The following is a 72,089-nucleotide window of genomic DNA, read 5'->3' as shown; positions in this document are numbered from 1 at the left end:
CGTGGAAAAGCCAAGAAGATAAAATTACAGAGATTCGACGAGACGTTACGGAGGCTTACCAACAGTTCGCGACTGAAAAGGAAAGGGAGGGGGGGTGTTGGGGGGGGGGGGGGTAGTGGCAATTGTCCACGAAGTAGCCCGTCACATACTGTAAGGTACCTTGCGAGGTGTAGGCGTCAGGTGTGAGCGCAAGGTATGTGCACCGGCGTGATTTAGTATTCGCATTTGCGCTCTTGTTAGAGGTCAGTGTTTCTCAATGTCCGTGTTATGACACATTAGTGTGTTGCGAATACATGTCAGGTGTCGCGAGATTTTTAATGTATTATATATGACTATACACATTTAAAGATGCATCATAATATATATTTGCATTCAGTTCTAAAACAAACGATTCGTCATTCCACAAAAAGGTCTTCACCAAAAACGGCTCATTTTTTGCGGTGGGCGGCTTCCTTTGACCCTCTGTCGGCACGGCTGCCTTTATCTTTGTGTCTTTGTCGGTATAATGGTTACGTCAGTAAATATGCCGGTGGGTAGTCAAAGTGAATTTCTGGAAATTCTGGATTGTTCCTCTTTCAACTGACACCAAATTCTCAGTCGTTTTGTTTTTTTGTTGATCAGTCAGCACGAGTCCTTTGTTTCGCTGCCCGGTACGACTTCGTACTAGATTCGGTAGTTTCGTGCATTTGTTATAGGCCTATGGTCGCTACTGCACATTTATAATAAGGAAAAATAAATCCATATAGGTCGACGGCTCTTCAACGTCTGAGGAGAGCCCAGATGCATATACAGTACTAATATTCGAAAGTGAACGTAAGTTGCGCCGTCCTCGTCATCTAATGATCATTAAAGTATGAAAGCGGGTTCACGAAAAGACCACGGTAACCGTCACTATAAGGAAGAACACACAAATTTCTGATTTACGTGGACAGGCGGGGAGGACAAACCTACACTGCGCGGCACTGTGTTGTCAAACGTGTCTATAGTACCTGACAAGCTGTAAAGGCATTTGGAACTAAACCACCTCAGCTTCTCTCAAAAACCGCGAGAGAATTTTTGGCGTCCGTATACTTCCATTCAAGCTTCTGTCATGACGGGGAAAGGAATAAAGCTCTTAGATAAAATCCTATTGACATTATTCAAAATTCTTGAAACGATTGCCTATAACATAACATCGCCAAAGAGCTTATTTTACCGTTATGTTAAGAAACTTTGAGTATGTTGGAACCGGAAGCAGTTGAACAGATTTCAAAAGTACCTCTGTCAAATGATATAGTTCATCGGCGCATTCTGGATATGTCGCTTGACATTCACAATAACGTTATAAAAATTTAACAAGCACGCAGTGTGCTCTACATTTAGATAAAAGCACTGACATTTCCGGAAATGCTCAATTATTATCTTTCGTGAGATTTGTTCGCGGATCAGAAATTATTGCAAAATACGTGTTTGTCGTGAACTGGAAACAACAACCACTGGAGATAACAAATTTGCTGCTGTTGACAGTTTCTTTCAAGATAGCGGACTCACGTGGACAGATTGCATTGCTGTATGTATTAATAGCGTTACTGCACTGACAGGAAATATAAAAAGGTTTCTCTTTTGCACGAAATAAAAACCCAGCAGGAATAACTATTCATTGCTTTCTAAGTAGAAAGGCTTTATTGGTGAGGACGAAAAATCATTTGGGTGACGTCATTCAAATGACTGTTTTAGTGATCAGCTATGTAATAACTCGTCCTTTAAAATCTCAAGCGTTTGAGGAACGTTCAAATTTATAATAACTCGTCCTCTAAAATCTTTGTGAAGAAAAGGATTAAGATAATGAAAGGTTGTTATTCCCAGGCAAAATTCGTTGGCTTTCAAAGGTTCAAATGGTTTAAATGGTTCTTAGCATTATGGGACTTAACATCTGAGGTCACCAGTCCCCTAGACTTAGAACTACTTAAACCAAACTTACCTACGGACATCACACACATCCATGCCCGAGGCAGGATTCGAACCTGCGACCGTAGCAGCAGAGCGGTTCCGGACTGAAGCGCCTAGAACCGCTCGGCCACAGCGGCCGGCCTTTACAAAGGAAAAATACTTACCAGAATTATAGAACTTAAAAACTAACTATTAGCATTTTCTGAAACTAATGATTATAATTGTGTGCCGGACCGAGACTCGAACTCGAACTCGAGACCTTTGCCTTTCGCGCGCAAGTGCTGTAAGCAAAGGTCCCGAGTACGAGTCTCGGTCCGGCACACAGTTTTAATTTGCCGGGTAGCTTCATATGAGCGCACACTCCACTGCAGAGTCAAAATTTCATTCTGGTAATGATTATAAGTCTGATTACTGTGAATATCTTAGAAATCCCGTTTGGTGAGTTGAGCTGGCGTCCTTTCCAGTATTTTAAACAAACTTAATATTTTGAATACAAGTATGCAAGGGTAGCATGACATGGTCATATCGTCAAATGACAACAACAGCGCAGTTTCGAAAAAATATGTCCTTTGGATCCTTAGAAGAGAACGATGTAACTGCTTTTTCAGTTACGACTACCGTATCAAATGATTTGAAAACAGAAGAAAAAAGTCAGAAATGGAACTCTCAGAAGGGCACCTATCTGAATTGCAATAAGGCATATCCAAATACTCTGCGCAACAGAACGGAAGGATCATTTGTTTGAAGCCCCGTAATTTCCACTCATAGCGACGCTTAAGTTTGAAATTTAGCTCAAAAGAGCGTACAATCTTCCTCTGTAATGCGCCAAATGCGTGGGCGCCCTGGAACGTCACCTCAGGCTCGGCGACGCTTCAAACAGCAAGGTGTCGACACGTGCAAAAAAAAAGGCCAAAGCTCAGGAGTTCACGTGCCGTGTAAGGTGGATTAATGATGCCACATTGGCACCAAATTTCACAACAGTTTTACTGATTGCCACCGAGGACGTGTCACACGATCGTAAGGAAGTCACACTCACTCTTATACACATTTCACCAATTCTTTTGACACTTCTGCGATTGAGACCAGAACCGCGACGCCCAATGTTGAAATCACGTGGTTTTCTTATGAGTAGTCGAGAAAAACATTCCAGACACCCCGCCGCTCAGAATCGGTGCGAAACAGCCACAGGGGGTGCCATAAATGGCTTCAAGGGAACAACCCCTTTCCCTAAGGCGCTGATTCCCACATATTTCGCGGTTTAACGCGACAGTTCGCAGTGCGGTGAGCAAAGTAAGACGTCCGTGACAGCCTTTGACGTTCCTGCCACCCTCAGGCGTTTCAGCCTTTCCTTAAGGACATTTATGGGGCTGCATCCCTGTTGTTGTTGTTGTTGTAGTCTTCAGTCCAGAGACTGGTTTGATGCAGCTCTCCATGCTACTCTATCCTGTGCAAGCTTCTTCATCTCCCAGTACCTACTGCAACCTACATTCTTCTGAATCTGCTTAGTGTATTCATCTCTTGGTCTCCCTCTACGATTTTTACCCTCCACGCTTCCCTCCATCACTAAATTGGTGATCCCTTGATGCCACAGAACGTGTCCTACCAACCGATCCGTTCTTCTAGTCAAGTGGTGCCACAAATTCCTCTTCTCCCCGATTCTGTTCAGTACTTCATTAGTTACGTGATCTACCCATCTAATCTTCAGCATTCTCCCGTAGCACCACATTTCGAAAGCTTCTATTCTCTTGTTGTCTAAACTATTTATCGTCCATGCTTCACATCCATACAAGGCTACACTCCATACAAATACTTTTAGAAAAGACTTCCTAATACTTAAACCTATACTCGATATTAACAAATTTCTCTTCTTCAGAAACGCCTTTCTTGCCATTGCTAGTCTACATTTTATACCCTCTCTACTTCGAAAATCATCAGTTATTTTGCTCCCCAAAGAGCAGAACTCATCGACTACTTTAAGTGTCTCATTTCCTAATCTAATTTCCTTAGCGTCACCTGATTTAATTAGACTACATTCCATTATCCTCGTTTTGCTGTTGTTGATGTTCATCTTTTATCCGCCTTTCAAGACACTGTCCATTCGACTCAACTGCTCTTGCAGGTCCTTTGCTATCTGACAGAATTACAATGTCATCGGCGAACCTCAAAGTTTTTATTTCTTCTCCATGGATTTTAATACCTACTCCGAACTTTTCTTTTGTTTCCTTTACTGCTTGCTCAATATACATGTTGAATAACATCTGGGATAATCTATAACCCTGTCTCACTTCCTTCCCAGCCGCTGCTTCCCTTTCATGCCCCTCGATTCTTATAACTGCCATCTGGTTCTTGTACAAATTGTAAATAGCCTTTCGCTCCCTGTATTTGAGCCCTGCCACCTTCAGAATTTGAAAGAGAGTATTCCAGTCAACCTCGTCAAAAGCTTTCTCTAAGTCTACAAATGCTACAAACGTAGGTTTGCCTTTCCTTAACCTATCTGCATCCCTATTAAACGTTATCTGACTCCTTACGAGTGTAGCGCGACCGTAATTTTAGTTCTCGTGTACAAGTTGGAACCACTAGAGAACATTCAACACAATTCGACGAAATTTGAAATTGATCCGAAGCAGCGAAGGGTGCTTATTCTTTTAGCTCCCACCTATTTCGCGTCTTCCTGTGGCGGGTAACGGAGGGTGCGACATTGACACTTTCGTGAATAAAACGGCAAGAGGTCAATCTAAGAGCCCCAAGATCGGCGAAACCACCCGCCTAAAAAATGCACCTCTACATTCTGAATCCGTGACGAGAGCCCCAGGCACCTGGTGCCAGACAGCGCTGCTGCTCTTGAGTCTGGCAGTTGCCCATCTGGAATCGGAGAGTGTCGAGGGGGTTGCCGACCTGCAAGCGCCTAGGACGTCGTCACGGGTTCTGTCCATACAGGCGATTTTTTAAAATTCTCAGTAAAATTGGGAGGATGCCACCGATGGTTTAGCCGAACTGGGAGGGTCTGAAGAGGGACCTTTTGCCGTTTTATGCACGCACCTGTCACTATTTCATCCCGCTATGGTCATGCCGCAGGAGAACACAAAATAGAAGCGTTGAAAAAACAAACACCCTTTGCTGCTTCGTATCACGTTCAAATTTCGTCGAATGCTTTTGAACGGTCCCTAGTGGATCCAAACTGCACACGAAAGCAAAAATTTCCGAACGGGTGCGATCACGTTCGATCGGGATGCAGCCCCACAAGGTCCTTAAAAAAAAGCTGAAACGCTCGAGGGTGTCATAAGTCTCAAAAGTTGTCGTCACGAACATCTTCCTGTTCCTCATCGCACTGCGACGTGTCGTTTCCGACCACGAAATGTATGGGAATCAACGCCCCAGGAAAAGGGGTGGTTTCATTGACGCCCTATATGCCACTCCCTGCGCCCTCTCCGTGCCGATTCTGAGCGCCGGAGTGACGGGAATGTTTCCTCGGTCGTTCATAAGAAAACTGCGTTATTTCAACGTTGGGCGTCGTGGTTCTGACCTCGATCTCACAGGCTTAGAAGGTTGAAATGTGGGCGTAATAGGGGTGTGACGACATTCACATCGTGTGACGCGTCCACCGTGCCATTGAGCATAACTGTAGTGAAATGCAGTGCCCATGTGACATCATTATCCCACCTCACACTTCACATGAACTTCTGAGTTGTGGTCTCTTTTTCGCAGGCTACAACATTGCCGTTTGAAGTATCGTGTCCGAAGATAGCGGAGGATGGTGTCGCAGGGCACCACGCTTTTGCATCGTTACGCCCCTTTGAGCCAAAACCTAAGCGTCGCAGTGGATGGGAATAACACGGTTCCGGAAAAATTATCATTTAATTTTGTTCTGTTGTGTACTTTCCCTCTATCTCAGCTACTGGCTGAAGTGGTTGAGTGCACTTGTCAAGCAAAACGTATCTAAAGCAGAATTAAATAGCTCTGAACACGAACAACGCATCGAAATATCATCGAATACAGTCTTGAGGGCGAAATTTAAAGATCAGATTTTTTTGGATCTTAGTCATAAGTGAATAACCGGATAAGAGGATAAAGCAATATCCTTTTTATTGCCCTTCTCAGCGGCCTACTTGCGCAAGTCTAGAGTCTCTACATTTAAGAATATAAAATTTGACTACAAGTCGCGCCTCATTGATTTGGACGACGTAATGAGGGTGTATCCTTCAAAAGATTGTCCACGCGTAGATTTACTTTGCAAAAATCGCCAGGGCCATGTATCTCATTAGTTTTATGTCTTGCTATGTAAATGATTTACATTTCTGATATTAATGTTTATTTTTTGTGTTCTCTTTAAGAGTCATAAATTTCTTTTTATGTTTATATGTTTCTCTTGAAGAGCCTTCGGTAATAAATTTGTAAAGTTTGTATCTCACAGTCGTTTCATTAAGAAATGGATCTACACAAATTATGTGTTTGCATCTAAAAGATTGTCTCGAAAGTTTGAAATGCATTTTTGAGTAGGTTGTTAAATGTGATTATAGGTTTCTCAACATGCGCTTTCTGCTGTTTGACATTTTCATCCCGTACACTTCAGTCACACTCCGCAGGAAGATGTGTTGTCCGTTGATTATCGTGACATTTGACTAGCGTTACGGCGCTCTATCACTCTTTGGTTGAAAACATCGTCAGGGTTACAGTCCAGGGCTGTTGTCATTTAACCCGAACCAAAAAATACCCATGCGGGTAAAATAACGCTAAAAACCAATTATATTTAATTAACATACAAAATGTTAAATAGTTAACCTTAAATAAATTAAAAACCGTCATCATATTTATTGATGATAACTATTTACTGTCACAAGAATTTATTTTATTAATATTGTGAGTTAACTTTTCTTGCAGTATAAGAAACACAGCTAAATACGATAACATTTACACATCCAGGGAAAAATTTTAACTTGATGTAGAATCGTAATGTCTGTAATGTACAATTTACTACTTTATGGAAGCATGCAAAAAAGTTACATATTTCACTAATTTAGCGGGTCTTTTCTCTCCTAAATTATTTCCTAATTGTGACCAAACAAGCCCGTAGGTGGAGAAACTCTCTAAATTAATGAAATTAATCATAGGAATTTACACTGAACTATTTAATCGTCAATACAAAAAAATAATACCACGCTTTACCCACTGGGTGTGTGTGTGTGTTTTTTTTTTTGTTTTGTTTTTTTTAATTCCCGCTTTCTCTCAAACATGATTTATGTCATAAGCAGAAGCTTCATCGTGTTTGGAATAGAGTAATTCAGAATTATCATTGAGCCTTATGTTTCCTGATACTCACTGCGCCTTAAGAGCCAAATTCCAGTAAGGTCACTGTCAACAAAATACGATCGAGTTACATCATATGGTGACATCTATCCCCGAACACTTACACTAGATGAATTCAGTGGCTGCTCCAAAACAACATGTCCGTTATCACATGGTACAGTTATGAAGGCTTACCTTTCCCGATAGCTCAAAGGTAAGTTTCACCCGACCACAGGATGTTATGAAATAAATTGGCATCTGTCCTGATCTCACGTCGTGTATTGTAAACGGTTGCGGCAACTATAGGCGATCAAACTTATTTCATGTGTACTTGATTTTGCTGTTTCCGTCTGTTTCACTAAAGACTGGATCCTTAATAGTCGAAACAGAATCACAATTCCGTTGTAGTGGGCGGGCATCGACGATGGCTAGCAGTAAATAACTGGACATAGTGAAAGATTACTTAGCAGGTCATATTTTCTTCCATCCCAATTAACTAGAATAGTGCATACTTTGCTTATAAGAGATAAACTCCTCTATCTGCTTTGTTGTGTAAAACATAGAACGGAAGTAACTTTCACATGATGCGATACCGCTAAGAAACTTAGCTCGATGAAACTTTGCACCGCACGTAGAAATAAATGCTACGGTATAGTACAGAAGGCCACTGAAAAAGATATGCAATGAGTCGAACAGAAATTACACGTTTATGCAGAGACAATATGTACCCTGAAGTAACCTTGATTTATGTTGGTCGCTGGACATCACGAAAGTCGGGACATAGTTCTTAATAGGCAATGCAAGCTTCGCTACGTGCTTGCATGCTGGCCACAGGGTTCATAAGGAGTTCATGTGGTAGTGCGTTCCATTCCTCCACCGGTGGGGTTGACCACTGCTGGAGGGTCGCTTGTACATGTGGACGTCCTGCAGTACGTCTTCCCAACGCATCCCACACGTGCTCGATGGGATTTACACTACTGGCCATTAAAATTGCTACTCCATGAAGATGACGTGCTACAGACGCGAAATTTAACCGACAGGAAGAAGATGCTGTGATATGCAAATGATTAGCTTTTCAGAGCATTCACACAAGGTTGGCGCCGGTGGCGACATCTACAACACGCTGACATGAGGAAAGTTTCCAACCGATTTCTCATACACAAACAGCAGTTGACCGGCGTTGCCTGGTGAAACGTTGCTGTGATGCCTCGCGTAAGGAGGAGAAATGCATACAATCACGTTTCCGACTTTGATAAAGGTCGGATTGTAGCCTATCGCGATTGCGGTTTATCGTACCGCGACACTGCTACTCGCGTTCGTCGAGATCCAATGACTGTTAGCAGAATATGGAATCGGTGTAGCCGGCTGCGGTGGTCTCGCGGTTCTAGGCGCGCAGTCCGGAACCGCGCGACTGCTACGGTCGCAGGTTCGAATCCTGCCTCGGGTATGGATGTGTGTGATGTCCTTAGGTTAGTTAGGTTTAAGTAGTTCTAAGTTCTAGGGGACTGATGACCACAGCTGTTAAGTCCCATAGTGCTCAGAGCCATTTGAACCATTTGGAATCGGTGTGTTCAGGAGGATAAACGGAAAACCGTGCTGGATCCTAACGGCCTCGTATCACTAACAGTCGAGATGAAAGGCATGTTATCCGCATGGCTGTAATGGATCGTGCAGCCACGTCTCGATCTCTGAGTCAACAGATGGGGACGTTTGCAAAACGACAACCATCTGCACGAACAGTTCGACGACGTTTACTGCAGCATGACTATCAGTTCGGAGACCGTGGCCCCTGCTACCCTTGACGCTGCATCACAGACAGGAGCGCCTGCGATGGTGTACTCAACGACGAACCTGGGTGCACGAATGGCAAAACGTCATTTTTTCGGATGAATCCAGGTTCTGTTTACAGCATCATGATGGTCGCATCCGTGTTTGGCGACATCGCGGTGAACGCACATTGGAAGCGTGTATTCGTCATCGCCGTACTAGCGTATCACCTGGCGTGATGGTATGGGGTGCCATTGGTTACACGTATCGGTCACCTCTTGTTCGCACTGACGGCACATTGAACAGTGAACGTTACATTTCAGATGTGTTACGACCCGTGGCTCTGCTTTTCATTCGATCCCTGCGAAACCCTACATTTCAGCAGGATAATGCACGACCGCATGTTGCAGGTCCTGTACGGGCCTTTCTGGATACAGAAAATATTCGGCTGCTGCCCTGGCCAGCACATTCTCCAGATCTCTCACCAATTGAAAACGTCTGGTCAATGGTGGCCGAGCAACTGGCTCGTCACAATACGCCAGTCACTACTCTTGATGAACTGTGGCATCGAGTTGAAGCTCCATGGGCAGCTGTACCTGTACACGCCATCCAAGCTCAGTCTGACTCAATGCCCAGGCGTTTCAAGGCCGTTCTTACGTCCAGAGTTGGTTGTTCTGGGTACTGATTTCTCATAATCTATACACCCAAATTGCGTGAAAATGTAATCACATGTCAGTTCTAGTATAATATATTTGTCCAATGAATACCCGTTTGTCATCTGCTTCTTGGTGTAGCAATTTTAATGTCCAGTAGTGTAAGTCGAGAGAACTGGCAGACCAGTCCATTCGCCGGTTATCTTCCCGTCCCTAGAGCTCCTGCATCTGCACTGTTCGATTCGATCGCGCAGTGTCAACCATAAAAATGAAGTCAGCACCAAACGCACCCCTGAAAAGACGCATATAGTGAAGGAGTACGGTGTCACAATAACGTTGCCGGTGAGTGTTCCGTGTTCAAACATTTGGACATCAGAACGTCCACGCAACATTATGCTTCGCCACACCATAATACATAGACCACCAAAACGATCATGTTCGCCAACGTTCCTGAGAGCATAAACCCATGGAGCAGGTTGGGAAGAGGTATCGCAGCACTTCCACGAGTAGCAGCAGCCATTCAGCAATTGTGGGGCGCGCTGGTTGAGGAATGGAATTCCCGGCCACATCAAGTCATTCCCAACCCCGTGGCCAGCTTGGCAGCATGTTGCGCGGCATGTACTGTTCTCCGTGGTGGTATCCTGCATGTTGTAATGTCTAGGAGACCATGGTAAATCGCGGTGACTTCAGGTGTAACTAGGCTGTTTAGGTTTTTATGTTGGTAACGCCATGGTAGGCTGTTTAGGTTTTTATGTTGGTAACGCCACGTAGCGCTCTGTATGAAAATCACTGGCTGTCCTGTGTGCAGTCTGTGGCTGGTTTGCATTGTTGGAATATTGACCATTGTAGTGTTGGGCAGTTGAATGTGAACAGCGCGTAGCGTTGCTCAGTTGGAGGTAAGCCGCCAGCAGTGGTGGATATGAGGAGAGAGACGGCAGAATTTTGAGACCGGACATCCTGGACGTGTGTCCATCAGAAAGAGTAAATTTGTAATACTGCATATCGTGAACTGATTATATATATATAGACTTTTGAATATTATTAAGGTAAATACATTGTTTGTTCTCTATCAAAATCTTTCATTTGCTAACTATGCCTATCAGTAGTTAGTGCGTTCAGTAGTTAGAATCTTTATTTAGCTGGCAGTATTGGCGCACGCTGTATTGCAGTTTGAGTAACGAAGATGTTTGTGAGGTAAGTGATTCATGAGGGATATAGGTTATTGTTAGTCAGGGCCATTCTTTTGTAGGGATTATTGAAAGTCAGTTTGCATTGCGCTAAAAAAATATTGTGTGTCAGTTTAGTGATGATAAGAATAAGTAAAGTGAGAAATGTCTGAGTACGTTCAGTTTTGCTCAGCTGTTTAAAATCAAATAACATAAGAGGTTTATCAGCACAGTAAATCATTAATTTTTCTAAGGGGACGTTTCACAGGGTAACTATTGTCATTGAATAAAAGTGTAATTTATGTTCGTCTTATTGCGTATTCGTGTCAGTTACCTTTTGTACTATACTGTAGCAGTCCCTTCTATGTTCGCCTGATGTAGATGTAGATGTTTCATCGACACATACTATTTAGCAGCCACGCTTCATGCGAAAGTTATTACCGTCCTTAAGTTTTGCGCACCAATGTCTTAGACACGGATTCTCTACTTTTTCGTCAACGCACGACAGACCGACATGATAACTCCCCACATCAATTTGTACATATATCTCGTAGGACTTACACTTTTTTGTTTTGCTTGTTACGGCACACATCGCTTCTTCAGTCTTCCTTGAATTCTTCTCCCAAATGGCTAAATCTTCTTATCTTTCGATACGTTCGTTCCAGTTTCTCCTATTTCCTTATACTTAATTGAGCATGTTAAATATATTCATTTCTTTCTTAATTTCAGAATATCGATATCTATGTGCCTTTGCGCAATCCCTTACCCCTCTTCGAAATCTCATCTCTGTTTCTGTATGTGACTTTCTTGGTGTTTATTTATAACTCACATTTCACTTCCGCAAACTGCCATTGTCTTTTAAAATTTCAGTCTTGTTTCTTTCCACGTTTTACTTTTTTTTAGACACCTCTTTATTGTTCTACACATATTCCAAGACATTGTTAATTTCTTCTATGTGCGTTCTTCATACTCATGTATGATGCTACAAATAAATGTTTAAAAAGTATGACCCGCTAAATTTTTCTCTTACTAATGGTAATTTTTATCTGTACTGAGTGTTTTCCTTTAAAAGTTACTGATTTTGTCTTATTTTCTGAAATCGGCATATGATACTCTCTGATACCATCATATAAATAAATGTTAAAAAGTGTGGGGTGAAATGTTACTCCTTGCCTAACTCCTTTGTTTGTGGTTGTAGGTTGTGTTGGAGTACCATTTATATCTAAATTTACAGACTGTTTAAAACGTTTATTAAGTGTTCCTGGCATCCTTTTTTCCTCAAAATACTCCACAGTTTCTTTCTGTCAGCATTATCGAAGGGCTTAATAAAATCAATAAACACTAAAGGTTTCTCTATTTACGCTGTTTTTTGATTATCTGCTCGCTATCGCTATCAAATATTTGTCTAATCTGAAATAGATCCCATGCAATTCGGTAGCATTGTAGAACAGCTTCAACAATTGTTTTGTACACATGCATACAGTGGCTACACAATATTTACCAACAGAAGAAGCCACACCCTTTGTCCACAAAAGAACATAATACGATCATTCCAATTCACACACTTACATATATTCGCCTGACACGCTTTATTTCAGTTGTTGCTTTATCTTTTAGTCCAGCTTACCAGAGTTCCATGGTTTACTGAAGGGAATAGCTTCACAGTTAATCATTATCTTGACGTTAAGAAACAGTCAGAATTGCTGAAAGCAACTGCGGGACGAAATACGTGGTTTGTGTACGACGACATTTGCGCGAGTTAAGTTTCTACTGATCTCACTGGCGGCGGTACACTAAATGCCACAATTTTAAGTACGGGTACACCGAAAGAAGAGAAGAAAATCGATGGCACAGCAAACACTTACAAATTATGTTTGCAGCTTTGCACCAGTGATTTGCAGAAATTGGGGGCTTTTCTCTTTTCCTTTCAACGTTTTCAAAGAAACCATTAATGACATAAATATAAGAGTACCTTTATTTTGCTTTTAAGTTAAGCTTAGTGCTGCAGTTATATTGAGCTTCAGTTATTAGAACAATCAGCAACATTCCAGGTGAGAGAAACGCACGTGGACGAAGAGATAATCAGTGAGTAAGGAAAAACAGGCTATTTTTGACGAAGTGTGAAGCCGTAAAAAAGAGTACACTAAAAATATTAAAACATTTTAGGGTCTACTGCAAATCTTCATCTCTACAAAATTCTCAGGATTCCTTCAGTTTCTATGCTCTAGAAATCAGTTTTGATCTAAGGCATAGTTAAAACATAGTCTCCGAGTACTAACAAACATCAGTGGAAAAAAAATCCAGATTTAGTTGCTATGAACCAAACTTGACTGAATGTCGATGTGACAGACACAAAAACACAGTGTTCGCAATATCGAGCACGTCATATCATATAAGGCGAAAGAGGTATTGGAAATATATTGTATGGCTGTAAAAATAAGATGCAACTATCTTAGTTGCATTTAAATAATTTAACTGTATGTTTAGCTTGAGCAAAAATATTACATTACTTTCCTAACGTGTTTCCATCAGAGATCATCAGCAAAAGGACATGCTTTGTAGCAATCTATTTTATGTCCTTTTGAAGATGATCAGTCATAAAAACGCGTCCCCGAAAATTAATCAAGTATTTGTGGACAAGACAAAAACACAATTAAACTATAAAAGTGAAAGGATTATTGCGGCAAACTTATTACAACGGAAGTAATTGCTTGTACCTTCACCCACAGACACATAAGTAAAAACTATACAGGTAGACAGCAGATTATATGATCCACTAGCACGCTGGTGTGAATTTATGATATCTTAAGTAGCTAATAATCCTGCAAATGCTGTGAGCTGTTCATATACTAGCGTCAACAAAACAGCCTTGCTAAGATCTCTTAAGAGAGTAGGTGGGTTAGAGAACTTAAAAATCGAATGGACAAATTAGATACAATGAGAATTAGTAAAGTGCAGTCAGGCGAGTACCAGTTTATAAATACAAAATCAAATACGGGTAACGTAGGAGTAGGTCAAATAACGAATACGAAAATAGGAATGGGTGTAAGCTTCCACGAACAGAATAGTGAACGCATTATCGTAGCCAAGATAGGCACGACGCCGAAATCCACCACAACAGTAAATGTTTGTATGACAACTAGCTCCGCAGACGATGAAGCTGAAATCGAACGTATGATGCGATAAATACTGAAATATTTAAGGGAGACGAAAATTTAATGGTGACGGGGGACTGTAATTCGATAGTAGGAAAGGGAAGAGAAGAAAAATAAGTAAGAGAACATGGACTACAGGAAACAAATGACAGGGGAAGCCACAGGGTCGAATTTTGCACAGAAGATAATTAATCAGTGCTAATACATTGTTTAAAAATCACGAAAAATAGTTGTACATGAAGAAGAGACCTGAAGACACAGGATTTCAAATGGATAACATAATTGTAAGACAAGACCTGCGAAGTCAGATTTTAAACTGTAAAATACACTAAGACAAAACCTCATTTTATTGTCCGTCATGATAAGTCATCCTGGTCTTACGTTTCAGCAAGATAATGACTACCCACATAGGGCGAAAGTTTCTACTGCTTGTCTTCGTGTTTGTCAAACCCTAACTTGGCCAACAAGATCGCCGAGTCTCTCCCCAATTGAGAACGTTTGGACCATTGTGGACAAGGCCCTCCAACCGGCTTGGAATTTTTAAGATCTAACACGCCGATGTTGTTCAATCTGTATATTGAGCAAGCAGTAAAGGAAACAAAAGAAAAATTCGGGGTAGGTATTAAAATTCATGGAGAAGAAATAAAAACTTTGAGGTTCGCCGATGACATTGTAATTCTGTCAGAGACAGCAAAGGACTTGAAGAGCAGTTGAATGGAATGGACAGTGTCTTGAACGGAGGATATAAGATGAACATCAACAAAAGCAAAACAAGGATAATGGAATGTAGTCTAAGTCGGGTGATGCTGAGGGAATTAGATTAGGAAATGAGGCACTTAAAGTAGTAAAGGAGTTTTGCTATTTGGGGAGCAAAATAACTGATGATGGTCGAAGTAGAGAGGATATAAAATGTAGGCTGGCAATGGCAAGGAAAGCGTTTCTGAAGAAGAGAAATTTGTTAACATCCAGTATTGATTTAAGTGTCAGGAAGTCATTTCTGAAAGTATTCGTATGGAGTGTAGCCATGTATGGAAGTGAAACATGGACGATAAATAGTTTGGACAAGAAGAGAATAGAAGCTTTCGAAATGTGGTGCTACAGAAGAATGCTGAAGATTAGATGGGTAGATCACATAACTAATGAGGAAGTATTGAATAGGATTGGGGAGAAGAGAAGTTTGTGGCACAACTTGACCAGAAGAAGGGGTCGGTTGGTAGGACATGTTCTGAGGCATCAAGGGATCACCAATTTAGTATTGGAGGGCAGCGTGGAGGGTAAAAATCGTAGAGGGAGACCAAGAGATGAATACACTAAGCAGATTCAGAAGGATGTAGGTTGCAGTAGGTACTGGGAGATGAAAAAGCTTGCACAGGATAGAGTGGCATGGAGAGCTGCATCAAACCAGTCTGAGGACTGAAGACCACAACAACAACAACAACACGCCGATTGGGCAGAATTTGGCACGATATCACCCAGGAGGACATCCAACAGCCCTATCAGGCTATGCCGAACCGAATAACTGCTTGCTTATGGGCCACAGGTGGATCAGTGCGTTACTGACTTGCTCAATCCGTGAAGCTCTTTCTTTCGAATAAATCATCCAATTATTCTTAAATTGTAACGATTTAATAACTTGTTTTTCTGTGCTTTTGCATCACATCTGCCGATTTCTGTCGCATTTGGATAATTACTTCGTGGTACGTCGTTGGCTGCGAACTATAGATTAAAAGTGAAGAAACTGCAAGAAGGTACGAAATTAGGGAGATGTATTTAGATAATTTGAATGAATCAGAAGTAGTTGAAATTTTCAGGAATACAACAGAAGACGAATGGGTAGCCTTGAAGCATGTAATGGTGCAAACGGAAGAGAATGAGTTAGGTAAAAAGACAAAGCCCAGTAGATATCCTTAGAGTAACGCACGAGGTATCTACTAGGCTAAATGACTAAAAGGCCATCTAGTTCCAGTTGCAGGTTGCCTGTCTAACAGCTTCGAGGGGCAACAAAAATTTACTTTGGGTATTTCATATAGTTATTGAACAAATTTAAAACACTGCCATAATCTACTCATTAAGAGACATGATCTTAAGTTAAAGGTCTAACACAATAAGTCAGTTATTAAAATTAGAAACTGTGTACATGTCGTGAGGCAGCGTAACTCACAGTTCGTATATTAGCCACACCACATTCATTCAGTATTTGAGAATGAATGCACTTGGTGACTTCGAACCAATTTTACACATAACCTCAAACCTTTTCGAAACTTCTCCTCGCTGATAACTCGCGCAAAATAAAGAAAGAATGAGAGTTTATCGCTTACTACATTTTTTGCTATTCCTGCAGCAAAAATTCAGCATCAGACATGACATTTAAATACTTACTTCTTTACTACTAACTCTATTCGCGCTACATTTTGCAGACAGTATCCGCATCTGAATGTATCGGTCAAATTGTGTCATTTCACGATGAATAATTCAAGAGAGAAGACGTCATGAACATTGAGATGTGTGAAAATACAGGGTGAAAAGTATTTAAACCGACAAACTTTGGGAGGTTGTAGGGTACATCAAAACAAATATTTTTCCCTAATGCAATTTTTTCCTATGAGGATTATTTAAACCGGTAGGGGAAGATTTCTCTGGCGGCAAATTAATTAAACCAACAAACACTTTTCCATTTTTTATGACCAAGAGACAACATATTAACACAACAAAATTTCAATTACAGTAGTTTTTCAAAAATGCCTCCATTCACACGTAAACAAAGGTTACACCGTCGGATCATGTTCTGACTGACAAGGGCAAAAACTCCAGGACTATTCTGAATTGTTCCTGCTGCTGCTACTATCCGGGCAACCAGATCCTCTTCTGATGCAACAGGAGTTGCGTAAACAAGGTTGCGCATCTCTCCCCGCACAAAAAAGTCCAGAGGGGACATATTTGGGGATCGAGCAGGAAATGGTACAGGACCACCTCTGCCAATCCACGTTTCTGGGAACCGTCGGTCCAGGAATCGATGCAAACGACGACTGAAATGTGCCGGTGCCACGTTATGCTGGAACCACATGCGTTGTCTTGTAGGGAGCGGGACGTCTTCCAGCAATTCTGGCAAGCTCTGGCGAGAAAAATGTAATAGTGCTTGCCATTCAATGGCCTAGGTAGCAGAAACGGCCCAATTAAATAATCCCCGACCCCCGCACTAGATGAGCGCTAGTAACTGTGGCATGTGGGTTATCCTCACTCCAGTTGTGCATGTGGAAGACTCCATCACGCCCCAACGTTGCTTCATCGGTAAACAACACAGAGGATGGAAATGTAGGATGCATTTCACACTATTCCAGGTACCACTGCGAGAACTGTGCTCTGGGTGCATAATCAACTGCTTCCATGTTGTGGACACACTGTCAGTGGAATGGACGTAGCAACTGCTCTCGAAGGACTATTCTTACATTCGTCTGATTCGTCCCCATGTTACGTGGAATTGCACGAGTGCTGATTGAAGGATCCCGCTCCACATGCTGCAAAGACAGCTTCCTCAAACTGCAGCGTTCTTACCGTGCGACGGCGTCCCTGACGAGATAATCTGCTAAATGACCCGGTCTCATGCAGACGTTGGTACACAGCTTCCTCAAATTGCAGCGTTCTTACCGTGCGACGGCGTCCCTGTCCAGGTAATCTGCTAAATGACCCGGTCTCATGCAAACGTTGGTACACAGCAGCAAAGGTCGTATGATACGGGATACGGCGATTAGGATTGATAAACCCGCTGTGCAGCTTGTCCGTTGTGGTGCGCTACGTAGTATGCACCAACCATATCACTGTACCCTCTCCAGGTGTATCGCTCCATTAGTAAACAGAGACAATGCACTAATACACTTGTGGACAGCAGTTGCCTACAACTGAAGAGCGTAATACGCCCTCTAACAACTGAAGATCGTAATACGGCCTCTAACAACTGAAGAGCGTAATACGGCCTCGACCGGTTTAAATAATCCTCATAGGAAAAAATGACATTAGGGAAAAATATTTGTTTTGATGTCACCTACAACCTCCCAGAGTTTGTCGGTTTAAATACTTTTCACCCTGTATAACCAGGGTTTTGCGTCTTCAACCATACGACCGGCCGCGGTGGCCAAGCGGTTCTAGGCGCTTCAGTCCGGAACCGCGCGACTGCTACGGTCGCAGGTTCGAATCCTGCCTCGGGCATGGATCTGTGTGATCTTCTTAGGTTAGTTAGGTTTAAGTAGTTCTAAGTTCTAGGGGACTGATGACCTCAGATGTTAAGTCCCATAGTGCTCAGAGCCATTTGAGCCTTTTTTTTTTTTTTTTTCAACCATACGGGGAACAACGCACTGGCCGCATGCCTTGGCTGCCAGTTTCCGTAGTCTTACACGTAGGAAGGACAAGGACACCGCTGTGGTTCCGCCTAACTGCTCGGTCGACGCTGCCGCCCGCGGAAGACTCGCCAACCGCTGCGCGGGAGACAACGCGCGTCGCCCCATTTCGCGCCAAATTTTTGCCGCGGTCACGCTGAAATGGATAACGACACAGTGAAAATTACTTTCGAAATGGAAAACAGTCCAGCCATCCGGAATGTAAAGGTGAACGAATACAATGAGAGAATTATAACGCTTAAAATGCGGCGGGAGACAGTAGACGTATTACGAGGAAACGAATTGTCACAGAATGAAACGAAGAAGCTAGGTGAGTTTTACGGATTTTATTTTTTCAATATAATTACATTTCTGCATTTGCTTGAATCTGTTACATCAGATGTTAAGCGAATCGGTCTTACCATTGTAGTGGATTTAAATTTACAAAATAATCTGCTAGTGCATGTCTGTTGCTACGTAATAACTAATACGTTTCCTTTCTGAACTGTTTGTTTATCAGTGTCCCCCAACCCTTCTTGTGGCGTATATAAAGTCTGCTCGAAATTAACACACCGTCTTTCACGTGTAAATTTATGAAGAATACAACAAGCTTTTACCGTGTCTTTGCCAAAGTTATGTTATCATTTAGAGGGCGATGTAATATCCATCATTTACGCGGCAAAATGTATTCAATGTATCTATGCGGTCTAGTTAACCGATAGTTAAATATTATTTTGTTTTCACTTGGATTATTTCCTACACATAGCCATAAAAGATCGCCTGATAGGCTGAATGCTTCATCACCAACAATGAAATGAGTAATTTTGTCTTTAATACCTTCTGTTCCTCATCTTTGGGTATTCCTAAATTCCTTTATGTCAGTTGTTTGTACAGGAACGAATATTTAGAAACCGACGAATGCCCCAATATCAACATATATGAATCTATAATTGCTATGACAATATACCATTAAAACTATTGAACAAATGTTAATAATTCTAATAAAATGGTTCCATGTTGCCTGGGTTTATTACAAGGATGTGTGTTCCATCTGGTTGTTATTGTTGTGGTCTTCAGTCCAGAGACTGGTTTGATGCAGCTCTCCATGCTACCCTATCCTGTGCAAGGTTCTTTATCTCCCAGTACCTACTGCAACCTACATCCTTATGAATCTGTTTAGTGTATTCATCTCTTGGTCTCCCTCTACGATTTTTACCCTCCGCACTGTCCTCCATCAATAAATCAGTGATCCCTTGATGCCTCAGAATATGTTCTACCAACCGATTGTGCCACAAATTTCTCTTTTGACCAATTCTATTCAATACCTCCTCATTAATTATGTGATTTACCCATCTAATCTTCAGCATCCTTCTGTAGCAGCACATTTCGAAAGCTTCTATTCTCTTTTTGGCTAAACTATTTATTGTCCACGTTTCACTTCATACATGGCTACACTCCATACAAATACCTTCAGAAAAGACTTCCTGACACCTAAATCTATACTCGATGTTAACAAATTTCTCTTCTTCAGAAACGCTTTCCTTGCCATTGCCAGTCTACATTTTATATCCTCTCTACTTCGACCATCATCAGTTATTTTGCTCCCCAAATAGCAAAACTCATTTACTACTTTAAGCGTCTCATTTCCTAATCTAACTCCCTCAGCATCGCCCGATTTAATTCGACTACATTCCATTATCCTCGTTTTTCTTTTGTTGATGTTCATCTTATACCCTCCTTTCAAGACACTGTCCATTCCGTTCAGCTGCTCTTCCAAGTCCTTTACTGTCTCTGACAGAATTACATTGTTATCGGCGAACCTCAAAGTTTTAATTTCTTCTCCATTGATTTTAATTCCTACTCCAAATTTTTCTTTTATTTGCTTTACTGTTTGCTCAATATACAGATTGACTAACATCGGGGATGGTTTCTCCTGTAACATGACAAAAATTTGCTCTCGGTCAAACTTTTCAGCTCTATCTAAAATTCTGTCGTCGTTTGGGGAAGACATTCTGCTTTCATGTTGATCCATATCGCTTCGCAAACCTGTTGCACAATTTCACAGACTATAGTTTTTCCCAAGTGACACACGTGGTGAACATCAGCAACACAGCATCCAGAAGCCAAGTACCTAAGACGTAAGACACATTTCTTTTCAGGTCTGTCACTGCAAAAGAAACTGAAAATCTGAGAGATAGTGTTGAGCAAGAGTATCGGAAACTTAGCAGTTTGAAAAACGAATCAGGTGCTAAACGCAAATCCACGAGTCTACTTCATCCAGTTTCTGTTTCTTGTAAATGTAGTTGCAAGTAATAAAACGAATGACAGTTTTTAAAACTGGACTAGGACAGCAGAACACAGACGTTGAAGCTACTTAAGAACCACATGACCTCTCTACCCTGCCGTTGTGGCCGTGCGGTTCTAGGCGCTTCAGTCTGGAACCGCGTGACCGCTACGGTCGCAGGTTCGAATCCTGCCTCGGGCATGGATGTATGTGATGTCCTCAGGTTAGGTTTAAGCAGATCTAAGTTCTAGGGGACTGATGACCACAGATGTTAAGTCCCATAGTGCTCAGAGCCATTTGAACCGTTTTTGAGCCTCTCTACCCTGAAGAACACAAAGGCTAACGACACAGACTCCTAGGAGGTAGGAGTACAGCTCGTTTGAAAATTAAAAGAAAGCCTGGCAAAAAATGACGATGACTCTGGCCGTCACTTTCTGAAGTCATTGCTAAACAATTTCAAACAAGTACCTGAGCATCTGAAAGCAATAACCAAAATTAGTACGTAATGTTCGTAAATTATCTTTACAGTTTCAGACTTTAATAATTTTAAAACTATAGTAGATATTAACAAATGGTTTTCAACGTGTGATAACTCAAAGGATTTTTTTACGTTCCAGGAACGCGAAATTGAACGCGAAAACCTGATAACATGTGGACACCACAGGAGAAAGCTCAGTGTGTGGCCTGGTTCACACAAAAGCAACGAAACTTTCGAACACCGTATTGAAGGCCACCAGCGTCCCGAACAACTATTCCGGCTTGGCATACATCATTTCATCTTTTTTCAGACGCCCACGTGGACAGGGTACGGCAGGTCTTTGCAAGGAGTCCAACAAAATCGGTGCGTACAGCGGCTAAAGAGTTGGAAATGAGACGATCAACAGTGCACAATGTCTTGCATAAGAGGTTACAGCTATATCGCTACAGGGCGCAGCTGATTCAGGCATTAAAGCCTACAGACAAACCTCAGTGCAAACAGTTTGGAGTGGATATGCTAGGCAAGATTAACGAAAACAATGACTTTTTGGAAAATAATTGTTTCTCCGTGGCTCATCTGCCTGTGCGTAGGTGCTGGAGGCAAAAGTTCATCGTGGTCTAGTGATCGAGCTTGGGGGTGGCGGAATGGATAGCGTGTCTCGCTCGTAGATTGGAGACCCGGGTTCGAATCTAGACATCAGTAAAAATTTTGCCAGCACGGTAGCTCAGCGTGTTCGGTCAGAGAGCCGACTGTCCGCTGTAATAACAAAACTGAGCAAAAGAATCAACGATAAACTTGTACGGGTGTCGTGTGACGTCAGTCCAGACCAAACGAAACGAGCAATACCTAACAAAGTGACTAGCGCTCGAGCTTCGTAAGTCGAACACGTATGAGGTGACGGTTCGACTCCCGCTCAGACTTCATTATTAATCCATTTTTTCATCACTGTTCATAGTATTTAATTTATATGACACTTGAAAGATAATATAATAAAAAAACCACGTGTGTTTGCATGAAGTATTTCCATGAAATTTCAATTTATGTTTTCCATTTCTGTATGACTAATACCATCCTACAACGTGTGATGTCGAAAGCACATTCGATGAGTAGTTGTACATTACTCTTGTGGTCTGGCACATTGTGACCAACTACATTACTGATTGTGAATAACGCCATACGCATCATTATTTGTCGAGGTTTGACTTGGGCTTTCCAAGCTTGTCCCTCGTCCTTGAAAATTTAATTACAAATATTACATAGTCAAATAATATAAGAAATTCACTACAACTTCATGAAAATGCACTTGGTTTTTTTTCTTATATTACTTCTCAATCAAATAAATTAAATGATGTGACCAGTGATGAAAAAAATGTAGATCATAAAGTAAGTGATACAGGGATTCGAACCGCCGCCACGTCCATGATCCGACAACAACGAGCGGACGTAACCACATGACCACAATGACTTCTTACAACCAGCGCTTCGCATAGATACAGGTATAGTTACATAATAGACGCGTAAAACTTCTCTTGCGATTTTCTCGAAATTGCCAGACTAGCGCATCTTACTTCTTGCACATTATTTTGTTTTAATGGCCTATTAAAGGCGTACAAAGTTTGAAGTAGATCCGTGATCCCAAAGCCTTCCCTTGTTAGTTACAAAAAACCTGATGACACAAAAATATTTAAATAGAATACTAACACGTTTACCTGACTGTTACCAGTAGCTTTTCCTCGGGATCTATACATTAGTACAAGTGTGTTGTCATTCCAGTTACTGTTCCCAGAATATTTCTTATGCAGGAAACGGTGCTTCTGCGTCGTCTTTCATTCTTCAAACGACATACAAAGAATCGAATGGCCACGGCATCTTCCACAGATATCATTTTGATTTATTATTTCCAACAATCCGAATAAATGAATTCTGTCCGTCCGTCGTATTGCGGTCTAAACGACTGAGAGAGCAAGAACTGCCACGGGACCGAAGAACAGATTGCAGACCTAGGCCACACACCACATCTTTCGGCGGGCCATGTGTTGTAACCTGCGGCAATCGCAGAACGGCATGCCGTGTGGCCGGGGCGTTTGTAGTTAGCGGAGGCAGCCGCGCACCGCGGCGAGCCAGTGCGCTGTTGCCCTAAAGGTTGTACTTGCTTAACGTCAAACAATTACCTTAGAAGTGAGTTAATGTGTTAATCAGTCATTTGAAGCAGTTTCATATATGGGAGTTTGTTCCTTTAAAGACTCGGGGGTGAGGGCTACTGATTTAACTGGTGAAAGGAGAAAATATAAAAAATGCAGTAAATGAAACTGGTAGAATTAAATGTGGACGTCTAAGAATGAGAGTGACAGGAAGTGCAAAATGGCAAAGTGGGAATGGCTAGACAAGAAACTAAAGGATGTAGAAGCATGCATAACTATGGGAATGAACAGATGCCACTTGTAAGAAAATTAAACAGACCTTTGGAAAAAGGGAAGCAGCTCAGACTGCAAACCTGTGCTACGTAAAGAAAGGAAAGCTGAAAAGTGGAACGAAAATACACGATGTCCCAGGAAGAATGGCCAATATTCAGGGATATGACATGTACGCTCATTTGAAGCAAAAAACTTTCCATGGACATATGCCCTATTCCGAATGGTTTCCGGGATAGGACGCATTTAATGTACATTCATTTTTGGGCTAGTGCCGCTTACGTGTTTGTCTTACCCATCCAACCTCTTTGATGTTTTATTCCAGCCCAACCTATCCCTTTGCTTACAATCTCTTTTCTCGGGATATCTTTCTGCCATTAAACTAGCAAGTTGGACAGGCCGTTGTCCATGGGGTGTTACGAATGAAGTAGAGCAGGGTTTTAGAACGTATCAGTGGCGTCAACTGTGTTTGTACATGCGCTGGCTAAAATGCCACACATCCACACAAATCAAGAATATGCGGATATGGTTTGTGTTTACCCCTTCCTCGACGCTAGTGCCCCTGCTGGTGTCGAAGAATGCCGTCAATGCATTCCGACACGTCGAATTCCTGATCGTAGAGTGTTTACCAGAGTTTTCAGCACATTGCATGCAACAGTTATTTTTCCGAGTTCCCATTTTTCTTCTGAACATGTACTTCAACAACCTGTATAGGAAAAGCAGCAGTAATACGATCATTGTAGTTAAGTGTTGTAAAATGATTTTTCAGTTTAGTGTTTATTACCTTTTAAATGAAAACTTGTTTAAAAAATTGATTATTTCATATTATTAGTAACGTGTTACACACATCAGCTGGTCCTCCTAACCGGTCAAACTTTTTATGGCTTCTGGTAAGTTATTGAAATTGTGTCACCCTGAATAATGGACACCTTTTTGGATAAAAGTAAATTACTTTAAATCTTTGTGAAGACTATTCTTATTTCTAGTGCTGATTCAATGAGAGCTGTTGGTTTGAAAAAGTGATATATCTGGGTTGGTGCAACATGTCGATGATTAGATTAGCTGTACTTTCCGTTCCAATTGACCCACAGTGAGGAGATCCTCCAGGGTGTACAAAGTGTTCGAAAAACAAGAACACACAACAATGCAGCGTAGTCCTTTTAAAGGACACGGCGACTTTCAGCACGGATCAGTGCCCCATGAAAACGTGTATGGTGAACGTTACACGCGGAACACTTGGGTGACCCTAATTCACATACAGTGTGTGTACAATTCATATTGGCGATAATGCCACACAGCTGAATTTTGTCACTGAATACGCGGAATGGAATTAATAACACACTTAATAATCATCGATGGTCAGAGAAATTCACACGATACAGTGGAAAACAATTCCCAGTTCGGTTTTGGTCAATGTTTGGTGCCGCATGATCGGTAAGATACTGATGATTAGATTAGATGTACTTTTCTTTCCAATTGATCCACAGTGAGGAGATCCTCCAGGATGTACATGTCAAAAAACAAGAATACATAATAAATATTTAAAATGTAAAACAAATATGCTAATGTACTTTCCACAGATCCCAAGTGAAATGATTGTCATTGATATGGAATGAGTCAAGAAGCGTTTAAACATCTTTTCATTTAGAAGGTAATAAATACTAAACTGAAAAATCATTTTACAACACTTGACTACAATGATCGCATTACTACACTGAATTTGTACAAAAGCCAGATTGTTCTAACACCCGCATTATTTAATATCATTAGTAACATAATATACACACATCAGTTGGTTCTACAAAGAGATTCAGCAATGGGGTGAGAGTTGGCCACCTACATATCCTTCAGGCTCCTCTTAAAATGAACTTTATTGGTAGTTAAACTTTTTATTGCTGCTGAAAATTTATTAAAAATGTGTATCTTTGAATAATGGACCAAAGTAAGTGACATTAAATCTTTGTGAAGATTATTGTTATTTCTAGTTTTGTTTTCATCAACTGAGCTGTTGGTATGTAAAAGAGATGTATTTTGAACGACAAATTCGATTAGGAAATAAAAATATTGGTAATCAGTAGTTAATATCCCTCATTCCGTAAACGGGCCTCTGCACCATGTTCCTGGGTTCAACGAAAAAAATTCTTGTCACAGTTTTCTGGACCTGAAAAACTTTAGCTTGGCTTGATGATTTATCTCAAAAAATAATCCCAAAAGTAAGCATAATATGCCACCTTTTTCATTTTTTTACACCCCATATCTTACAAAATTCGCATTGCAAACAGAAGTGTTCAGGCGCATCAGGAGTTCTATGGTGTGCTCCTCGTTATTGAATTTACTCTCAAGCTGTAATCCTATAGGTCCCGTCATTTTAGAAGAGCGAACGTTGGGATAGAATTAGTTGCATTTACATGAAAAGTCGTTTGTTGACCATCTTCAGAACGTTCCTTTGTCCACACGCATGGCAGTGTACTTCCAGCATGACACGGCTCCTCCACATTTTACCAGGCATGTGAGGGTGCATCTCAACCACACTTACCCTAAATGCTGGACTGGTCATGGTAGTACAACTAACTGGCCACCTTATCGCCAGACCTTACGCTATTTAATTTGTGTTTATGGCGTTTGATGAAGACTGTGGTGTACAGGGTTGGATGAGGACTGAGGCGTAAAAACGCGAGAAGAGCAGCTTGGTCGCATCATGGATGCTGCTGCCCTAAAGGATCGTGGGAGACCCTCACACAAGCAACACATGGTCTCCCAAGAGTGCACAAATGCATTGAAGTAGACGGTGATATATCCGAACATTTATTGTGAACTATACAATAGCTGTAATGTGATGTGAACGATACTTCTTAGAGGTGAAGGGGTTAAAAATACTTGTTTTCCAATAGACATGTGTCAAAACGCGTGTTCACTAACTTGTATGCATATGTAAAACTGACAATGTTTTGAATAATACAGAAAATAAATTACTATAACTGAACTAAACTCCGTCCGAAGAGGCCTCAGAAGGCTATCTCAGCCGTTGTCAGTATTCGTGAAGGAGTCACTACTTCTCTTTCAAGTAGCTTCTTAATATTGGTCTCGTAAGGACTGAGTGCACTGCCCTTACTAACGGCGCTCGGCAGACCTGGACAGTCACCCATCCTCGGTGTCTGGTTGGACCGGAAACTACTCTGGGGGGACTACATTCAACACGTGACCAACAAAGCAAACGCGAGGCTCAAACAACTCCACCCTATGCTTAACAGACGTAGCACACTGAATAGGAGGGTGTCCAGATCCAAGTACACCACACTTATCAGACCTCTGATGACGTATGCTGCTCCCGTCTGGGAATGCGCTGCGCCCACACGCCTGCGTCGTCTGCAGCTCATACAGAACAAAGTACTCAGAATCACAAGCAATGCTCCGCGCTACACGCGCACCGCGATCTTCGCCGGGAATATCGGCTAGATACCATCTTGAAGTTATTCCAAAAACTCTCCACACGACTGTACAGAAACACGAGACACTCGCGTAACCCGTTTATCCTTTCTCTGGGGAACTACAACCACAACCGTAAATGGAAACATAATAGACCAAAGACACTATTAGCAAGAAACTAAACATCTATGGTCCATAGCACGCTAACACGACAGTACTGGTGAGCCCCTGCAACACAGCTACTACTAGCAACCCCAGATGCTCGACCCGCCGAAAAACAGGCAATCGCAGGGAAGCCGTACTGTACACAATACGCAAACCAGCCACACACACACACACCCTACACTGTGAGCTGATCTATGGTCTATCGCCCACTAATGTATGACGACCTGGAACTGTTACAGGGACGCAGCAGCTGCAGCAGGCCCTACAATGAGCACCCGCAACGACAAAGGTAGCGATACACGATACCTCACACTAACATAACCACATCTTGCATGCAATGTTGCAGCTAGCAATCCGCTACTGCCCTTACTACCCGTCCTACTGTCGCAGAAGTTTTTTTTCCCCCCTCTTGGCGCTTGCCTTGGCACTTTTTTCCATCTGCCCTTACAAACCGCTACCCTTCCATCGCTTTCGTCCACTTTCTGTCTCCTGCTGGACCATGTCAATGAGTAATCCTACCCAGACGCATGGACAACATCACAGCCCGCATCCTCTGACTCCTGATTTGAAAACTAACATGTTATACGTACGGAGGTGAAAGTAGAACTTTTGGTTTGGTCACCACGTCGGTGTGGGGTGGAGGGGCCCCATCCTTAGCAGAAACAAAAACATCCACGCGCTAGCCAAGCCCGGTAGCGCGTAGCTTCGATGATCTGACGAGAGCCGGTGCTATCACTACGACAAGGCCGTTGGCGAGAATAAATAATAATGTACATTAGATGTGTTCTATCTCCGGAAACCATTAGGAACAGATCAGATATCCATATTAAATTTTTTCTTTCAAACGATCGATCCTGTCATACCCCTAAATTATGACCATTCTTTGGGGACCTTGTATAAAAGGGCTATGCAAGGGAAATGAACTTTAAGGGAATATTATAGGAAAGGAAGAAGATGTAGATAAAGATGAGAAGGGAGATACATTGCGAGGAGAATTCGACAATGCACTGACAGACCTAAGTTGAAAACAAGACCCCTGGCGGTAGACGACATTCCCACAGAATTACTGATGTCCTTGGGAGAGTCAGCTGTAACAAAACTCTACCATCTGAGGAAACTATTCCACCTGGTGTGCAAGATATATGAGATAGGCAAAACACCCTCAGACTTCAAGATGAAATTATAATCCCAAATCCAATGAAAACAAATGCTGTCAGACGTGAATATTATCAAACCATCAGTCAAATAATTCATGCTTGCAATATACTGACAACTTTTTGATGGAAGAATGGAAAAACTGGCACAAACTGACATCGGGGAAGACCAGTTTGTACTCCAGACAAATGTTGGAACATGCGGGGCAATACTGACCCAACGACTTATCTTAGAAGATAGGTTAAGCAAAGGAAAACCTATGTTTATAGCAATTGTTGATTTTGGAGATAGGTTTTGACAATGTTTACTGCAAAACACTCTTTAAATTTACGGCGGTAGCAGGGGAAGATACAGTAACAGGAAGGTTATTTACAACTCGTAGAGAAACCATGCGGCTATTAGAAGAGCCGAATGGCGTGAAAAGGAAGCTGTGGTTGAGAAAGGAGTGTATGGAGTGGATTGTGCCTCGTCAAGAGGTTATAAGATGAACATTGACAAAAGTAAAACGAGGGTACTGGAATGTAGTAGAATTAAATCAGGCGATGCTGAGGGAATGAGATTTGGAAATGAGACACTCACTGCTAGTAGTAGACCAGTTTAGACATTTGGGCAACAGAGTAATTGACTATGGCTGAAGAAGAGAGGATGTAAAATGCGGACTGGCAATAGCACGAAAAGCACCGTTGGAAAAAGAGTAGGCTGATTTGTTAGCATCTACTATAAATTTAATTGTTAGAAAGTCTTTTCTGAAGGTATTTGTCTGGAGTGTGGCCTTTTTGGGAAGAGAAACGTGCACGATAAGAGGTTCAGATACGAAGAGAATAAGTAGAAGCTTTTGAAAAGTGGTGCTACAGAAGAACGCTAGCCATTAAAAGAGGTAAAACGAGTAACTAATGAGGAGGTACTGAATAGAGCTGGGGAAGAAAAAAATTATATGGCACAACTTGACTAAAACACAATGTTGATACGACACGTCGTCCGTTTGGTAATGGAGATGCCTTCGTAGTTATTCCAAGACGAACTGCCTGACAAAGGATGGATAGCGTGGAGAGCTGCACCAAACCAGTTCTCGGATTGAGACACCACCACCAACAACAAGAAGAAACAAAAGAAAACGAACTGTTATTTTCTTATCATTGCATTGATCAATTCGTGCTCCTTGTACTTTGATCTGGTGCTTGTCGCATTTCAGATATTTTATCCGACGCATGAGAGAAGACCGGTATGGCACCTGAGCGCGAACTGTTGTCACAGTTTCCTTATTGCAACACTTCAACAATTTACATACTGGTATATCAAGAGTTCTGTTAGATTTTACCTACCTACAGGGGTTAAACGCTGTTTCCTTTCGATATTAGTGCGTAAGTCTCAATTTCTGTTTGAAGAAAAAAAAATCTGTTTCAGTCCATCTCTCCATTTCCTGAAATTTTTTACCAAGGCTTCATCAACTTTTTGATATGTTACACCGTATTCAGCAACGTTCACTTGCACATGCCTACACACATATTTAACACACACACACCCATTTTTATTACGATTCACGTATCATTATTTGTTGCCTCTAGTTGTGATTGTTACATTCATAAAAAAAGAAAATAATAGGATTCGCAAAAGGGGCCACTTCAGGAATTCTCCCCAAGGTCCCGTATGATAATTACATATTTGCTCGACAACTCTGATTATTTGAAATCAGCAGAAAGTTCAGAAAAAACACCGATCCAGACTTACTGATTTACGATTTGACCCAATTAGACAAATCGTTTATAATGTTTAGCGGATGGACTACAACAGCCTGTTGTAATGGTTCACGTTTTACCTTAGCATTTGTGTATTGTTCTTTGTCAGAAAGAAGCAAATCATACGCCGATGAGCTTCGATAAGATCTTATTTATGTCTTCTTAGGAAAATGATATTCGCATTCCTTTCACCGAAATGCTGGTACAAGCTAATTGTCAGTTCCATAGAACACAACAGCCCGTTATAACGGTTCACATGTTCCCTTAGCACTTGTTTGTTATTTGGCAGAAAGAAGCAAATCATACGCCGATAAGTTTTGATAAGATCTTATGTCTTCTTAAGAAAACAATATTCGCATTCTTCTCACCGAAATCTTGGTACAAGTTAATTTGCCAGTTCCATTCATTCAAATAACCTAGATTTGTTCTTCTGTGTTCAGCTAGATATGAATGTTAATTTCATTAACACTATAACTGCAGAAAAGCAGGACGCGGTCAATTTAATTACGTAAATACATGAAACTCAGATAGCGTAACTACTGACATTGTTTGAAAAACCATACAGGCTCCGCGATCGGCCAACAATGGGTAACTTCTGATTATACGATCACAAAAGTAATCAAGCGCTTTTCTATGTAAGCATGTTGCCACCATCACGAGGCAAAATACTTAAGAAATGTATCGTTTTCCACAATTCATTAAAACTGCTTCGGCAGTTTCTTGAGCGTCGGCTTTTGAAATCACTCTCCAAGGACAAATTTCCGTGACATTCGAAGAATAGGAAACCATAGTTTAGGACTACTCACTTTTGAGTGACCGTGGCTTGGCTTGTTTGCGACGTGACATCCTGAGGAAATGATGCGTTTCGGCGTCTTCTAATTGATCACAGCATCAGCATGCGAAAATAGCCGACCTGTTGTCACTGACCTGCATCAACTGACATCGCGCAATTCAGATGAAATTAAGGATATAATAAACCACAGTTTCTTTCACTCGCACGTTTTTCAGATGGGCATTTCCGAAATATGAAGATATCGCACTTCAGGTTTTGGTCGCCGCTTATGAAAAAAAATAACATCATTTTTACTGAATAGCATTTACTCATAGGCCATTTCATTTTAGCTCTTGAAAGTATTCATTGTTATTGTCTATTCAAATCGAAATCATACAGCTGTTTTCTCAAACCGAAGCTAGCCAACGCGACGCGAAATAACTGTGTGTACCACATAGGACCTACAGTCTGTCCGGAGCCAGACTGTCTACTCAACTGATATAACTGAGGACTTTATTGTAGGGGGAGGTGCACACCCCAAGCTTCGCGCGCAGAAGCGAAGTAAGTCTATCGCCGACCGCACCGAACTGTGGAGCCACCCGTCGATGTATACCTTGCAGGCTTCGGTAAGTCGAGTGTTCTCTCGCACGAGAGCCATCTATGGCCGATTAATGCAACTATATTTAGCCATCTATTGGCGCAAGAAGTAATTACAACGGATCAACTAATCCTGGATGCGCTAAGACTTCCTCGTAATTGTCAGTTAAGCGCTGATAGTGTGGAGAGTATTTTGTGTTAGGTAGATAGTCAACATAAAGTAAGATAGCTGTTCAAGTCGGACAGCATGGTAGCAGGCGAAAACGGTTAGTAACATTGCTTACTGTATAAGCAGTTGAGTTGTTTATTTTTGTGCGGTAATGAAGTGATGCGGAAGCTGCTACCGATTTTGTTGTGATTTTCTTCTCTAATATCTTTTGAGATTTTGAACAGACAAGGACTCTGGCCAACAATAATGACGAATGGTTTCCAATCCGTCCAGTTTCATCTTCCGATAGAGGTAAATAACAACGACATATTCATTTTAATTTCATGTGTCTTTGTTATATTGTGTGAACTTGATATTGACCTTGAAGTGCGCTATAAAATTACAAGATCTTATTATCACGTATTACTTAACTGATTAGACAAACAATGAGTAAAGTAATGTACAAATTCAAGGTTCCTACGTACTTAGTTTTCTTTATATCTATCGATGTATGTAATTGTGACGTAAAAGCCGAGCGGTGAACAAAGGAAATGCTTAATCATTTGAGTTTTTGGTACTGGCTCTGTAAATATTAATGTTTGCATTCAAACAAAACTATCCTAATATACTATCTAGTACTGTATAATTCTGTATCTAAGACTATGAGCTGCTTCTGCAGAAAGTCGAGCTTTAATTTTTTTCACACTTTGTTTCAGATCGTTATTCATATCATGAAGTACCTGCCACTTGCTGACAGAATATGTGCTAGTCAAGTGTGTCGTTTGTGGTATGAAGCTGCACAAGAATTCGGTCTTCACAAGAATGAAGTTGTTGTCTTGCATGGTGACTTAACTCGCCCACTGGAAGTTCTGGAAAGCAGCAGTGGATCGTTCATGCATTTTGTTTTTAAAGAAGTTGAACTTGGAAATAAGTTAAAGGGGTTTTGGGATAAATTTTGCCCACAAATGAGATCCCTAGCATTGCATAATTGTGATGTTTCTGAAAAAATGTTTGTTGATATACTACTGAAATGTGTTAAGCTCGAAAGCCTAAGCATTAACGGTTGCAGAGAGCTGTTAATGTCTGGGCGAGTGCTAGAAGTTGACACAGACATAAGTAGGCTCATTAAAACATTAAAGAAGCTTCGCAGGCTATGCCTTGCATTTAACAGATACTTGTCTGATGCATTGTTCAATAGGTTTGTAGCTGTAGCTTCAAATTTGGAAGATTTGTCATTGAAGGGTTGCTATATATCTTTTAACAGGGGGCTGTATAAGAAATTTTATCCTGATTTTATGATGAAGTCTGGCAACTGTGTTGCATCAGAGAGTGTCCTTACATTTCATAATATTCTGACTTATGTCACAAAGCAAGCAAAAATGTTACAGAAACTACGGTTTGGTTGTACACTAATTGATAATGCAGCTCTGATGCAATTGGCAACTGTGCCTCATCTTTCTTTGACTACTCTTCACTTACAGTCGTGTGATCAGCTAACTGATGCAGGTATTGTAAGTCTCGCAGAACATCAGAATCAACTGTTAGAATTAGATCTGAGTGCTTGTTCGCGTGTTGGAGATGTAGCAGTAAATTCAATCTCTGATAAACTCGTTCATTTAGAAAGCTTAAATTTAAGAAACTGTAGATCATTGACTGACTCTGGTGTTAGTACCTTAAATAAACTTAAGAAATTAAGGAATCTCAATCTGTCACATTGTGAGCAAGTTACTGGTAAAGGCATTGAAACTGCACTCTGTTGTAGCATAAATCCACGATTCCGAAGACTGTATTTGACAGCACTTGCTGTTGATGAACGAACTGTTTGTAAATTAGCTGAACATCTTCCAGGACTCACACATCTTGACCTGGGGTGGTGTTTTAATGGTGTTACTGACAAGTCATTACAGATGATTTGTAAATATCAGGTTCGCCTTCAGTTTTTGAAACTTGCTGCTTGCAATAAGATAACAGATGCTGGACTTACTGGTATGGGGCTTACAACTGAGCAAGATGGTACAACTGTTATGTCTGATGACAATTCTGAGGCAATGCGGTATCAAGAAATAATTGGAAGCGAACAAGTGATTAATGGTGAAAATGGGCATTATAGTGAAAACGTTGATCCAGGATGTAATATATCACTGAGAACTAAAGCCGAGCAAGAAATCATTAATGACGCCAAGAGAAAAAAAATTGTATCACAGCTATGTGAAGAAAATCTTACTAGTACGGATTCTAGTGGACATTCCCTCATCCATTTAAAAGGTATGTCTTATTTTAGGTTATGTTGTTACATTTGTTACCATGTTAATAACTGTTAATCTGTAAAACTGTATAAAATCAATCAGTAATTTTAATGTGGACCTTTCAGCTTATTGGAGTAATCTATCTGAAGGCCCTGTAATTTTAAGAAGTGACCTCCAATCCAGTCATTTCCATGTCATCACATCTGTCTAGCCGTCCATGCTTTAGTCAATTATCTGTATACCAGATGTCTTCCAGTTTTCAACATTAGGTATTTATATGACCAATTAATTGTTTGTGAGCCACTTTTCTCGTTCATCCATAGTGCTCATGTATTTGATGCACATAGGCATTTCTTCTTTTTAAAACTTACTACTTGTAATAATGTAATAGGTTTATTATTTATTGGTATGGGAGCTGCCCTTTAAGAGCTGCTTATTGCTGCTAACAAAAAGTCTTTCTCCTGGTCTCTTCTTGGGGACTCTGGTCAAAGCATATTTAGGTGTGGCCTTGTCAGGAGCTCTTTGTAGTCTGAATGCCTCATTTTCAACCTTAGCTTTCTTCAGGTAGTTTCAGTTGTTATCTTGTCCATCTTTGGTGGTAGTATGGATGGATTTCATATCTTCTGCCTTAATTGTGTTAAGTATTCCTTGCTATATCCAGCCTCATGTGTTCCTTACACATGAAAAATATTTGGTGATGCTGTATTATATAATTTGGAAACTTTTTGTGTGCTGTTATCCGTGCCTTTATTTATGTCATGAAAGAAAACAAAAATAACTTAAAACAAAGTTGCCCGCAATGGTTACTGTTTTTCCACTTCTATATGGATCTGCCGCTCAACACCAAACTTGGCATCATGAATGCTGGTTTTCAAGACTTGACTGTAATAAATTCTTCAAATTTATTTATTTATTACTGTTTGTGAAACTTTAGCCATTATGATGAAGAGAAATTGTGAAAGGTAGGTTCCTTGAATATTTTTTATCCTTATGTGTACTTCAGCACTAGAATACTAAAGGGGGATAATGTTACATTATTACTAAACTTTTGTAAATTTTACTGCTCCATAAGTCATTTAAAAGCAGTCATAATTTATTGTTTATGCAGTAGTTAATTACAATTATAAGATCTCCAATGGTGTCTCATACAAAATAAGTACAACATGATCTGTTTTACACGCTATACAGTCAATACCAGATTGGTGGGAACCATGAATTGGTACCATCTGCTATGATAAATTTTACATGGGTGTAATAATCTAAGGCTGAGTAAAGCAGTCATCAACTCTAAGATTGTTTTGGACACCACATCGCTTTGCTGGGCAAGGACCTGTTAGAGGTGGTATGCCTATTCTGTCCTCTGACTTTTGAATTGACTTACCCTGTCATTTACAGGAAACTCACAGTTCATCATGGATTCCGAACCACAGAGCAACTTGGCATTTTTCACACCAGGAAACATTATGTTGATGTAAAGAAGATGAATATTAATAGTAACTAGGTGTGAGGTATGTCCAGAAAGGAAGTACTTTTCTGAAGAAAAAACTCATAAAATTGTTTTCTTCGAGCCAAAATTTATTTTTACGAGAGCATTTCATAAACTGTTTTCTACAAAGTTGCTACCATTGTTCAGACATTTGTCGTAATGAGAAACCAATTTTTTATGAGCTCTTCATAGAAAGATGTCACCAATGAAGAACACTGTTTCTTGTGTTTTTTCTGCTTGTTGAGTTCCTTCCCAGCAGTAGGCCTAAATCTCTCACTGTTGTGTGATACTGTGAAACATTGAGAAAACTTCGGTGCACAATTCAAAACAAATTGAGTGGAATGCTCAGTTAAGGCATCTTGTTGCTTCATGACAAAACAAGTACCCATTCAGCTGGTGTCACACAAAACCTTATTCAGCAATTCGGTTGGGAGTAGTTTGATCACTTGTTATCAGCCCTGACTCTGCACATTCTGGCTACCACTTGTTCTTGACGTATGATTTTATAGGAAGGCATTTTGACACATGACAATGCAAAGAAACTGTTCAGCAATGGTTGCCTTCACTGGCAGCATCTTTCTATGAGGGCATAGAAAAGTTGGCTTCCAGGTATGAAAAATGTCTGAACACTGCTGGTAACTATGGCAAATGCTCTTTCTTGGGAAATACAGAAGCGTCCGATCCCACCCGTCTGCTTTGACACATGACGTCACAAATATGGTGGAAACGACCATAAACCATGATTCCAATATGGCGTATGCAAAGTTGTTACGTACACATTATGAGGACGAAAATACATCGAAAAACAAACACACACACGTTCCACAAAAAGCCTAAACAAATTTAGAAACCCACCCCCATACAAAACCACGCAAGACGATGAAAAAAACCGACAGCACAAAACTTCCCAAATACCACTAAACATAATATCATCTGGAATCGGACACTTCCCTTGACCTACATAGCTCAACAGCAGCTCCCGATCTCGTAAATTGGGATCGAACACTTCCCTTGACCTGTTATCCTTAAGATATCTCCACATACAGCCGTCCCTGGTCCAAGACGCCGGAAATAATCCTCATTTCTTCACGACATACTGAACACTTCACGACTTCATCCAAAAATCCGAATAGTTCAAGAAATTTTATTAGAGACAACGCACTGTCCCACATCATAGCCGACAACCGAAAACTGTTGACCCTGTCAGTCATATCCAAACCTACCAAAGACATAAAAAAAGCAATTTACCAAAATTCACACACGATGCCACACTCGCAAACTAAACCAAAAGCATCACCTAACACACCACCAGAGAGCACCACCAATCTCATCAAAACGACACCTACAAACACACCACTCTCACAAACTAAATTCCGCGCCGTCGTGACATCACACACCACAACAGCCTTACATCACGGGTCAAAGCCGACAGGTGGGATCGGACGCTTCGGTCGACCCCTTTCTTGTAAAAGTAAATTTTGGTTTTAAGAAAGTATTTAAAGAGTTTTATTTCCCCAAAACTGTAATTAATTATTAGACATGCCCTTTATGATGTTGGGGTTGCAATGTAAATTTTGTAACAAAAGAAACAATTGTTTAAGATACTCCGAATATTATTATAAGAACAGACAATGAAAACTGCTTGTAGCAAGGAATGACTATTATTACAGAAAATCCTTTGCTGTCCAATCATTTGCCTCGCATAAAGATCATCTGCTTATATCATAAATAACAATCATATAGGTCAAGATGTAACAGACCTATTTCCTTCCATTCATTAAGTTTTGATGTGGTCCTTAAGAACACTGCTACATGTTATAAGTTAAGATGCACTCTATTGATGCTGTATCGTATGTGCCACATACAAGTAAATTGGACGGTTACAGTTCAAACAAAAATATGTGATTGTGGTGGTGGTGGTTGTGGTTTCCAGTCAGGAGACTAATTTGATGCAGTTGTCCATGCTACTCAATCCTGTGAAAGCTTCATCATCTCCAAATAACTACTGCAACTGACATACATCTGAATCTGCTCACTATATTCATCTCTTGTCTCCCTCTATGATTCCCCCCCCCCCTTTTCCTCCAGTACTAAAATGGCGATCCCTTGCTGACTCAGAATGTTACCTATCAACCAATACCTTCTTCTTGTCAAATTGTGCCATATATTTTTTCTCCTCCCCAGTTCTATTCAGCACCTCCTCATTAGTTACGTGATCTACCCACCTATCTACCCATCTAGTCTTTATCATTCTTCTGTAGCACCACACCTCAGGAGCTACTATCCTCTTTTTGTCTAAACTGTTTTTGTCCATGTCTTGCTTCCATGCGTGGCTACAGTCCATACAATAAGTTCAGAAAAGACTTCTTAACACATAATTTATATTTGATGGTAATAAAATACGTCTTCTTCAGAAACACTTTGCTTGTCATTGACCTTCTACTTTTTTGATACTTTCTACTTTGACCATCATGAGTTATTTTATTACCCAAATAGCAAAACTCAACTGCTTTTAGTGTCTTGTTTCCTAATCTAATTCCCTCAGCCTCACATTATTTAATTAGACTACATTCCATTGTCCTCGTTTTCTGTCTGTTGATGTTCATCTTACATCCTCTTCCAAGTCCATTGCTGTCTCTAACAGAATTACAGTGTCATCAGCAAACCTCAATGTTTTTATTTCTTTTCCCAGAATTTTAATGCCTACTCAAAATTTTTCTTTGGTTTCCTTTACGGCTTGCTCAATGTAGAGACTGAATAACACTGGGGATAGCCTACAACCCTGTCTCACTCCTTTCTCAACCACTGTATCCCTTGCGTGCCCTTCAATTCCTATAACTGAGGTCTGGTTTCTGTGTCAAGTTGTAAATAGCCTTTTGCTACCGGTATTTTACCCCTTCAATTTTCAGAAATTCAAAAAGTCAACACTGTCAGACGCTTTCTGTAAGTCTATAAATGCTATAAACGTGAGTTTGTCATTCCTTAGTCTGTCTTGTGAGATAAGTCGTAGGGTCAGTAGTGCCTCGCTTGTTTCTAAATTTTTCCAGAATCCAAATGGATCTTCTCCAAGGTCGGCTTCTATCAGTTTTTCAGTTCTTCTGTATGGAAATTGTGTTAGTTTCTTGCAACCATGACTTACTCATTATTCAAAACATTCACACCTGTCAGCACCTGCCTTCTTTATATTTGGAATTATATTCTTCTTGAAGGCTGAGGATATTTTGCCTGTCTTATACATCTTGCACACCAGATGGAAATGTTGTCAGTCTGGTTGTCCCAAGGCTATCTGTAGTCCTGACAGAATGTTGTGTACTCCTGGGGTCTTGTTTCAACTGAAGCCTTTCAGTGCTTTGTCAAATTCTTCTCGCAGCATCATATCTGCCATCTCATCTTCATCTGCACCCTGTTCCATTTCTATAATACTGCTCTGGAGAGTACATCTCCCTTGTATAGGTCCTTTACACTCTTTCCAGCTTTCACTTCTTTGCTAAGCCCTGATTTTCCATCTGAGCTCTTGATATTCATACAGCTGCGTTTTTTTTTCTCCAAAGACCTCTTTAATTTTACTTTAGGCGGTATCTATCTTAACCTTAGTGATATAGCTTCCAAATCACATTTGTTCTGTGTAGCCATTCCTGTTTAACCATTTTGCAATTCCTGTCAATCTCATTTTTTGGATGTTTGTATCCCCTATTGCCTGCTTCATCTAATGCATTTTTATATTTTCTCCTTTCATCAGTTACATTCAATGTCTTGTGTTATCCAAAGATTTCCACTGGGTCTTGTCTTTTTACCCATTTGATCATCTGCTGCCTTCACTATCATCTCTCAAAGCTACCAATTTGTCTTCTCTGTTCTCCTTTCTCCTGTTCTAGTCTATCATTGGCTAATGCTCCATCTGAAACCTTCAACAACCTCTGGTTCTTTAAACTATCCAGGTCCCATTTCCTTAATTTCGTATCTTTTTGCTATTTCTTCATTTTTAATCTACAGTTCACAACCTATAAATTGTGGTCAGAATCCACATCTGCCCTGGAAATGTCTTACTATTTAAAATCTGTCTCCGATTTGAGATCTCTTCCATGTGTATGACCTTCTTTCATGATTCTCAAGGAAACATAAGAGGCTAAATAAAATCAAGCAGTTGCTTCTCTACATTGATACCTAGAAACTAACTTCTTTGTTTAGTGTGCTGCTGTGAACCCTCAGTATCTGCTTTGGAAATGTGTGTGATGCAGCTGCACATCTCCTTTTCATAAGAAGAGTGTCCATATTTATTTGTTAAAAAGATTGCACAGTTAACAATACTGAGCTGTGTGGCAATCACAACCTTGTACAATAGCTGACAATAGCTTATAGTAATATTAAGACACCACAGCAGGGAATTTTATTGCATGCGTGACCATCTTCAGTGCATTCTGGCTTTAATTTTAGGGCTGAAATTTTGTGTTTACTTTCAGTATATCAAGATTAGAGCTACAATATATAAATATTTATTATTACTTCACTAAAATATCATGACAGCTCAAGAATTGACACAGGCTTTATTAAGGAAAATTGTTTCATATTTGACACAGTTGATTCAAATTGGGAGGGGGGGGGGGGGGCCGCAGGACTTTTTCACCCTTAAAGAATTGTGCAGCATAGTCCAGAATGTTATGAGTCACCTTAATTTTTGCTTGTGTCCATAGCAATCACTTATTCCCACGTTGTTAAGTGCTGCTTTAATGTAGATAGTTTTTCCATTGTAGATGGCTTTTGGTTACCAGTTAAGTAGAATACTTGTGGTAAATCAAATACAGAGTGGAAAACTTCCTGCTTGCCAGGTAACAGCACACAGCAAGACTGCACAGTACACAGTGAAAATTCACAAACACAAACTCGGAAAAGACGTACACATGATTATGTTCCAGAAAAGTATGAGAAATTTATCAAAGGCCAAGTGTAGGCACAAATAATAAATATTGAAATGCTAGCAACATTATAAGTGCATTTAGTAAGTAAGAGAGGAGGAAATCATTGAATTGAAATACATGCAGTGAAAGTAACCAAAAGAAGAAGAGAAGGAAGAGAAACCACTGAGAAGAATGAGCTGAGGGAAGAAAAGACAGCAAGATATAAGAGAGAATGATTAAGTATGTGAAGTGACAGGAAGAAGTAAGGGAGGAAAGAGGGAGGGGAGAGGTTATTCACAGTGAAAAGAACAACTAGTATATGTTTAGCTAATGCTTACAGTGCAGAGTCAGTGCCCCAACAGTGAAGTTCTGAGATACTGTTTCATTCACTCATTCATAATGTCTCATAGCCGTATTATAAATGAGAATATGAATGAATCGGGTAGGTGAATGTAAAAGTATGCAATTTTGTTTTTACTACTAAATATTTAAAAGGAACCTGCAACAATATTTTATTAATGATGCACACACGCCTAGTTTGACATCTTGGTGACATTGAGTAAAAATTTCAGTGCCATCCAATAATTATTAGAAGGGTAATAAAAGGTTTCCTAAAAAGTAATTTTGCATACTGTTAACCTACACTGTGGGGTAAAAGTACGCAGGTATTGAGCAAGACTGCACAGTACAATTTTTATCCCCAGCTACAGAAAATAAAAAAAGTTTGCAAACAAAGACATGGAAAAATAAATTAAGAACTCTATTTTAAAAAAAATCACATAAATGTAATTATATTGTAATTAGGAACAGCCTGTTATGCATTATAATTTCACAAGTCACTGAAACTAGTTTACTAGGAAGGTTTATTGCACCTAACTTTGAATAGAGACATAATTAAAATGGAAATGAAACAAAATACACATTTCTCTTGTTGAACAGTGGAAAGTAACTGAAATGAGCCATTTTGAAATTAAGATTCTTTCACCTGATGAATAGAAAAGGGAAAAGTGTAAAGATCAGAGGTTGCCTATCCTTACCTGCATTTGAATGACAATTCAGTAAATTGGTAAGCTGGACAGATCGTCAGCAAAGGTAACTGTATTCGCAGACCTTCCAGGGCGTTTATAAATTGGTCTTGGTAGCTTTTTAGAAATGTCTTTATTTTTGACATAACCTTCTTTGTCTGTTTCCCGAAATCTTGGTGTTTGTGAGAGACGCTTGTAAAAAACCTCCCTCCTAACCATGACTGAAGCAACAATGCTCTTTCAGTAGGTAAAGACGAAATGAAGTTCTAGTTTTTCCGTGGACCTGTCACTGGTTCAGCTATGTTATACAAGCTCAAGACTTGTGTGGGATGACACACATTCCACGAATCTACGGCCCTGTCGTAAGATGCCTTGTAAGGCTGAAAAAAGTTGCAGTCATGTGGCTGCGTCTTATGGCTGCTATGGGGTGGCAAACTGAGCATGTGTATGTTGCTATCTTGGACAAACAAAATGACCTCCAGGCTTGTGTGGGTGATAAGGTTATCCAAGATTAATAAAATGGGTTTGTCGACTGTGGGATTTGTAAACTTTTGAAATGATTAAACCATGTAATAGATGTTATTGTGGTCACATAGCCTTTATCAGGTACAGCCATATCACATCGCGTTAGACCTCCATTTATCAGTGAGGGATTACTTTGCTTCCATGCAAAAAGGAAGGATGGGTATGGTGTCCCACAGCACTCGTGGATTAGACAACGGTGACCGTTTGCACCTGTTTTGCAGTCATGATTTCCCTACTTCTCTCTTCCCTGTTGGAATGAAATGTTTAGGGAACTTATTAGGACAGTTCAAATGCCTCTCTTGTTAATGTTGTAAATATGGTCGGGAGGAGACCCAAATTTCTTGAAGACTGCTTCCAAATTGACCACCGAGCAAGGTGGTGCAGTGGTTTGCACACTGGACTCGCATTCGGTAGAACAACGGTTCAATCTCGCGTCCAGTCATCCTGAGTTAGACTTTCCGTGATTTACCTAAATCGCTCAAGGCAAATACTGGGATGGTTCCTTTGAAAGGGCACGGCTGACTTCCTTCCCCATCCTTCCCTAATCTGATGAGACCGATGACCTCACTGTTGGTCTCTTCCCCCAAACAACCCAACCCAACCCAAATTGTCAAAATATTTGTTTCAGCCTTGTAAACTCCATCATTCATGCCATGCTGGTTTTCCAGGCAATTCCAAGGAGCAATTTATTTCTTTTCGTAAACTTATAGGAGAATTCTCTACCAGCAAGTCGTTTTTCAACTGGGATTTCCCTCCCTCTCCCCTCCCTTCCTCCCTCCTTTTTTCCGCCGAATTCAAAAAGTAAATGTTGTAATGATCTGAGAGTAAACCCAAAAAAAAGGTTTATTGTGGGAGGTGCAATGCTGTACTATTGATTGTTCTTCCTCCAACGAAAAAGCTTTTGTGAATCGGCCATGGTGCTTAGTACCTTTGCCAGTTGTAAGATGTTTTTGCAAGGCAGCCTCTGAAAACTTAATAGCTTTGAATGCTTGCCATATTGAGTTCCCATTTTTTGACAAGACCAACAGTTTGGCGGTAGAGCTGCTCTGTTAAGGGCTGTTGAGATGATTTTCTTGGTCAATGTATGGAAAAAGATGCTGTTATGGAAGATGTGGTTGTATTAGAAGTGTATTTGAGAGGTATGTCTTTGAAAGGGGGGGGGGGGGGGGAGGAAAAAAAAGCACTTCCCAACAAAAGAAAAATTAATTTCAATTCTCTTAAGTGAATGACGAGGCATCCGAGGTAAGTAAACATGGGCAAAATATGCTAGAATGCCCCGAAGGTACTGCACAAGTCAAAGTACTGATTATGAGGCAAAAGTTTGCAGATAGTTTCTTGATGGGTTGAAAGCGTGCACTGCAAACTTCTACCTCATTACAGCTGCATACTTTTACCCCGTTCTGCTACTTTCTTTTTCAGCAATCTACACAACACATATAACTAAAGTCATGGAAATGAAAGTGGATTTTAGAAGCTAATAGCCACCAGTTCCACTAATCCTTTATCTAATTTTTAAATAGATTTAGGTTCATGTAACTTTCAATGAAAACTAAACAAATTTTACATCAAAAACATACAAGTGACTTACCACATTTTCTCCAGCTGGTAAGCATCTGACTACCATGTGGTTCCAGATTAGAAATGAGGAAAGGACAATGTTTGCGCTGCCTGGTGGTAAAATAGTGCTGTGGAGTGAGACAATGAATACATTAAAAAATGTAGAAGTGTGTTTCAGAAACTTAATTCTGTACGCTAAATGACTGGTTTTTAATATTTGTAGTATTCTGTTGCAACAAAAAATAAAAATTATGAGAAACACGTCTACTCTGAAACAAGCTTATTCTATAGTTGTATTGAGTGCTAGGAGAAAAAACTGAAATTGCCCATATTGCGAAGAAGATGCCGTAGTCACAGCTGTCATTGCTGTGCCACTCTGAACTTTTTTGTCATCAAAATAGACTTTTTAACACAAAGCTATATCACAGTGATGAATATTTCATGATCAAAATAACAAAAAATGGAGAAAGGCCATCACTCTCCCATGGTTCATTTATGTGTGTCATGTGGTCATATGTAACAAGCTCTACTAGCTTTGAAACTACAATTGTTTTTCTAGCTTAAGTACACTGCCAAAAATGAGAAGATTTGGATGTCTGCATGCTGTTTTCTGGGAAAATTTGTACATAAACTAGGAAAAAAGAATTGTTTTTAGAAGGTTAGTAAAGTCTGTACTTGTATTGATGTGCTATGTGTGAATAAATTTCAAGTGATTAGCTGCCTTTCCTCATTTTTGTTTATTGTGAGCACAAGCTGTTTCAAACATATTGTCCCATTGTGTATTTGATGAAGTGTGTCAAGGTATATGTGAAATCAGTGTGGGAAGGAAGTTGAACTTTACACTATTATTTGCATGTGCATCATCCTTAAATGTGCCCCCCCCCCCCCCCCCTCATCGTAGGAGAGCATTTGTGGATTTCACTCATGTATAATTTATAAACACTGATTTTTTTTGTAGACTGGTATGCTTTGATAGAAGGCATCAGTGGATGTAAATGTAGATGGTAAGGTAACTGAAAATTTTGGGATCAATGAAAGCCAGATGTGTCCACCATCTTCTATAAATAGGTTTTTTAATGATAAAATTTGGTAAGAGGCTGGTCTGTTTGCTACTAAAAATACAGTCAGTAAATGCAAGAGTGTATTATGTGAAAACTATAGAATTGTGAGACAATTTTTGGTCCTTATCTACCTTCGGGAGGCAAAATATCTGTTCTGCCACGAGGCACATGTAAAATTACTCAACGCTATTTTAACTTTGAGAAGTAACATTTCCTTCTTTGATGATTAGAGATGGATAGGTTAACACAGTATTTAGCTTGAAGAATACTGCCTAGCAAGGCAGTCATCAGAAATTTGACTCACTTTTTCCAGAGCTGATTGGTATGATATCTGCACAAAATTTGACACAAATTTGCAGTAATCAGACTAGAGTCTCTTCAAATCTCTGGGTGCAGGAAGATTGTTAGTACCTTAAACATGGGCCTCAGACCATATTTGCCCAATATATGGTCAAGATAGTCAATGCTTTGTTGGAGAAAGACTACACTTTCTTAATTTACATTTGATCCAACCAGTTCTTCTTAATTTAATTTGGTCCCACTCACTCTGAAGTCTGTTAAATAGCTGTTATAAATTGAGTTGTGCTCCCAAATAACCTTGCTGACTATAATCTCATCTATATAATTCACAGATTAAGTTAAACCCCCCCCCCCCCCCCACCCTCCATGTAAGATATACAGTTGTCTTTAAAAAAAAAAAAAAAAAAAAAAAATCTAAGAGCATTTTCTATGTCAAAAGGTCATCTAGTTTGGTATAAGCCAAAAAGAATATTGATCACCATAAAACATAACTTTGCCAGTAGCTGTTCCAGATATGGAATCAGATAAACCTCTATAATAGGTTGAGCTTCAATAGGTGATTTAAAATCATCACAAATCCAAGTTGTGCTGATCTGCTTTTCAGTTACAACCATAAGTGTCATCCATTGGATGGATGTGATTGGTGTCACAATACCGGATCACCATAAACTATTGAGTTCCACTTTTTCCTCCTTCATAACGAAAAGCATGGGTCTAGTTAGGTTTTACTAATATATGTGCTACAAAGTTTTGTACACGGCTTCTATAAGATTCAAATAAAGCACAACATTCCTTATATAAAGCATCCAAATCACGAAACAGAATAATATTAGATAATATATTAGCTGAGTCTTGTATTTAAGTCCAAGACTGGTAAAGGCGTCCAGACCAAAAATTTTATTTGCTACTGGCACAAACACTACAAAAAAGTTTGATTGGTCTGCTAACATGTTTGTAGGTAATGGTTTTATGTTAGTTTGCCTATTAAAGTAATATAATGGTTACTGTGTTTGAGCATATGTTGTTTAATTGCCTCAATATGTGGTAATGGCTTACCTGTGTGTTTCATTGTTAATTAGGTAAAGTCCACATCCTCAGTGTTGCTGACTAATGGGATCATCAGTTTCAGTGAAATTTTGCTATAGGCTGATGGTACGTGCCTGATGGTATACGATAGTGCCTTTGACAAGCGGTGGTCACATGGCCACATTTGTTACAAGAAAGATATGTAGATTTGTGTCGTCTGTGACTGCAGAAACACTCAGTGCACATTTCCTTGTTTTTACTACACTTTGTGAACTATAACTGTGATAACTACTAGTATAGTTTGTATTTATACCACATTACATTTTTCCTAGCACTGATGAGGAGGAATTTCTGACTAACTCGTAATCAGCTTGCTTGCACATTCATGTGATGGTGCTGTGGAATCTGTAGATGATGACCTTATTTTACCATAAGTTGAATTTAGAAAATAATGCTGTCTGGAATATACTTTTGCCATGTTTAAGTCAATGTAGGATGCACATTATGCAGCTGACACTTTGTGATGACTGAGCTATTTCAAGACCCTCATTTAAATCAGTATCCAACTCCCTAAGATAGATAGCTTGAATTTATTGGTCAGGAGCTAGACACTCAACCACACCGTGCAATAAAAGTTTACCGAGTACATGACTTGGTGCTGAAATAATCATCATTTGGATGTTGTGCATTTTTTTTTAAAAAGATCTTGCGTTGGACAGTGTCGCACTTTGACAACAAAAAATTGCACTGCAGGCTAATATACTACAGGTTATACGACCAGGAGATATATAACTAGTCTGGTTTTTTCTGACACTGATGGAAGCTCAGTGCAGCAGCCACTGAATGCATTTGGACAAAAGCCACACAAGACTTTGAACTGCAAGCAGTGAGGATCTGTGAGTGGTCATAATTTGCAGACCAGCTCGTAAATGGGACTACTGAAAGACAATAACAAAGCAGGCTTAACTTGAGTATCAGAAATTGTACTAGCCTTCAAAAACAGTGGAAACCATTGGATTAATTAAAAGTTTTCTTCAAATCGTCAAACACCAGAAATGTAGGAATTGACACTGCTTGTGTAGTGCCAATAGTGTTGATCAAAATATTGCCCCGCTTTGTTACACTTTCAACAAGTTGCTCTGCAATTTCTGTTATATCGGAAAAGTTCTGTATCTGAGTTTACTTTTGATGGTGCTGTTACTGTTACAGCATGAGCTGTGGATGTCACAATTAAACAAACTTTCCATTAACAATGCACTAATAACCCTTAAGGCTTTGATTTCACCTACATCTACATCCATACTCTGCAAATCACTGAAGTGCATGGCAGAAGGTACACCTCATTGTGTCAGTTATTCATGTTCTTTTTTTTCCCTATTCCATCACATATGGAGTACACAAAGAATGAGATCTTGTTCGCATGACCACTATGTGAGCTATACGTAGGAGATTGTAGGATATTCCTAGAGTCATCATTCGAAGCTGTTTCTTGAAACTTTGTTAGTAGATTTTCTCCGGATATTTGATGCCTTGTCTTCAAGAGTCTGCCAGTTCAGTTTCTTCAGCATCACTGTAACAGTCTCCCATGAGTCAAACAAATGTGTGACCATTTGTGCTGCCGTTCTCTGTGTATGTTCAATATCCTCTGTTAGTCCTATTTGGTATGGTTCTCATATACTTGAGCAATATTCTCGAGTGATTTGTAAGCAGTCTCTTTCACAGACTCATTGCACTTCCCCAGTGTTCTACCAATAAACTGAAGTCTACCAACACCTTTATCCACAGCTGAGCCAATAACATAATTCCATTTCATCTATCTATAAAATGTTACACCCAAGCATTTGAATGAGTTGGCTAGCTCCGTCTGTGACTCATTGATATTATAGTAATAGGATACTAGATTTTTTATGTTTTTTGAAGTACACAATTTTATATCTCTGAACATTTAGAGCAAGTTGCCAGTCTTTGCATCACTTTGAAATCTTATTGAGATTTGACTGAATATTTATGCAGACAGTATTTCACTGCAGGTAACTGCATCACCTGTAACTATTAATACTGTCTCCAAGGTCGTTAAAGTACTACATGAACAGCAGGTGTCTGAAAAAGCTTCCCTGGGGCACACCTAAAGTTACTACCACATCTGACAATGACTCAAAATCCAAGATAACTTGCTGTGTCCTCCCAACCAAAAAGTCCTCAACCCAGTCAGAAATTTCACTTGATACACCATATCACTGAACTTTCGAGAATAAGCTTAGGCGTAGCACTGAGTCATATGCTTTTTGGAAAGCAAGAAATACTGCATCTACCTGATTGCCTAGATCCAAAGCTTTCAGTATGTCATGTGAGGAAAGTACAAATTGGGTTTCACATGATCATTGTTTTCGGAATCCATGCTGATTGGCATGGAGGAGATCATTTTGTTCAAGACACCTCATTATGTTTGAACTAAGGACATTTTTTTAAGATTCTACAACAAGTTAATGTCAAGGATATTGGACAGTAGTCTTGTGTATCACTTCTGTTATCCTTCTTGTAGACGCGTGTGATTTGTGCTTTCTTCCAATAGGTGGCACGGGTTTTTGTTCGAGGGATCTAAGATACATTGTAATTAGAAGAGAGGCTAAATAAACCACATAGTGATTCCATCAGGCCCTGGAGCTTTCTCCGGTTTATCCATTTCAGATATTTCTCAACACCATTGAGACAAATGTGTATTCCACTCATCTTCTCAGTGGTAAGAAGATTAAATTGGAAGCATTTCAGCTTTTGCTTTGCTACCTCCAGTTTCAATTGCTGTTTCATTTGCTAGGGACTGGACACTTACATTTGTGTCACTAACAACCTTTACATACAACCAGAATTTCTTGGGGTTTTCTGAAATATCATTTGACAATATTATGCTGTGGTGGTCATTGAATGCTCCGTGCATTGCTCTCTTGACAACCAAATGCATTTTATTCATCATCTCCCTATCTGTAGTACTATGCTTTGTTTTAATCTGTTACGCAGCAGTCCTGGTTTTATTACAGTGACTTTATACCGCAGAGGGTCCATTCTATTATGAACTGTTCTACTGGGTTCATATCTAACCATTGCTTGGTCAACTATTCTTTTGTATGTGAGCCATAGTTCTTCTGCATGCTCATGCCCTGCGCTGAAAGTTTGAAGTTCCTCGCTGAGACTAGACACTACTGATTTTTTTAACCTACTTTACTGTATATAATCTTTCTGGTCATTTTAGTTATCCTCTGTATTTTGGTAATCATTATTGCCCATCATCACTTAAATATCATAGCCTGACACTAAATAGAGCAAGTTATTGCAACATGCCAAAGCATTTGGAAACAAGATTGGTGCTAAGTCAATAGTCAGAAATGTCAGAAGCAAATCATACAACTACTGTTAACAAGAGTGCGAATCAGAACCAACGAATGAGATTTGTCTTATCAGTAAACAAAAATATAAACTCCAACAGAGTTCAACACAACAGAGTTCAACACTCAAGCTCCAGGTCCAGAAAGCAAGGTAATAGCTGTATTCAAGAGTCAGTGTAAGCTTTCAGCAATGAATTAAAACTGCTTGCTCTGCCTGCTGTGCCGGATATTTATTTTAGGAATAATGGTCATACCTATGTGATGTGTTTTCTGCAACGCGTAGGTTTGTGGCTGCCGAAGGCTATGAGCTGTACAAATAATATTGCTGACAGTCTCGGAGCCCATGTCTTTATCATTGGGGAGGCAGGATATTAAGTATGGAATTGTAAATTAATAGGAAGAGAACAAGGTGTAGAATTTTATGCTTTCTGTTTTAACCCATTAGCGCCGGAATTAATTTTTTCGCGATTTTTAAAAAAAATTACATTATTATGTCTGTAAAAGGCATAAATTACACAACAGATTTGTTTCGACGAAAGTCACTACCGCCATTAGCGAGATATTTGATGTTGCCATATGGCAACGCTAAGCGCTGCCACTACCTAAATTTATATGGATTACAACGTCAAGTAAAATAAGTAGGTTATTGAAATTTCTTATTACATATACAAGTTTTGTGCAGATTTATTATTCAGTCTTCATCGTACAATTGATACTTTATAACACAGTACAATTAATAATCAAAAGTCAAACCTTGAACTCAGCATTATTTTACATGAAATGGTATATAACAGTCAATACACAATCCCACAATACACTTTGAACACATTGTTCTCACAATAGATTTACAGTTCTTGTGTGCACACCTTTTCTTCTTCTTCTTTCCTTCTGTGTGCTGGACGAGGTGGTCAGTCTTATCAAACCTAATTGAATCTGATAAGTGGCTGTCAGAACATGCCCTTGATGCAGGTCTCCTGGCTCCTTTTGGTAAAGCTTGGTGTCTTTGCAAGTACACTGTTGCTACTTCTCTCTTGAAATCAAGCTGAGAAATAGTTTGGTTTCTTGCTTTATTATACAAAATCCAACTGTTTTGTATGGCGACATCTAACATCCATGTAAAGAGACACCAGGGCCATTTCTTGCTTCTTATTGCAATGTGATAGCATGCTAGATTCTGATCCATCTGATCAGTACCTCCCATTATGTATTATATTTGGCTACCAGTTTTGGTCTGGGAATCATTATATTTCGCTTTTTTAGTTCCGAGAATCTCTTGACTTGGCCAACTTCTGGTGCACCACATGAAGAAGAGATCATTGTGACAAATGAGTTGTCCAGCCACAGCACATACAATAATCCATCGTTCTTCTGTATTCAGATCTGGACACATCACCTTCAATATCGTCATTATAAAGAAGCTCCAGCGCCTGAGCAAGCGAGAAAACTCTTCTAAAACAAAAAAGAGAAAATTCGTCCTTTTACTGAGTACAAGCGCCTAGCGTTGCCATATGGCAACACCGACGTTCAAACGGCCTAAATGAACGTAATTTATTTCACAGCAAGCAGTAACCTCCAAAGAATATATATTTGAGTACTTAAAGCACAGCCATACTAAAAAAACCAAATTATATATCGTAAGTTACTGTGCAAAACATACTTACTCAAACTTATACTCCATTTTTCTTCGTCGTTCAGCAAATGACGACTTCCAATACTGCTTACGTCGCAGAATTTAAATGTATTGTTAAAACTTGCATTTTAGTGATCTTTACAGTCTTGCGGAACGGAATCCAGTGCTGCTAACACTCTCGCTTCATTGATGTCATGGAATCATCGATTTTAAAAAAGTGTTACAAATGTTGCCATATGGCAACGCACGGCACTAATGGGTTAAATTGCATTTGATGTGCAGGGTAAGTCATTAGCTATTGCCACCAAGAATAACTCCAAAAGAATGATAGGAGCTGAAAAGTTTGTGGGACAAAAGTTACATGGGACAATGGGGGCCATAATATGACGTTGGATTTTTGTCGCTAGGTGGGGTCACTTCAGAGGTATAAATGCCAACTTTGTTTTTTTAAATGGGATGCTATAGTTTAGTGCTTACTTCTGATAGTAGTTATCAAGATGCATCCAATGATGTGTAACAGTAAGGTCTTTGAAGGTCACAAAGGTGGCATGAACATCCATTTACAGAAGGTGTTCGAAGTGATGACCATTGGTATCAATGCAGTCCTGCAATATTCTTATCCTGGGTTGACTGATATTCCTTATCATACTGGCACTTATCGAAGCACGTGCTCTGACAATTCTCTCTCACATATCTTCAGGTGTAGATAGAACATCTTTATAAACAATGTCTTTTATGAATCCCCACAAGTTAAAATCCAGAGGCTTTAAGTCTGGTGAACAAGCTGGCCACAACACATCTCCTCCGCGTCCAATCCAACAATTTGGAAGTTGTCTCTGCAACTCATTTCTAGCCATTAGCAAAAAATGTGCCGGACACCTATTGTGTTGATACCACATTCTGTTCCTTGTTCCTAAAGGTATTTCTTCCAATAACAGACCTAATGTTTCTTGCAGGAATGCAGTGTACTTCCTACCATTAAGATTTCCTTCGGTGAAATAGGGGCTTATATGTCCTTCAGAGTCCCACACCGTACATTCACCGACCACGATTTTTGGTGTGCAACTTGCCGCAGCAAACATGGATTTTAAGTTGCCCAATAATGCAAGTTATGCAAATTAACATTTTCATTCTTCTGTAGCCTCATCAGTAAATAAAATCAAATTAATAAATGTGTCATCCTTCTGAATCTGAAGTTGAACCCATTGGCAGAATTCAGTGTAACGCTTACAATCTGTACCAGTTAGTTCTTGGTTGAGACTGATATGGTAAGGATGATATTTATGGTGATGCAGAAAACAAACAACACTACTCTGGCTCATGCCAGATTCCCTTGTGATGTGATGCAGACTAACTCAAGGATCTCAAACCCCAGTGGCAGGAGTACCAATTTCTGTTTCCTCGTTATTATCTTTCCTTTGCCAGATATATTTCCGATGCTTTAAAAATCCAGTTGTTCACAATTTATCATACACACATTTAAATGTACCACATGTAGGGTGAGTACATTGAGGATATCTTTCAGCGTATAAGTCCTTAGCTCTCACTGAATTTTGTTGGCATTCTGCTTAAATGAGAAGCATATTGACTTGTTCTTCGAAGGAATACATCATTCACATTCACTTGATTTCATGATACTAGTCTTACTGTTCCTGTTAGTGTTGCATTGTGAAACTGTTGAATGGTATTTACTTGTCAGTGGCACATTAGATGGATATGCCGTATTTGATGAATATTTACCATTTGCACAATATACGAGAGAGAATAGTCAGAGTATGTGCTTTGATAAGTGCTGAAGGGATAAGGAATACCACTCAATCCACGATAAGAAGATTGCAGCACTGCATTGATACCAATGGTCATCACTTTGAACACCTTCTGTAAATGGGCATTCATGCCACCAAAGACCTTTGTTGACCTTCAAAAACCTTACTGTTACACATCATTGGATTTGTCTCAACAGCCGCGGTCAGAAAATGAGTACCAAACTATAGCATCCCATTTTTTTAAAAAAAAAAAACAAAGTTGACCCTCATATCTCTGAGGGGACCCCACCTAGCAACAAAAAACAAACATCATATTATGGATTATGGCTCCCATTGTCCCATGCAACATTTGTCCCACAAACTTTTCAGCTACTGTGGTGTCACCACCAGACACCACACTTGCTAGGTGGTAGCCTTTAAATCGGCCGCGGTCCGGTAGTATACGTCGGACCCGCGTGTCGCCACTATCAGTGATTGCAGACCGAGCGCCGCCACACGGCAGGTCTAGAGAGACTTCCTAGCACTCGCCCCAGTTGTTCAGCCGAATTTGCTGGCGATGGTTCACTGCCTACATACGTTCTCATTTGCCGAGACGATAGTTTAGCATAGCCTTCAGCTACGTCATTTGCTACGACCTAGCAAGGCGCCATATTCAGTTACTATTGATATTGTGAGTCATACCTCACGCCAGCCTGTGAGAGCTAAAACGCGTGCATTTCGGCCTCCTCTAGTAACACGGTGTTGGCTCTCCTGCCAACCACAACAGCTACTATCATACTTTCAGTTACTCTAGGTGGCATTATTACTTACCCTGTATACATGTAAGATGTAGAAATATTTTTGTGTGAAACTGATAGTAGCAAAAGTATCTAGACAAATAAAGAATATCCAGTTTCATTATATGCTGAGGTTGCAGAACAAATGCCACTTTTCTAGATTACATTTTTAAGAAGGGTTACAGAACTTAATGTAACCGTGTGGAACAGGTTCTAGTTTATCACTGAAATCAGTTTGATATTAATTTCTAGGACAGTATTTGTGCTGGAACTTGACATTTGCATTGTTGTTAAAAAATGCACTGATGGAATTGGCACCAGAATAAAAATGCAGTGAATAAAAATGCTGGATTTAACTTTTATTCTTCAAAGGGCTTTTAACATTCTTCTACATTCTTATCTACATGTTTTTCACTCTTCCATCCATTCTGTTCTCTGCCACATGTGTCACTGCAAAAATGTCCAAACCTTCCTCTTCCCCTTTAGTTGTGCTTCTTTTTTGTTCTCTCTGAATTTATTGTTGCCTTTGTCTTGCCCTTACCTCTTGTTCTTTCATCTTTCTTTCTATGGGCACTATTTACTTTATTTCAGATTTGCATCACACATTTGTTTCTTTATTTTGACATTTTTTTGTCTGCCGCCTTCTAGAATATTTGTGTCTCCTACTGCACAGTGCAGTGTTTTCAGTTATTAACTATTTTCATGGGCCCCGAAATCACCATCATCATTTTCGTTTTTCATGTGTGGGCTTCTATCATCTGTCAAGTAGGTATCATAATTATTACTCTTTGTCAGATGTACACTTTACAATTGCCACTGCACCAGTATATCTGAAGTTTATAAAGGGGAATATGCTGTACCAAATTTTTTATCTGTTTTGCACAACGCTCTTTTTATCAATCCAACATGTCCGGGCACTCAGTTCTAGGGAGTTACACATAAAATTAAGTCCTCTTCTCAGAAGACTTATGAAAAACTGTGTCTTCTCTTTTCCAGGGCTTCAAAGGCTTGATCTAAGTGGTTGCAATCGAATCACAGATGTCAGCCTGAAATATGCCTTTCGTTTCAAGGAGTTGAGGTATTTGGATCTCAGTCAGTGTCAGCAGGTTAGTGTCAACAAACAATTTCTATGTCGTGTATGCTTGTAATTTTATGTTTCTCTCTTGTTAAATATTTGTTTTGTTCTGTTGCAGATAACGCATGTTGGTTTGTCCTACTTAGCTGTCCATAACCCCAGCATTGAAACATTGATTCTCAGCCATTGTTATAATATTGCTGATAGTGGTGTCCTCAGTTTTATTAAATGCCTATGCAGACTTAAGCATCTGGAATTAAAGGTATAGAACAATAATTTTGTGAATTAGTGATGAAACTGAATCTCATTTGTATTGCTGTTTGGTGCAGTGGACACTGTAAACAGAAATGATAAGTCTCACATTTCTTTGTCTTGCTTCTATAAGCCATTTCCTTTTTTTATCGTTTTGTACAAAATAATGTGGTGAAAGGTTTGTAAGATGTTAGGTGTGTCTTATCATCTAACTAAGGATATAATATAAGACATATGTTGGAGCAAAATTAAGCTAACAGTAATTTTTTATTGTAAATATGAGTACCTTTAATGTGACACTTTTTTATTGTGAATATTTGTGTTCACTAAAGTAGGCGTTGTTAGCAGATGTAGATATTTGTGTCATGTTTAGAAAAGTAACATTGTGTACATTGTTTCCTGTTGTGTTTGTTACATTAGTTACATGAACAAAGTTGTCTTAAGTATTTGGCTTTCTGTTTCTGTGTTTGTGTTGTGCATGTAACTTGTACTGGATGTGTGTGTGTCTAGAAATATTTTTTTTTACTCTGTCCTCCTCCCTGTGTGTTTTTTGTATACTTTGAACAGAACTGTTAAGTAAATAAACTACAAATGTGACTGTGGCTTCCATTTCTTCATATAAAAGACAAAACGGTTATTGAAATAAAGAGCAGGCAGATGACTGTATAGAATATATGCATATAACTTAATTTGTTGCCTCAAAATGTTTATGATGGGTAGTAGGCATTTATTCAACTGTTATGTTTTCCTGGTAGACCTAAGTAACAGCATTGGTAATTCCTTAATCATTTCTCTCTCTCTCTCTCTCTCTCTCTCTCTCTCTCTCTCTCTCTCTCTCTCTCTCTCTCTCAGACCTCTTATTGTTTCATTTATTAAACTAAATGCTCCATAAGCACAGAGCAGTGTGTTTGCATGCTCATCCTTTGCCATGTTTTGAATGATTACTTTTATTCCACCTTTTGTTTCTGATGTGATCTGCAAGAGTTGTCCAGAAAATAAAGTTTTGATTGCATCCAGAGATGGCATGGGTAGTCAGGCAGGGGACACGGGTCTATAATGTGGTGTAGTTTAATTGTTGGGATGGAAATCATTACAAGGCATGTTCAGAATATAAATGAACTAAATTTATATATTTTTTTCTTTAGAAAATGTATATTTGAAAAAAATTACAAGATGTTGTTGATATGCTTCTTACTTATTTTTGCACATAAGCATTAACCCATTTAGTGTATGTGGTGAGCCACGGCACAAGCTTCTTTATTCCCTCCTCATAGGAGGAGGAGGAGGAGGAGGAGGAGGAGGAGGAGGTGGAGGTGGTTGTTTAGAACCTCCCAACTAAATCAGTCCCAAGGGTGCCTTGGTGGCTATGGTCATGTGGTGTGTGGGGACCTGTGGTGTCATGAAACAAGTATACTTGTCTTGTCAGCACTCCCCTCCTCCTGTTTTGAACGTGCCTTCATGGTCTCAAAATATCGTTGTGCATTGATGATGTCCACCTGAGGCAGAAATTCGTCCAAAATGATGCCTTTTTGGTCCCAAAACACTGGGGCCATGATTTTTTTGCCCAAAGTAGTGATTTTGAATTTTTTGGTAGGTGGGGAATTGATGTTATGCCATTGTGACAACTGTCTTTTTGTCTCAGGCATGTTATGATCCAATCATGTTTCATCTCCAGTCACAATAGAGTTGAGAAAATTGTTACCGTCCAGTTCAAGTCACTCAAGAAGCTCACAGGCACTATTGACCACAATTTTTCTTGTGGTGCTCTGTCAGCTGTTTTGGGACCCATCTTGCACACAGTTTCTGGTATTCCAGCATTTCTGTAACTGACTGTCTTGTATAAGAGAGTTCTGGAGAGTAGTGGAAACATTGCAGAAATTTCATTCACAGTTAAACAGTGGTGTTTATGAATAGTTTCCTCCTTTTTTGCACCAACTCATCAGTCAAAATGGAAGGTTGCCCACACCTCTGTTCATCATGGGCATTTGTTCTGCCTCTACTAAACACTCTACACCACTTAAACACACTCATTCTGTTCATATCACCTCCATTGTAAATGATTTTGATTCTTGAAAAAAATTGGGTGTTGTTCCTTCCATGAGTAGCAAGCAGTTCACGGGGATTTCTTATCGACTTCTTTCATGCAACAGGACATAACAACATGAGTTTACATACTACCTTGTTCCTGCGATGGTTGGTCTGGCCAGGGGATCGCCCACTACCTGTCAGTGTTGTCACCCCTCAAAGAACAAAAAATCACAGCCCGTTATGGTCACAGTACATTTACTATCTGAACACGCCTCGTATTTCACAGGGCCGGGAGAAAATGGCAGCACTAATATTGTCTTCCACCAACAGCAAAGCATAGTGATACTTGCAGTTTACTGAAAGTCAAATCAAAGTATGCAGTGAAGACATAGCCTTAACATTTTCAAATCTTTGTTAATGTTTAAGTGTACCTGACAATATTAAATTTTTCTTTAATTGCTGTTTTTAGAAAGGTCCAGGTGATTAATTTTTTTCAGTGATGAACATTCATGTGTGTTAGGAACACAAAGGAAATGAACTAGAAAAACATACAACAGCAGTATATACAGTATCTAAGATATAATACGTCATCTTAGCATACTTAAATATAACGTCCACTTTAAGACACTGCCGTTGTACTTATTTCAAGGTGGTTAACTTTGTTTTAAAGAGATCTTAAGGTGTTCATTGGTGAAAACATTTAAATATCTAGATATTTTTATTTTAAAAACTAAATAAGATAATAACAAAACAGATCATAGCGGCTGATCACTTCAGATGTTGCCAGAACTGATGAAACTTGTGCAGCAAGCAACTTCACAATTACAGTACTTTTTGATTAATTTTTCCAGATCTCTTGATAATTACTGCGCAAAATCATCACTTGCTGGCTTGGTTTTCACAGAGTGTGTGCAAGATAGGTACCAATGTTGTTGAAAGTGAATGAAAACCAAACATTTGAGTGCAGCATTGAGATATCTCTGGTGGTATTAAGTGAAGATTATGAGTTTCTTGCTAGTATCGTCACCGTGGACGAAATATGGTTACCACCTTTCACACCAGAAATAAAACAATGATCTGTACATCAGCAGCACAGTGGTTGACCTGGGAGAAGCTAACCCAAGCAGACTGTATTCATTAAAATATTCATGTGCAGTGCCTTCCTGGGCCAATATGGTGTATTCCTGATTAAATTTTTACTGTGAGGAGAGGCTGTAAATGTTGATCAGCATCATAGGTGCCTGAATAGGGGGGGCTGGGGGGCAGGCAAATGTGGGGGCATTTGCGCCCTCCTGGAATCTGGGGTACAGAATTCTCTCTCAGGTTGCTCATGGGAAAGAATGCCTTGTCTTTGGTGCAGCAGTGATTGTGGCCTTCTGCTGCAATCAAGGTGGCTGTGAAGATTTACACAACATTGCCAAAATAGTTCCCAAACTTTTCTGTCCTTCCTCATATAGTCTTTATTGGGCTTTAGGACTTCATCCCAACATGCTGAGGCACAAATTCTGGAGTGTCCCGGGATAAAATTAACATGGCTGATTGTAAGTGTCCAATATCCATCCCCAATTCCCACAAAGATGACTTCTTCTGCTGCTGCATAACTTAATCACAACATTAGTTAACCATTTGTCTGTGGTCAAGAAAGACACTTCATGACTTGCTGACACCACATTCACTTGTACAATCACAGAGAAATTGGTGTAGACTGTGGTCGTGTGTTCGTCTTTAAGTCCTCTGTTTACCAGAGTACATGAAATAGAAGCTCCTAAATTAAAAAAAAAAAAAAATTTTAATGACATCTTGGTTTGTCGGGTATTCTGCTGGATATCAGCGTCGTACTTGCACGATATTTTGGTCACGTGGCTCGTGGCCTTCATCAGGTACGACGCTGATATCCGGCAGAACACCCAACAACCCATGATGTCATTAGATCGCCGGGAAAGCCTGAAGAGTTACAACATTTTTAATGTTTATTTCCTCTTTCTTCATTTTCAGATGTGTTAATCAGAGGCAGGCTTGCTGGTTATTTTTGTTAATAAACAGGACATTCTCAAGTGTTCTGATATAAAAATGACAGTTTTAAAATCTTGCCCTTCTAGTGTCAATTTCTGTGAGCATCCGCAATCGGTATTGTCAGGCATCATAAAATGTTTCCAGAATGAAATTTGCACTCTGCAGCAGAGTGTGCGCTGATAGAAAACTTCCTGACAGATCAGAACTGTGTGCCAGACTGAGACTTGAACTCGGGACCTTTGCCTTTCGCGGGCAAGTGCTCTACTATCTGAGCTACCCAAGCATGACTCACAACCCATTTGAGTCTCGATCCAGCACACAGTTTAGATCTGCCAGGAAGTTTCATTGTAAAATGTACAAAGTATGACCTGTACAAAGAGAAGTGGAATGATAAATGGTGGCATTACTGGTTTCCTTGCCTTCATGTAACCCAGATTTCACAGAATCAGTTGATTCAGTTTTGCTTGCATATCTTCAACCATCCATCCCGAAGTCCTGATCTTGCAGCATGTGACTTACATTTGTTCCATCTCATGTACTTTCTGGCAGGAAAAAGATTTCTACAGCTATTCTGAGGTAGAAGTAGCAGTGATGTCAGGGCTCTAGGCTTGGCAGTGAAGTGACAAGGGCATATAGTTTTTGGTACACCACTAGTACAAAAAATATGTTAATAAAGGTGATGACTATGTTGAAAAGTAGGTGGTGAATTATGAGACTTTCAAAATTAATCTCTGGATGACCTAATACTTAAAAACGAATGTAAAAAGTTAAGTATCAACATTATTTGAGACAGAAGAGAATCATCATAGTTGGATCTTGATGGACAAATACATAAATTAGAAAATATAGCAGAACACTAAGTTTTGTAACTTTTAAGAATGCTCAAAGCACGAGAAAATGATGCATTGGAAATCAGAAAAACAAGGGATAAGAATGGGAAAAGTTTCTGAAAAGAAAAAAAAAGTTGCTGCATGCCATGGGCCACCCTCAGATGCAGTTTGAGAAGATTTTTCCACACAAGCAACTTATCATTTGACCTCCCCTGCCCCTCTCTCAATCCCTCCTCCTCCCCCTTTTCCACTGTACAATTTCACACGTGGTGGTTTTCGCTGCAAAATATATACGGATCTTGCATTTGGGTGCCTCTCTCAGCTTGCGCACAAAGTGCCTGCTACTAACTGTGATATGTCCTGTTTAGAAATCTTACAGTTAAGGAGCCTCTGGTACACCTCTGTTTGATTTTGCTATTTATTGTAATATTTGTGTTATGTTTAAGTGTTATATATTGGTACCTGTTTCTTTCTGCTTATCTGTAACATATTGTTTATTCCTTCTATCATATGTTTTGTGTAGCTTTTAGTATGTTCTCAGTTACACATTAAATTTATCAGATATTGTGAAATCCAATGAAGAAACAGAAAGACAAAGCTGTCCACATATCTAAAAAATAATTACTGCAACCAGTTAGCTCTTCATTTGTACTACATCTACATAGTTTTACTACATATGGTTGAAACATAATTTTTCAGTAGCCTGTTTGTTATGTAGTTAGCATATGTCCTTAATTTATTCTATGGTAAACCTTTTGGCATATTTGTATCAAAGTGATGTCCACTGATAACAGTACTTAGTTTATCTGTGCTTTCAGTAACAGTTGTTGCCAAACATTTCTTTAAATTAGTTCACATGGCTTTATTGAAATATTGTCTTTTTGGAAGCTAATAATTACACTGCTGTTCGGAAATAGATTCTTAATTGCAGTTTCTCATCACAGTTAAGCTGTCTTATGAGGTAAATAGTTCCTTCATTTCAGTTTATTTTCTTTTAGTCCTGCCAGTCAGGAGATTTGTCTTGAATTAGAGAATTACTTTTATTGACTAGATTTCTTGAGTGTTTTTCTCCACATTTGAGACACAACAAATAATACGATTGGTGTATTCCTGCACTGCTATGCTGTTGCTTCCACAGCAGTTGAGTGAAATAGAAATCTGCCTTTGTCTTAAAAATTTTGTTGGCAGCAAACATTTAAATAGAATGTTGATAATGATACATAAGTAGGCCATGGTGTAAAGAGACAGTGTGTGCAAAGTTATTTCTGTGCTTTCACTTGATGTGGAAACAACTGCTACAACTTAGTTGCCTGCACTTGACTGAGACAATATAATCACCTGACTGAGATGACACAATCAGCTTGTTTTTAAATGAATAATGCTTTCAACATACAAATTGTCTGTGTTTTTTCATTTAGTGGGTTTTAACTTCAGCCATTGCAATGAACAGCATACATAAAACTGGCAGCAGTTTCATTTTGTTGTTTGTGAAATGATAAAACGTGTCTTATGTATTGTAATACTAATAATCATATTCATCCAGTTTAAGTCATCTCCTCCAACTCTCTTGTGGTGGAACTACATGGGCAGCTGTACTAGGGAGGTGTGTGTGTTTTTCATATATTTGAGTTAATTTTTCTCAAGCTGAGGCAATATGAGGTTGTTGGTCCTCTGTCTATGCATGCTCAAATAAAGATTACTGAAAGTGGCAGTAATATATTGAGTGTTAGTCAGAGCATAGATGGGCATTTTGTTGCAAGATAATGAGGTCAGGTAAAAAAGAACACACTCATTCTTAATGTGACATAAATTTCAAGGGAGTGAATTGACATTGAGTGAAACGTTAACCAATGTGAAACATTGCACAAGTTATACTTTTCCAACATCTGAGCAGAATTTTATTCCCCAGGCTGTTTTCAAAACTAACATTGACCCGAGAATCAACACTATAGTTGTGAAGTTGCTCTTAACAATTAACAACAAGACTAGTCCTGATCAAATTTCATGAAGAAGAGTACTAGAGTCATAATGCCTTTGTTCCAGTAAAATGGCTAGACGGCTTGTTTGAGAAAGTTCCTTCTAGTGTGTGTGTGTGTGTGTGTGTGTGTGTGTGTGAGAGAGAGAGAGAGAGAGAGAGAGAGAGAGAGAGTGTGTTACAGATTGAGAAATATGTTGGTTCTTTAGACAACCCACTTCTGGTTCTTACCCTCATTCTTCTCCAACTAACAAGAACTTTGACTCCATTAGGACATTTAACTCATGTGACCCTTCCTTGTTTTTACACCATGAGTGTTTTGATGTACAAGATATTACGAACAGTGTCACATTAATGGTTAATAAAGATTTAAGTTTCATCAGTTGTCATCGTACAAAATTGCATGAAAAAGGTTAATATTGCAATACTAATAACAGAAGACTATATATTGATTTTTAATTCACGTTTCTCACTCGTCTGCTTTGAAACACCACAAGTTTACCTTCATTCCGATTAAGTATGTGAATCAGTAAAAATACAGCTATATACTCTGATTTCTAAAACACTAAAGATTTCTACATAGTGGTGTATGACTTTGCATGAATGAGGTAGAACATTTCAGTCTGCATTAATATTTTAACACAAAGGCTGTGCTGTATTTTTGTGCATGAAAAAGAAATAATTACTTGAGGCTGGGATATAGATGTTCCGTGGAGACCAGCCCATACAATTTGCGACTACTTTTGGATCAGCACTGAGGACAACAGCAAAAATTGTGCTGGTGCAATCTACTGATGCACCCATTAACACATGTACATTAAAGCAATGTGCAAATGCCCTTTCTATAAAGTGTTTGTGAAAAATGGGTAATCACTCATATCTTGCTTGCTTGATTCTGGATTCGTGAAAAGGGAAAGCAGGTTTATATATGATGAAGGTTAAGTGTTGCAACAGAAGACATATAGAAGATGGCAACTGTGACTAGTAAATACTATTTAAAAAGATAAAAAGAATTGTAAGAGCATTGCAGATAAGGTACAGTTGTAATAGGGTTTAAAAGAAGAAAACACAATTACCAACTTTTTTATATTTAATAATACTACTGTAAACTGAATCAGCTGAACCACATACCCCAGCTTGGACTATCCTGTATTGTACCCTAAAATGAGCGATGTTATCCTCAAAAATCTTGTCATCCATCCCAGTTGGTATTCTACTGACTATTTCACATACATACCCTAACCCATTCTCAAATCACACCAAATTATGCCCAGTGGGTGTAAATTTTGTGAAAGACATACGTGCTCAACACTCTAATGCATCTACTACTTGTTCTACTTCAGTCTGATCAGCCACATACACTGAAGTCATATACCTACTTGATTAGAATAGATCCGCAGTGTTCTGTGTGGATATGAACAGGCAAACCGCCACTTCATATGAATGAATGGGGGAAAATTTTATGGTAAATGATGTAATTAGGTCGCATAAGCTCACAAGAATGATATAGATGTTGTTTGAGAAAAAGGAACTTCGTGTAATCTCGGAAAAGTCATAACAAATGCCAGGTATCATTTCAGTGATTAATAACTTGAGCATTGTGTTGTATCAGAAAGTAATATTTTGAGTTGGGACCTTCAAGTGTGTAGTTAAAGTAGCAAAAAGGTAAGGCAGTTACTGCTCGTGAAAGTAATAGTCTAATTGGGGTTTTATGAGATATTTTGTACCTCTCTCTTGTCTCTCCATATGGAAATGCCATTTTCTGGAACCAAATCAGTTTTAGAACCTTGGCATGAAAACTTTTTCCATGTGACAAAATTTGATTGGACACCACATTCATAAACATTTCAGCTATCAGAGTTACTTGTTTGTACAGTATGTTGTACTTAATGTGGAACATGAAGATCTTCAAAGAACAGGGCCAAGAAATTGCTTCTTGTATACCTTTTTGCAATTTGTGAACATTAGAAAAAGAGTTTTGGATATGTGTTACAGAGACAACTTGCAGCACACACATTGTGAATGTCACATGTGAGGCTTATAAACTACCTGACTGATTCATGTTTGCCCATGTGCTGCATTCTGTCACTCAGTTAATATAGGCAATACACATTACTGTCGCACTGTAGGGACAACATTTCTCAAGTGACTGGCAAGGGGGTGCAGTGTTTTAAGGCACTGGACTCGCACTCAGGAGTAATGGGATTCAAATACCTACACAGCCGTCCTGATTTAGGTTTTCCATAGTTTAATTTACTTGAGATGAAAAAAGGTATGGTCCATTAAAGGGATGAAGCTGTTTTCCTTCCTTGCCGTTATCATAACTGTGCTTGTGCCCTGTCAGTAATGATCTTTACATCCTAATAGTCCTTTCTTTTTTTCTCTTAAGGGCTTCAGCATTCATAAGAAATTTATGGAATAGAACAATGTCAGCAGTAAATCTGCTGTTCACAAAAGGAATATGCTGCTGTTGTCGTTAAGTGTGTGTGTGTGTGTGTGTGTGTGTGTGTGTGTGTGTAGGAGGGGGAAGGGGGGGGGGAGAGATCACTGGCACCTTTGATGATGACTCCTCCACCCTCTCCCCCTCCTTCCCTACCATCCACCCTCTTAAAATAATCATCTTTAGTAGCGAAGACACTAGAAGAGTCGTACCTCAAAAACAAATCAACCATAACAATACTTACAAGTAAAGTCCCCAGTGGCGGGATCAAGTTTTAAAATCATATATACGGTGATGTAGTTTAAGGTCCCAGGTATCGCTACTTGCAGCCATTCACTCTGGTGGACCCTCATTTGTGAGTAATCAATGAACAAATATTTAGCATTTTGCAAGGGGGACTGTAGTTTTATTAGACTAATATGTGACAGACTGGTTGTGTAGCATAATGGTGAAAGCATAGGCATCACAAACAAAAGGTTCTGGATTCAAATCTCATCCAGAGGTTCAAAGACTTTAATTTTTTATTGAAACGAGTTTTTTTCATTATTTACATTGAATTAATTGAGTGAAATGTAATTTTTTGTTTCTGTTCCTATGTCATTATTTTAATCACCATATTATTTTTTTCAGTTTCTCTCATTTTTCTTCCTGTCATTCTTTTCCATTTGGAATCTTTGTGCATAGCAACTTAATACTTTTAATTTATCTATCGTAGTATTTAAACATTTGAAACTGCCGATGAACTGGCTGAAAAATAAACAGATTGGAAGGTGTCAGTCAGATTAACAGGTGCAGTAGAGATGGGAGGATAAGAGAACAACATTGCCACAAAATAATAAAGACTGATGACTTCCAGAACAAAAATAAATACACGAAAACAGAGCAACAAATTGAAGGGCACTGTACTAAGTGATTGGCATTCAGACTTGTCCAGATGTGAGAAAGTAAATAAATTTCTTTTCCATCTATGGTACAAAAAACAGAAGATAATTGACTGAGGCCTTTCATAGCAGATTTAACTTAGATTCATTTTCACTAACTGACATTTACTGCGAGATAAAACTGGCTTCTAGACTTTTACACCCATTACAGTATGCAGTTACATGCAGCCAAGATGCCCTTGCTTATTTTCTAATGTTTTATGCCCACCTGTGATTTGTTCCTTGTCTCAGCCGTTTCTTATCTCTTCAAACCCAGCAAAAAGCTTTTTCAGTAATCAACCATGCAATTGATTGGCCCATCTCCATTTAATTTTCATTATGGTCATCATTAACTCTTCTGCCACAGACTGTACCCTTATTGGTTTGTTAGATGTCTTGTCTCTAGTAATTCCCGTTATGCATCTCTTCATTGTTTGCCGAGCTTCTCTCTGGAAGTCAAAACCACCGATTATAAATTTCTCTTTCACGCATATCAGAAGCATCATTTTTACCAAAACGTCTCCATGTAAATTTTGCTCATTTGTTTATACCTTTGATGTCTGTTCAGTTATCTTCAGCTGCCATAAATCATCAACAGGTTGTTAAATTGTACACATTTTTTTTATTTTTGGTGGGTTGATTTTTATATTATGTCAGTCTTGTTGATTTTCAAGCTTACTTTCAAACTTGCTCTATTAGTTAAGTTCCTCCATCCCTTGCTGAAGTTCATCTGCACCAGAGATAAGCAGTACAGTGTCATCAGCAAAATAAATTGGTTCAGATATGTTGCACAAACACACATTCCTTCATTGTTTTTCCAGTTAAAGGGTCAGAAAGTTTTCTGAATGAGAATAGCTTTGATGATAAGGAACCTCCACCTCTTTTCCTGACTCCTATTTCAATTCCAGACTTCTTACTATCCCGAAGAAATCTAAGGGAAGCTTTTGCATTTACATGTATACTCTTTAGTATACTCAAATAGATAGATTTAGTGCCATGTTTCTGTTTGGCTGCTCATTCATAACGAGTCAAAAAATGTTCTCAAAATCTAGGGTTATACACTCTGCTAAATATACTTAATATGTCTGGTGAATGCCACTTTTCTAATTTCTTAATATGATGTAAAAAATACATAAAATTTTGCCATCAGTATTTCCTCCTTGAATCCATATTTCATAACAGAAGTTATTGTCCCTATCTTTCCCTATATGAGAATAAAATTTAATTGACCTATGGCTTGTGCAGCAGCTACAGTCACCTGTTGCCCAATATTTGTAATTCTTGTTTACACATTTAATGTTTCATATTTTTGTAGTCTGTTTACTTTTAATAAGTCAGTAAGCTTTCTATACTCAAAAGTGAATTCATAAGCATTCTGTAAACATTTTGTGCCATTTCCCAAGATATTCTCTTCTTATGTTTTACATTAACTTTTCAAGTAATTACAATACTGATGAATATTGTGTCTCCAGCATGTACATGTGTTCTGTGTATTTACAATATGTGTCATTCTTGTGTTATAAAATCAAAAATATACAGAATAGCTTGTCAGTAACTTATCTGTAGAGGTGAAATTCCAAGTACTGCTGATAGACATACTCATACAAAAGTAGAAAAAAATTATGCTAGCATCTAGAACTGTTAGTTTCTTTCTCAAGGAGAAAAAGAGGACAAGATTGTGAAAGGCTGGAAAGGAGGTGCAGGTCATTCAGACCACAGGCTGAGGGATGCCTATTGTGAGGTTGAGGGGAGCTTGACAGGGTCTGCAGATACAAAAACATTTGTTGCTTAAACAAGGCTTTTAAGCAACACATTGGCTGGCACAAGGCCTCTGTCATTTGACTCAGTGAATATTCACCTGTAGTTTGTTTTTTCTGTTTCTGTGTGTCTATTGGGAGTATTGGGATTTTGCTACTATTGGTAAGACTTGGGTAGCCAAATCTTAAAATGATTTCAACATGAGCTGCACATTCAGCTGTGTAGTTATTATAGGAAGTTTTATATACTCAGCAGGTTGTAATCTCTGTACTCTGTAACTCTGATAACATCATTTCAGCTCAGTGGCTGAACTGTATCAAGTGTTGTCAGCGTTTACTTTTATTGACATTATTTTAAGAAGGCCATTTTATGATTGACAAACAAAGCACTTATAAAATGAGTTATGGAATTATTGTCTTTACTGAAACCATATTACGCCATTTTTTCATATATTGTTTTGTACAAACTTGAGATACTTCTTTTGTTATAATTATTGTTTTCAGACTAGTATTATCATTCAAATATCATTAATGCATGCACACATTAATGTATTTCATCATCTTTCATACTTTAGGGCTGCACCCAACTAACAGACATCACTCTAGAAGGCATTGGGAAGCACTGTGACATCCTGAAATACCTAGATGTCAGTCTTTGTAGTACTATGACCACTGAAGCAGCAGAGGCTACAGAGCTGGCATTACCATCCTTGTACACTGTTCATAAGTTGGGATTAATATCAAAGAATAATTCACAGCCTAACACTGAGAAATTTAGTTGCCCTTCACCGCCTCCACCCCCAAGAAGATTTAAGTGTTCGTTAATGTGCTGAATAATGGATGGTACCTTCATCATGCAACGTAATCTGAGAAGAGTTTTCAGTGGCAGTAGTGCAAATTAATTAATAATGTTCTTGTTACTGTTGAAGTTGATTGTTAATTTTTTTCTCTCGCTGTACCAAGATGACACATCATATTGTGTGTTTTAAATGCTGTTATATTTTAAAAATTGTTTGAGTGTAGTAGTCGTAAATGTTACAGAGTTAAATGATATTCAGTTTTCTTCACTCAGATTCTTGTTCGTCTGTTGATTAAAATGCTGGGTATTGTCTGAATGCCAATCAATAAAATCGTGCAGAACAAGTGTTGTTTGAATCTTTTTTAATTGTTGTTTTCATGGTCATTAAAATGAAAATATGTAATTTAATGTCTCCAGTATTACTTGATCCAACATAAGTGTAAAGTGAAGTTATGTGGTAAGTACCAGTTATTGCTGCATGGATTATGCAACAAACAAAATAGGAATAAGCTCCTCTATGGTAATTTTTTAATTGTTGTTTACATGTGAGACCCATTTATAACATACATTTTTCTTTCAGATCTAAATAACTTGTTGTGATGTGAAGTAGAATAACGTTTACCTTGAGAAAAAATTAGATCATTTTTGTCCACCGAGTAACTGTGGTTCTGGAATATGTATAAATGTAAACAAAGTAGAATATTGATGACAAAAATGATATTTCTTCTATAGAAAAATTGTTATCCATACAGTTCAGGGAGAGTAATTGTCGCAATTACCTTTAATGCCTTGTTGATTGACATGATGCACATGGTACCTGAATTTCAGTACTCTGTGCACTGCAACTGTAGAAAAAAGCATTTTTCCCCCCATCCTTACATGTGGAATACCTGAAGTTGTGTACTGTAATCTGTACAGTTACCTTGCTTCAGCATATAACATGCAGATTAAAGGAAATTAATTTCTACATATTACAACAACATTATACTGTGTATATTTTTGGTATAACAATTGGCATAGTCACTTTTTAATACTGTTAACTTAATGTACAAACATATAAAAAATAAAAAATATATATTTATTGGAAAACTTCCTTGGTTTTTTTTTTTTAAAAAAAGCATCATAAACCATAAATGTTAGAAATTTGATTGATAGTGAAGAAAATAACTGTTTCTGATCTCACGAAGGAACATTGTCAGAGTTTCGAAAACAGTGGTATTAAAGTGTTGATTAAGTGTAGCACACTCTTTGCAACAGTGTATGGAATTAATCCAAGATAAACAGTGCAAAAATTTTCTCAGAAGTGGTATAGTAGTTTGGAACACTGAGTTATGTATAAGAATGGGCAGTATGATGGTTTCTCACTGTCTGCAATAAATACATGTATGTGCAGATCTGTCTCTTCATATTACAGCAATTAATTTTGAATGACACACGTAGCAAAAATCCTGTCACTTTACCGTGAGATCTCCAAATAACTGCATTTTATAAATACTAAAACCACATTTTAAATGTCTCATCTGTTTCTTGTTGTTTTAAAGTCCATTACCTTTTAAACCAGTATTAAGTGTTGACTTATCGCTAAAACTTGTCTGTCCATCTCACTTTTTCAAGCATTTTTCAATATACATTCATATTCAGACATGGAATATAATGAAACCCTTTTAACAAACATTTTCCTCACAGTTTTGTTTTCTTTGTGCTTTACTAGAGCACAGCTGGTACTGTACAATACAGTGGAAGCCCAATATACTGCGGATTTGGATACAACTCAATATAAAGTATGTCCCCCAAAATAAAATATCATTTATGAATGATTTTTACATTCTGTGTACTTTATAAACTGGAAAAAAATGTTATTACAGTCTACATGAGGTCTTTCTGCAGTGTAATTTACTGCTGCATTCTACATGCTCCCTAAACAGCAACCAAAACCGATGAACATGATTAAACTCAAGCTTTGGTTTGTCTTATTGACATCAGGATTGTTGCTGGACAGAAGCTTTGAATACATATCTCACAGTTAACATTGTGACACAGTTGATAGTGATTATGTGACAGTGCTGGGTGATAATTGAACACAATCATCATGTGGATCATAAATTATTCGTTGTCTAGGTTTCTGTGTCCTTGTTGCGATGTACTAGAAATAGAAAGAGTACTCTGTGACTGATAAATTAAAAATTATTGATTATGTGAAGAAAGATGGAACTAAAGCAGGTTCATCCCGTGAGTGTCGTGTATTGCTTTAAGAAGCATTCTATTGAAGAAAGTGCGACATAGATTTCAACAGCTGTGACATCCATTCTGCATGTGATGTTGTATAGTGCACCTTGATATTGAAAACTTGAACTGTTGAGTACTTGTTGACAATGAAGAATTGATTTCAGAGATCATAAATGACAAGGACATTGTTAATGCTGTCCTAAATGAGAGTAGTGTAGCTGTCGAGGATGAGGACGATGAAGTTGAAGAAGAAAGTATAGATGATAATCCCAGTAAACGTGTAATATTGGATAATATAAGTACAACGATAATGTAGATGGAGCAACAAAGTGAACCAAGCCAAAGTGAGTTGTTGCATTTGGTGAGCATAAAGCAATACACACCAAAGAAAATGCATGAAATGACCTGCCAAAGAAAGCTGGCGGATTTCTTTAAAGCAGTAGAACAATGACTTGCTGCATCTTGTGTGTAAAGTTGTAAATTATCATACTGTATGTGATAGTGTGCTTTATCTACTGTATTGAAACTCATGTTACTGTTTGGTTAACATTTGAGTGAAGTTTGTCTAATTGATGTACCCTGTTTGGTAAATTTCTGAGATGTTTTTACCTCTAATGTCCTTTAAATTTAAATATAGCATAGTACAGTATGCATAATATTACATTATGTGTGCTTCCTAACTTTCCATGCATAGTTTGTCATGATACATATCACTCTCAATGTACCAGGAGTAAAACATCTCCCCTGACAACTGCATTATATCAGGCTTTCACTGTACTAATAAAGGTATGTTAAATAAATTGCGATCCTATGTCCCATTCATTCCATTAGGAAGCATAGTACTTGCATATTGTAGCAGACTAGTAATTTTCCATACCAATTTGGCAGCATATGATCTGACATATATGAAGTTAATATTGTGTAACTGAATTTCATACTCAACTTTTTGAAATGCATATTACTTATTTGGATACATACTAAAGTTTTTTACATTCTGATGATTTTTGCCGTATAGTACCAACAAGTTTTATTTATTAGTTCTCCCGAGATGTCTTTTAGGAAATACTTTTCTATCTGAATGAGAATTACTAGATGTTCCAAAAAGATTGCCAGTGTTTTAAAGCTTTGCATTAGATATTAACATTGACATGCAATGATAAACAATTCACAAAATGTTAAATATAGCTCAGTTTGGTCTAAAAATGTTCAACATTAGCATCACCTGTCGCACATATACATTTCGATTCTGAGCAATTATCTCATGTCTGTTCACGGATGCTACATTGGGGAAAAGATTGACAGTAACCATTAGTGTAAGCCTAAAGTACTATAATTGCAGTGTTTTGGTCATTATGCAAGATACATGTTCAGGTACTACAACATGAACCATGGACCTTCCTGTTGGTGAGTGGCTTGTGTGCTTCAGCAATACAGGTAGTTATACCGTAGGTGCAACTACATCAGAGGGGTCTCTGTTGAGAGGCTATGCATGTGTGTGGTTCCAGGGTCAGCAGTCTTGATGAGTGACTGATCAGGTCATGTAACATCAACCAAAACAACCTTACTGTGCTGGTACTGCGAACAGCTGAAAGCAAGGGGAAACTACGGTTGCAATTTTCTTCGAGGGCATGCAGTTCAACTGTATGGTTAAATGATGATGGCATCCTCTTGGGTGAAATTTTGCAGAGGTAAAATAGCCCCCATTCGGATCTCCAGAAGGGTGCTACTCAGGAGGATGCTGTCATCAAGAGAAACAAAATTTGTGTTCTATGAGTTGGAGTGTGGAATCCCTTAATCAGGTAGATAGGTTAGAAAATTTAAAAAGGAAAATGGTTAAGTAGAAGTTAGCTATAGTGGGAATTCGTGAATTTCAGTGGCAGGAGGACCAAGACATCTAGTCAGGTAAATGATGTTGTTGTTGTTGTTGTTGTTGTGGTGCTGGTCTTCAATCCAGAGATTGGTTTGATGCAGCTCTCCATGCTACTCTATCCTGTGCAAGCTTCGTCTCTGAGTAACTACTGCAAACTGCATCCTTTTGAATCTGCTTAGTGTATTCATCTCTTGGTCTCACTCTATGGTTTTTACCCTCCACGCTTCCCTGCAATGCTAAATTGGTGATCTGTTGATGCCTCAGAACGTGCGCTATCAACTGATCCCTTCTTTTAGTCAGGTTGCGCCACAAATTCCTCAGTTCTATTCAGTACTATCTCATTAGTTACATGATCTACCCGTCTAATATTCAACATTCTTCTGTAGCACCACATTTCAAAAGCTTCTATTTTCTTCTTGTCTAAACTATTTATCGTCCATGTTTCACTTCCATACATGGCTACACTCCATACAAATACTATCAGAAATGCTTTCTTTGCCATAGCCAGTCTACATTTTATATCCTCTCTACCTGACCATCATCAGTTATTTTGCTTCCCAAGTAACAAAACTCACCTACTACTTTCAGTGTCTCATTTCCTAATCTAATTCCTTCAGTATCACCTGATTTAATTCTACTACATTCCATTATCCTCATTTTGCTTTTGTTGATATTCATCTTAAATCCTCCTTTCAAGACACTGTCCATTCCGTTCAACTGCTCTTCCAAGTCCTTT

General features: G+C 39.1%; 1 protein-coding gene across 1 annotated transcript; it reads left to right on the top strand.

The window, feature by feature from the left end:
• The first annotated feature begins 31,465 nt into the window (after positions 1-31,465).
• Positions 31,466-68,308, top strand: LOC124787629 (F-box/LRR-repeat protein 14). The gene is made up of 6 exons (XM_047254389.1): positions 31,466-31,613; positions 31,741-31,807; positions 32,212-33,760; positions 54,165-54,274; positions 54,362-54,505; positions 67,034-68,308. Exons 2-6 carry the CDS (start codon positions 31,763-31,765, stop codon positions 67,289-67,291), a joined length of 2,106 nt encoding a protein of 701 aa, XP_047110345.1. The 5' UTR covers positions 31,466-31,613; positions 31,741-31,762; the 3' UTR covers positions 67,292-68,308.
• Positions 68,309-72,089: the final 3,781 nt, after the last annotated feature.

Source organism: Schistocerca piceifrons, chromosome 3, assembly GCF_021461385.2.
Source record: "Schistocerca piceifrons isolate TAMUIC-IGC-003096 chromosome 3, iqSchPice1.1, whole genome shotgun sequence".
In the NCBI taxonomy this organism is placed as follows: domain Eukaryota; kingdom Metazoa; phylum Arthropoda; class Insecta; order Orthoptera; family Acrididae; genus Schistocerca; species Schistocerca piceifrons.
Note: the sequence above shows the minus strand (reverse complement) of the source record. Positions and strands in the feature narration are given on the sequence as shown.

Bases quoted from the DNA above. Each gene is read 5' to 3' on its own strand.
- LOC124787629 (XM_047254389.1), top strand. From the start codon at position 31,763: ATGACGAATGGTTTCCAATCCGTCCAGTTTCATCTTCCGATAGAG. The intron at 31,808-32,211 runs GTAAATAACAAC...ACTTTGTTTCAG, and splicing joins AGTTTCATCTTCCGATAGAG to ATCGTTATTCATATCATGAA. The intron at 54,275-54,361 runs GTTAGTGTCAAC...GTTCTGTTGCAG, and splicing joins ATCTCAGTCAGTGTCAGCAG to ATAACGCATGTTGGTTTGTC.